Source organism: Sinohyriopsis cumingii, chromosome 12 (genome assembly GCF_028554795.1).
Source record: "Sinohyriopsis cumingii isolate HCF-2022 chromosome 12, ASM2855479v2, whole genome shotgun sequence".
NCBI lineage: Eukaryota > Metazoa > Mollusca > Bivalvia > Unionida > Unionidae > Sinohyriopsis > Sinohyriopsis cumingii.
In genome coordinates, this window is record NC_142972.1 from 66,871,335 (window position 1) to 66,943,423 (window position 72,089).

The 72,089-nt window shown below is 34.6% G+C and overlaps 2 protein-coding genes across 5 annotated transcripts; both read right to left on the reverse strand.

Moving 5' to 3' along the window:
• Positions 1–23,619: 23,619 nt before the first annotated feature.
• On the reverse strand, positions 23,620–44,064 carry LOC149786627 (cyclic GMP-AMP synthase-like). Its single transcript, XM_089978235.1, has 5 exons — positions 43,022–44,064; positions 27,550–28,666; positions 26,599–26,848; positions 25,590–25,802; positions 23,620–24,135 (listed from the first exon to the last, which is right to left on the reverse strand). The coding sequence occupies exons 2-5, from the start codon at positions 28,624–28,626 to the stop codon at positions 23,711–23,713; spliced, it is 1,965 nt and encodes a 654-aa protein (XP_089834361.1). The 5' UTR covers positions 28,627–28,666; positions 43,022–44,064; the 3' UTR covers positions 23,620–23,710.
• Positions 44,065–47,225: 3,161 nt separating this feature from the next.
• Positions 47,226–56,990, reverse strand: LOC149786628 (caspase-3-like). Of its 4 annotated transcripts, none has more exons than XM_089978237.1 (8): positions 56,614–56,990; positions 53,616–53,751; positions 53,011–53,105; positions 51,144–51,344; positions 50,336–50,555; positions 49,490–49,675; positions 48,813–48,922; positions 47,226–47,627 (listed from the first exon to the last, which is right to left on the reverse strand). In XM_089978237.1, the coding sequence occupies exons 1-8, from the start codon at positions 56,764–56,766 to the stop codon at positions 47,496–47,498; spliced, it is 1,233 nt and encodes a 410-aa protein (XP_089834363.1). In that variant the 5' UTR covers positions 56,767–56,990; the 3' UTR covers positions 47,226–47,495. The 4 variants fall into 4 exon arrangements, with proteins under 4 accessions (XP_089834363.1, XP_089834362.1, XP_089834365.1 ...); XM_089978236.1 differs by having other exon boundaries at positions 50,336–50,558; positions 56,614–56,988; XM_089978238.1 differs by having other exon boundaries at positions 47,493–47,627; positions 48,868–48,922; positions 50,336–50,558; positions 56,614–56,987.
• Positions 56,991–72,089: the final 15,099 nt, after the last annotated feature.

Below are 72,089 nucleotides of genomic sequence, written 5' to 3' on the forward strand. Positions count from 1 at the left end.
CACAGATGTCTTCTCAAATTACGCATATGAAGGAAAAATACAAAAAGAGAGACTACATACACAATGCCTTCTCAGAAAGCTTCAAAGAAATAATCCTTGTAAAAGTATAGTTTCATGAGGGTCAACATGAAATTTAATGACTTACTAGAAAAGGCAAACAATGTGTATTTGTGAAATTCTTCAGGCAAAAGGTCATCTTTCATGGTAAATTTCAAGCAACACATATAGACTAGAATGTGAAAGCATTTGACTTAAAATTAACCAGAAAAGTTTTTAAGTTTAACCAAGTTTAATTTACATAAACACTGACACCAGTCTGACTTAATTGGCATGGCTTCATTTGAATCCACCGTAGGAATAGAAGCAGATCAAAATTATGGATGACTCTATTCATTAACTTGAGAGCTGATGCATTTGGAACAACTAAACAAAACATATGAGAAAGAGTCAGAACATATAAATAAAGAGTTAGTTTATTGACAACTCCTGACTTTATCCAGGAAATATTTTAAGTCAGGCAAACAATTTTAGCTGATCAAGTAGTATACAACTGTACAGACTGGAAGGGAAAGAATACTAAGGGCAGGCACTGTGAACAGCTGAAATACGTAGGAATAACAGCTTTATGATGGTAGAGTAACACGAGTTCAATTTATATGCTTTGTAGCATTAGCGCAGTTGTCAAATAATACTATCATACAGGTTAGATAATTTTTTATTCTTAATCTACGGAGATTCGAACTCAGGTCGAACTCAGGTCTGCAGGTAAACGACACCCATCTCCTTGCCTGCACACACGAGCCCATATTCCTTCACGACTAAGCACACATCACCAAACAATAATGTTACTCAGTCGGTGTTATATGTACTCTTGTGTAGCAGACACACTCGCATGACGACCTAGTAATTAATTCTCATGTATCTACACAGTCATTCCGGAATCCTATGAAAGAAATCAAGGTATATATAATTAATTATTGAGAATTATAAATATACAACAGACAGAACGAAAAGTGCTATCCCTGGATTCCTATAGAAGAATGCTTAGGCACAATTAATAAATTAAAACAAATAATACTATCATAAGGTCAAAGTTTTAATTCTTACTCTTTGAACGAAAAATAAAAGGCGAGGTTTTTACGTGGGGCTGAGAGATTTGGCAAAACTGTTCACATTGTCAAAAAGCATAATGCTCATCAGCTTTGAAAATAATGACTCAGGCATATTAAATGTTTAGCTGGATAAAATATTACGTTTAGTATCCTATCATATATATTTTGAAATTATAATACTATTATTAAATAATAATCCAACATTTGTAAACTCAGCGAAATGGGAAATGTGAAAGCGCCAACATGACTCTATGTCAGTACCGGCTAACGTTAATTTGCCATGTTGTTTGTACATATGTTGCTGTCATCCGTGGTGTGCATGGCACACAACCTTCAAAGCAAGATGAGAACAAATTTGACGATTACTAGTTTGTAGGACGATGAATATTTATCGTTTAAGTCTGTGGGTTTTATTTATCATTTAGAATATCATATGCAAAGAAACTAAAGAGTCTCATTTGGAAACCCAGTAGGGTGAAATTTATATCAATGTTACGAACAGTCTGTATTTATGGTAGTGGAAAGCACTGCTACAATTCCAAATAATATGAGCGAGTGTGGAGGCACCCTCACGACTAAGCACACATCAATAAACAATGATGTTACTCAATAGGTGTTATATGCACTCTTGTGTAGCAGACACACTCGCATGACGATCTAGTAATTAATTCTCATGTAAATATATTGGTACAACAGACACCAATCATATTGCTGACCAGTGACAAACCCATTGTTATTTAGATACATTAATAAATATTAAAGGTTGCTTGGTAAGAAAGAGTGATTGTGGGTGAGCAAGTAAGAGGAGAAGGCGGTAACAATTCATCATAAATATTAAAGAAACGATTTCAGTCATTATTGGAGGATTGCAAAGTTGGGGGTAGGGGTGTTTAAGAAATTTTTTAAACTTAGATAGCCAGTCTGAATTTGACGAATATATAAATGCACAAATTCTCACCAGTATTCAATCAATGTGATAAGCTTTTAAAAATGTCCTGACGTTTTCACTAAGGATTTGGTCTCTAAATACATGCACCTGAGCTGTAATGAATAACCCTTATTAATCTTTAAACCATTTTAGGTTTGCAAAGAAAATAAATAATAGAAGAGGAAACGTAGCTACAAGATATATTTTCAAGTAATGCACTTACAAGCAGGACGAGTGCAAAGTAGGTAACGTTAGTTTTATTTCAATATTTTCAACAAATCAACCTATTGCAAGTAAATACGAGTATTTTTCTCAGTGAATCATGCATGTTAGCAAACGACGAGGACGATGCAATATAGTAGAACAATTGTTATAACAAAGCTCACAAATATTTCAGAAATTTAACCCTTCCACAACTGTGTATGTTGACTAGGCAATTATTGTAGAAGTGTTTGTTAAACAGGATTCTGATGTTGCACTATCAAATCTATATAAAAAATATTAACAACAATATTTTGATTAGACTTCCAAGTTGTCAACTAAGAACGGATCTATAAAGTATTGTCACACCGGATATCATTGAATTGGCCTGTATCCAAATAGGCCCGAATTGGCATAGATCTGCTTTTATAATGGTCGATGTATATATGCTATAACATATCAACATTTGATAGATTACTTTAGAGTGATATTAGTCATCACTTACCATGGTGAACAAATGATTTATTTCTTTTTCGTGAGCATATCGTTGGAATACATACACAATTTCGTGAATAAACCAAGACCAAAATGTTCGTGTCGAAAAGAGACAAAGCCTGAAAACAAGAAAAGCCTGTATTTGTTCTCAAATTGTTTGAGTATAAGATTAAATAACAGTTAGCAGTATGCTTAGGACCTAAGTAAGTAAACAACAACCAACCAACCAACCAGTCGAACAAACTAACTAGCTAACAAGCTAACGAAACAAAAATAACACAACAACGGTCAGTTCATAAATACATTATCAGTGTCATATATAGCTACCAGATTTGATTACAAGACAAAAAATAGTGCCAAATCAAAAAACTGTAAAATGAGATTGATATTGATAGAAATATGGATATATAGATGGCTGAAAAGAAAAATAATATTGCAATAGTGTAATAAGATCTCTCTAAAAACATTTTGAATTTAATTAATCTTTTAGTCTTTCAACATTAGTCAACATGTCACACTGTTTGACACACACACACACACACACACACACACACATATGTGTGTGTGTGTATGTGTGTGTGTATCGAAGTTTTCATCGGTTCTTCCTCAACCACATTTAATGGCAGAAATGTACATCATAGCATGCGCAATATGACGGTGATAAACCCTACAAAACCATTATAAAACTGAAAAACAGAATTTAGTTTTTCTTATAAAGGTTTATACCTTTCGTGCATTAAGATGCAACAAAAATATCCGCAAATGTGGGTACTCATCGATTTTTTCTTGCGTCAGAAGAATGTACAAGTGCAACAGTTCTTAACTCTTTAGCTCGTGCTTCATCGATGGAACTGTTTTCTTTATCCAGAATGCTGAATCCAGTGTCATACGTTCATAGAGAAGAAACGAAAATAAAGAAAATAAGTTTTGATTAGGAATGATAATATATTAACTTTAAATACTGGAGAGGGAGGGGGTGGATTTGCTTTCTTAGCTTTCATTCATAGTCTGTTTAGCTTCTCGGGAATCCGATGACTATTAAAATCTATCGTCAACTTCGTTTCTGTATGTATGTATGTATGTATGTACGTATTTATGCATGTATTTTCCCATCGTTTCAAACAAAGCAAACATTTCGTTGCGGAAGTAAAAGAGAACAGTTCCAAGAATAAAACACACATAACAAACAAAATCCTTAAATACTCTAAATAGCTACCTGATGAGAAGTAAACTAGCTTTACTGCAAAGAAAGAAAGAAAGGAAAACGAAACTAAACGATGAAAAAGTAAAATACAACATCGACAGCGATGCGATGCGTTGATAATGTAGAACAATATGTCAATGTTTGAATGATAACATGTTTGCAGATGAAAGTAGTGGATTTTGACAACCGAATGAAATAGGTTAGTAAAAATGGCCATAAGTGTGTGTTTCTTGATTAATCATTGACAGATAAATAGTTGAGTATTGCTTTGTTATCAACTACCTATATTTTCACATCGACACACATTGTGTCTAAACAGGTGATTAATATATATTACCTACCTCCTTGGCATGCTTGGATGAAACAGAGCTTAGGTTTGCCTGCGAAAAAGGGACATTTTTCTGCTGTGAAGAATGGTTTGATGATTTCCTCAAAGGATACAGAATCGCCGTCAAATCCGTATATTTCATGCTCTGAGCCATGGCTAAGAATAGTGAGAATGAAGCATTCGGCTCCTTCGTGATCCTTCCTTTTGGACTCCGTTCTTTGGAGACATAACATCTTCTTGTAACGAAAAGAAATCTCTACTAATGGAAGACATAGTAGAAAAATGCATTTGGCAATCAACCAAGACAAGCAAAATAATTCAATTATATCATTAGTTCATATAGCTACAACAATGGCATTATTAACTCGAATGGGTTCTGGTGTAAAATCCTGACATATCCAACGCTGCATTTTGCATTTAAATACAAAATTGTACGTGCCATACAAAAATTATAGAAAGAGAAAATGAAGAGAAAAACCCACATAGAGAATTCAATGTCCATATAACGGCTTATTTTCCAAATACAAATTATATCCCTTAATGTATATTAAGAGCAGCTTGGAGTTATAAAAAATATAGCAAGGAAGGCTTAATATTACTAGTCTTTAAAACAGGATAATCATCGACCTATAGCAATGCCCCTGTCGACTGACAAAAATAGATGCACAATTTTGAAAGTTAATTTATAAATAAGCAATCATAAAATACGCGTGATCTGGTAAACAAAGGTTGAATGATTATTCTAAAATCAATCATGTATGAATAGACTATATTTCTATCATACCTCTACCGTTAAGTGATTGTGAATCTCAACGGAGAAATGGAGTTGTTCAATTAATTAGGAAAGTCTGTCTCTGTCTTTTTCAAAGCCAGCTCTCTCTGATAACTGAACATCATTGGCATGTTTAGATAATCTATGTGCAGTGAAGTTTTGATTGTTGATAATAAGAGCTTTCCCTCTTGTTCGTTTTTTCATCGAATAGGTCTGAAAAAGCAAGTAGAATTTAATAATGTTTGGCAAAAGCTGGGTAATTATAGGATATCTTCTTCATTTTAATTTCAAAGTGAATATTGCTCATTGACCTGATCTTTTCCTGCTTTGTTAATAAGTATTATTGAAGGGAGATAACTCCCTCGTTCTGACAAAGAACAATTCAACGTTTATCTACCTTTCTTAAGGTCAATGACATGAAGGAAGGAAGATAAATCTTTTGCTATATAATTCTTCGTAGAAGTTATCAATTTTGTAAATAAATAACTATATGTATCAGTGAAGTAACATAATATTATAATACTTCAAATTAGTAGAGGATAATTATGGTTTCTAACTTAACAGCGAAATCAAGGTAAAACACGTTTCATGTACATAAAGAACACGCGGTACAGTATAACAAAGCTATTTTAGATATCTGTTACGCAGAAATAAACATGATTTTGTCAAGACAGGATATATATTTCAAATCTAACTTGGTCAAGAAATATACACAGCGAGTTGTATAAACAGAAATGAATCAGCACTGTACTGTGTGTATATTTTAAGATTGGAGACATGTCGCAGACGTAGCGTGTCTGATTCTCATCATAGGGGTCAGGGCTCGAATCTCGTGACCTGTATACTGTCGACTGTACCGATTAAAGATGTTTCTCTACACCAGCCCGACAGCGTTTCATGTGCACCTCCTCATCACTTTCGAAAAACGTGGTGCGTGGGTTTTGCTCTCTCCCCGGGGTTTGATCTTGGGGGGAGGAGTGCATGAAATTGAAAGGCGTAGACAACCTTCCGAATATTCTGAAGTTTTGTTTCATTTAGAAAATTCGCTGGAGGTATGTTTATGAAAGAATTTGAGGCGCCCCCAAAAGTAAAGCGTAGCACGATGTGATCTTTAAATCTTACTGAAGGGTACCTCAACAAGGACATTCAGAAAGAATGTCGACCAAAAAGAAAAGCCTGGTGGGGTGCCATGAGAAAGGACTAAAAATATAAGGTACAAAGGCCAATGAAGGAACCCCATGAATGATAACCGCTCACCATGGTACGGTTTATTTTGTGTTAAAAATACATTTAACTATAAATGTAAATGTATATAATAAATCTGAATTTTGAAAAGATTAATGCTATTATTTCTGCAAAAAAACCCCAAAAATAAAGACGATATAAACATTCAAATTGAGCCTAAAAAGATCATTTCTGATTTTGAATCATTACAAAATCGTAAATTTCGGGGTGGATACACACTATCATCTGAGTACCGATTAATGAAAAATATACTCGAAATCATGTTACATTCTTCATCAACAGTGAAAGATACAGTAGTAGAAAAATTTGCACCTCTTTCTATCGCGATTGATAATATTAGATCAAAATTATCTGACGATTACGAGACAAAAAAGATTATAAATATACTCGTGATACAACTGAAAAAAAATTATACCAGATATTGAAAATGGAAACACTCTCTTTTATGAAAGTGATTCTAGTAACAACGTCACTAGTGAAAGTGACTAATGAGAAACAGTAAAAAAAAACCAAGATAAGAACAGAATATTTTTGTTTTTAATTTTCTAAATGTACTCACCAGAAAATATTTTTTATTTTTTAAAATTCAGTACCGGACACCTATTCTTTTAAGTTGATCGAGTTTAATGCAGGAATGTGCATAATTCATAATCTGATCTCTACTACACGTGATCTTAGAAATATGTTCTCGCCGCAGTTGATCTAAATGGTCCTGGGTCAATAAAAAGTATTCGTTACCGAATTCGTCAATAACTACGTCAATACAAAATTGTTTTGTGCTTACTGGAGACTGTGTCATTATTGTTTTGATGGCATTTTCAAATGCCTGTATGTCGTGTATGAAAACCTCCACATGTTGGTACATTATATAAATACCGCTTGATCAATTGAAAAATATTTTTATTTTTTATGATTTTTATTTTTTATGATTTTTATTTTTTATGATATATTCTGAAATTTTATTGATTTGTCATGAAAATTAGTAAACAATCAACGTTTTTTATACATATTTTAGTCGTTTTTATCACGAAAAATCGCCATGTTTCCAAAATCGTGAGGGTCAAAGCCCCCAGCGTTTCTCTAATTGATTTTGGGCTATTTTGTGATTTTTTGTCTTAATCTTGCTGAAAAATCGCTAAAATTAACCATTTTGTGTTATATTTGAACCAACAATCCTAATTTCAATTAGAGAAAAGGGTGATGGCGTTATTGCTCTCAAAATTTAATAAATCTGACAGAATTTATTTGACAATTTTACATGAAAAAAAATTCTCATCAGAATAAAATAAATCTGATTTCACGCTGACGATGCAAATTGTTCAGATTAAAGATCTATGATCTTACATACAGATTTAAATTCAGGAATTCTCCACGTATGTCAATCAAGTTGCAGGACTGGTCAGTAAGTTTGAAATTTATTCTCGATAATAGCGGATTATGACATCGAAGATAGTCAGGATTTATCGGTTCTTGTACGATTAAATATCCAGGAGGAACATGCGGAGTGAATGTGTAAAAAATATATCCTTGTTGAGATTGATTTGATTTTTCAAGATATACTTGAAAGCTGCCATCGATTATCTCACGAACAAGGTTGACTACAACTGGTAAAATTATATTAACGATTCCTGGTGAAATATGACGCCCGCCTCCATACGGATCATTGCTATATTTGAGAAGCGATGATAGTGGGGTTATTTTTATCCATGCTTCAAGTATTTTAGGAAAGTTTCCGTTGATAATCTTTTTATGTTCCTTTTTATAAAATTTTGGTACTACATATGTAAAATCACCTGGTCCTTCATATTCCTTTTCTGTTATTTTATAATAATTAATAAATAGTATTCTAGGGCGGGGGAAAGCAATAGCGTGGTTAAGTACTTGCTTAATGAAAGTGTCATTAATATAATTATAATCCGATTCCAATTGATTTGGATGTTGTATTGACTCAACGATTTGTTGTTTTATGTCATCATTATAATGTTGTGATAAAGACAAAAACAGATTTGTCGACTGATTGTTTGACTTCAGAATTAATGGGATCGGAATACATTTTATAACATCCAAGTATCTTATTTCGCCACTAAAAACATAAAGTTGATGCACTTCACCGGCTCCATCCCACGGATACATATTTCGATATTTTAGAGTTGTTATACATTTTTTCTCATTTGTAAGGAATTTGTTCAGATTTAGTTCTGGTGGTTTTTGACATCCTAGTGGAACATCGGGCCATCCTATAACTGATATGATTGACGATTGATAAATATCTACAACGTAATCTGGAGAATGTATCTCTATCGCAGCCGATAATGTTGGTTCATGAACTGAAATGGCTATCTTCGATTTCCGGCCCGTAACAGATTTAATTCTACGTTGAAATTCATCATTAATTTATTCGATCTGATAACTTTCTGTCGGAATAGAAACAGCATTCCAATCGGGAGTTCTATCATCTTTATTTCTCTTTGCAAATACAAGTGAATTATTCGCCTGTAATCCACCAATTGATTTAGATCTGCTATTTGGCCAACTATAATATAATCGTAATTGTGCTAGTGCGATTTCTCTCACTGAGATTGCAGTTGGAAAATTGACACTAAATTCTGGATTACTTGAATTTACTGAAATCATCGTTGCTTTATTGGGTCTGTATTTGTTATGATCTGTTGCATTAGCTCTTGCGATGTCATTAATATTTAAATCCTGATTTTCTAAATCAATTAATGTCATAGCTTCATTGTAGATTTTAATCATCTTTCTGTATACTCAAATTCTGATATTTTTCCGTCACTAAGGCTCGTTGATAATAACGAGGATAATTTGGAGTATGCTGATATCGCTGTGTGTAATTTTATTATATAATCATGCAATTTTTCATTTGTACAAGTACATATTTTTTATTTTATTTTTTGCAATGATATTGAGAACACAGGCAATTGTTGTTGTAGTTGAAATACAGATTGTTACAACTACTGTTGCCATCACTATCATTGTTGATAGTAGCATACCGGTTCCAGCAACAACAGCAGACACTCAATAAACAATTATATCAGCAATAACCACACGTCTACGATATATCTTTATTTTTAAGTGTATTGTTTGCCATTCACGTGCTTGATTGTATCTAAATATTTGATCGTCGATTGAAGTGCTCATTATATTTTAATTAGTAACCAACTGAGGTGTTTCAGTCACAAATTCCAGAAACCACCAGTAAGTCGTTGCGGCTAATTTCTTATCAGCTGCTTCCATAATAAATATTTCTTCATCTCCCTTGTTTAATATGATAGACACAATTCCAGAATATTTATCGGTTGAATGCCGCCAGGGATACGTAGTAAATATCTCAAATTTTGCAGCACTGAACACAGACAGCTTGTACATACCCGTAACTTCTGTAGTGTTTTTGAGAGTTTTATTCGGCTGTGACCATGTTAAAAATTCTGACGATACAATGTATAATGTTTTGGTAATTTGCTCGTAGGGGATTTTAATCAGGTTAATTTTGTTAAAGATATTAGGAATTCCACTTACGAAATCATCTAATGATCTTTTTTAATCGTTTCAATATTTGTCTTGACATCAGAGTATTTCACTCTAGCGGTCAACGGAGTGCCAAAGAAATCATCTGCGCTTTCATTACGTTTACCAAACTTTCTGCGAAGATTTGTAAACGCACTTACGTGAACGTCATACTCGGCTCGCAACGTGGATAATTTACCATCTACGGTATTGTAGTTTACGTCCGCATATTTTTTTATTGCGGCTTCTTCATCAGATGTTGGATCTCTTAAAACAACTATCTTATTTCCGTTCCGTAATTTGACAAATCTGTATCATTTTTTTCTTTCTTAACACTGGTAGAAGAAGATCTTAAGTAAATATCAACCATTATAATTTAAGATCTGTTTAAAATGAAGCGGTTACTTGTATAATCATGCACTACTGTATGATGTGCATTGGAAGACTTTGATATAGCGTTAAGTACACTAATTACTTCACGACCACATATTGGCGGACCAGTCAGTGTTCGTGTTGGTAATGCTGAATACCACAATGGAATGTTTCTGGCGGAGGAAGCCCGTTTCAATTAAAATAAATAGAACCACGTGGATCAATTGCGTATGCCACCCAATGGGTACCAGGCTTTGAATTATCATCAAGATTTATAATACCTGTTTCAAAATTGTTTGGTTGTTTTTGATAATTGATCACGCATAAAAACACCTCTAAAACGTTGTATTTTTAATTTTTTAGCAGCATCAAGTAAATCAAAATTTGACATTGGAAAGATCATCGAAGTGTTCCTGGAAGTCTCAGACCTTTCCTCTGATAAGGGGTTCTCTGTAATTTAATCCCCTTCCCTTTTTATATCCCTTTCCAGTTATTTTATCAATAGCCATTTTACCAAGACCTCCGACAGTACCACTTAAAGTAGCAAGTGTAACTGCTTTTGCAATAACCGGAGCTACGGCCATTATCGCTGGTATAACAGATGCAGGAAGTGGAAATATACCATCAACTTTAACCGTATCTTTAATAGCGCTCGGAGAAAGATGACGTTGAACTCCAGTTATTGATTCCAAGGCTTTATTAAAATGTTTAAGTTGAGTCTTGGTTAATGATAATTTGTCTGGACCACCATTAAAAATCTGTTGTTTTTTATTGATATTTTTGTTTCTCATTTACACGCATGTTTTGGCTGTAATTTATTCACCTGACCTGAATTCAGAGTAATTCCAACGTGACTATACGACATTTTTAATATGATAAGTGATTTAATTACAATGTTTTCTACTGGAGCGTCAATAACTCGCATTCTTCCACCAGCGCATTCAAGTAACATTGATCTATCTTAAAGAAGGACTGCAATTGCTCTGTAGTTACCATGAACGACAGATGCACCAGCCACGGCGACAGGAGGTTTTGTTACTTGACCTCGAAAGTGAATATCAACGACATATTTTCTGGATAAATCAAGATGTTCCAGCGAAAAATAATAAATCGGATACAGATTTGTAAAATCTAGTTGTGATACTTGTAGACTAGTATCTATATTTTGATCACGTCCCATGAATGACATCAAACGATGATATGCACGCGCTACGTGATTTTGATCAAAATTTAATAATATATCTTCAGTTGGTTCTTGATGTCCATTTATCCGCAAATACACTTCATTAACTCCAAGTTTATCAAATATAATATGACTATGTGTTTGTTAGTTTATTCGCGTAAATTGCTGAAAAGCAACAAATATATGTCATGGTGCAGAAACACCCTATTGTGAAGCAATATGACATGTGAATAAACCATCAATATTATTCTGAATGCAGTCTGTGGTCATTGTCAACCATGATAACATTGATGTACCACCTGAATTCATAAAAGAAAGTAATTTGTGTTCTTCAGCAATTGATGGAGTCATTACCGGCATCAACAATGAAAGTTTTGTCAGTATTGAACATCTTTATTATAATTGTCATGATCTAAATCATGGCCGTCTAACACGAAGACCACTTCCTGAAATAAACTTGTATTTGTGGGTATAATTTCATTAGCAGCCAATTCCGCTAGTTTTTGATTTGTGGCCTGATTTATTATTTTACTGAAATTTGCAGGCATAACTTCAGTACTGGCCAGTTTTGCTCGTTGCTGTGGTTTTCGTCTAATTAACCGTGTTAGTCTATCCTTGATTGTCGAGAACGCTTTACCAGCAAGATTAGTAATAGTGCCGATGCCTTTATCACGAACAGCCTCAATAGCCTTCATCCCTTTTTGTTTTGCAATCGGTATTGCTTTTGGAGCCATCCTTCGGGAAAATCCATAACAGTATCACCAAGTCCATCTCCGTAAATTGCTTTGTAATTGGGAGTCGTGAATTTACTACCCTGACTATTACAGGTCCACGTTGAGCAGAAAGTATAATCATTTTTTATATGCTGATTGACTAATTGTTTAGTCGCTGTGATAATCATCAGCAATTTCATCAATAAGGGAACGATAAATGTTGCGATCCATAATACCGCCTGTGAATAGTCTTCGAAAAATATCAGATATTTCATTAATAATTTCAGGCGAATTGTTTCAAGCGCGTTTTCCTCCTATGAGAACTTCTAATCTATATACGTCAGAAAGAACACTGTCAGGACAAGCAATAATACCACTTCCTTCTGACTTAGTCAAGGCAGAAAATAACACTTCCTGTAGCGCCAGGGGAGCTTTCTGGGCTATAAAATTCTTCTTCTTATTTCTTTTCTACATTCCGTTTAAACTTGATATATTCTTGATCTTTTAATTTAACATCTGAACTTTTAGCAGCAAATTATACTACAAGAATCCAATATTCAGGTGATACTTTTGCAATGTATTTGGGTTTTTAATATTTTTTATATATTTTTGTATTTATTTGCAGCAACGTCAATTAATTTATCCTGATTTGCAGCAAAATACCGAAGATCTTTATCAGTAAAAATTTCTCTAGGTTTTTGTTGTTGTTTTTCTTGTGGCCGAGGAATTCATGACTCAGGAGACTGGTTGTTTTTGTTCTCGTTATATTTATTGCTGTGGTGGAGGAAGTTGTTGTGGAGATGGTTGTCGTCGAGAAAATTGAGCTCCTAAAATATATTTATCTATTTCATCTCTAAATGCTTGATATATAATATCTTTACTCGAGTTTCGATCTTTTTTAAATTTTATGCGATATATCCACTTATACCATGTTTCTTTACTTACAGATTTATTATGCTCAGGTTTTAAATATCTACCTCTAAAATTGTAATTTGAGGCCGCAAACGCAGCAAGTTTTGATAACTCTTCTATTCTTATTTTTATATTGCCTTAATATCCACATCATTATATTTTTCAAGTAACTTAACCTGCTGTTCTTCTGATTCCGCTTCTTTTAGTTTTGGTTTTGATGTAGGAACCTTTCTTATTTCGCTAACACCTTCAAGTATTTCTTCATTTGCGGGGGTGGGGGGTGGTGGTGGTAGCTGAGCAGCAGCTATGTCAGTTGGAAGTGTTAGTAAAAGCTATTTTGTTTTCTTAGTTCTTTCTGCTATCTTTCTAATATCTGTAGTAGTCCGCTCCAGCGTTGGAAGAAGACATCGGTAGCTTCTGCAACTCTTTCAGTAACTTTAGTAACATGTTTAAATAATTTGTCTGTACCTTCCGCGTATTCAACTTGTGCCTCTTGACGTTCTTGAAGTTTTTGTATAAGAGAATCATGATCGCTTCTAAACTTTCTCTGGCTAATCTAGCTGTATAAGATTCAGGACCAGGTGCCATTATTTATTTATAATAATGATCTAATTATAGTAGCAGAGGAGGTGCGACCTCAAATAAAAGTCCGGACGGGTAAACAAAACACAAGTTTAATAAAAATAAGTGACTTAATTAGAGAAAAAACGGGACAATTTCTCTGATTGGTCAACATTTGTTTCATCTTCGTAGGAAGCCTTAGTTTTCAAACATGGACCTTCTATCAAATGGTCTATTCACCTCCTCTGCTGCTCGCTAGGTGTTTGAAGGCCAGAAAAATGAAATTGGTGATAACAAACATGTGCTTGATCTGAAATCGAAACGAATATAGGGATATATATTGTTGTACGATTTTTGCATTATCGTAAGGCCTTGTGTATCTGAATGGAACCTATTTTAGTGGGGAATTAAGATATGCATTTTCAATTGACAGATACACAACAGCTGCTAACGAATACACCTATATGAAAGAGTCGCTTTAAGTTTGAAAGAACACGCTATATATTGCTTATCAGTTATTGCTATATCTTCGAACCATCACGTTAACAGGTGAACAACCAATTCATGTTGGCTGCAAAAAGAAGCAGGAAAAAATGTATAACCTATTAAAATCAAGAAAATGGCTTGCACATTAAACAAGAGTTATTCCACGGAATTAAAGAAGAGTCTGAAAATATTACTTGAAGTGTAAAATAGTCACTTACATAGTATTCCGAACATGCAACGTTTTTATAAACAAATTGAAAATAAATGAAGGATCTTATCAACCGGGATGTTGAAAAGTGCAAGGGGTAGCAAAATATGTTACCCTTAAATATATGGCTCGTAATGCAACACTTTATCAAATTACAAATGGCGTGCACCTATAGAGCAACCTTGTCATGTAGTTACATCAATCTGAGACTGAAACAGTCTATAACGCTAGATACTAATGACAGCTTCAAGAGTAACTATGAAATATGTATTCAGCTCCTCAAAAGCAAACATAATCAACCGTACATTTTGTAGACACTCAGCTGATCCAGACGAATCCTAAAAGAGGAGTATAAAATATAATCAACCGTACAGAAGAACTACTGAAATCATAAAGATTTTAACGAACACTGATCAAATATATTTGTCTATACAAATGAAGTATAAAACCAAGGTTTAGTGTCAGCATTTAAAGAACCAAGATGTTTTGGTTTAAATAATTTCAACGATAACACTTACGTAATTAGAATGATCGAACTGAAGCCACACCTCAATTCTTTCTACCAAGCTTCCAACAAGTACATTTGTATGTCTCTAGTGACGTATCCGTGCGTTAATGGCTGGCAAGTTTCTTCTAATTAGGAATGTAGAGGCAAAACACGTGTGTCTGTTATTACAATACATTCCCGCATATGGTAAAGGCATCAATCGTAACAAACAGAAATTAGATAACACAAGGAATTATATATCCTACCCAGCACATCAGAGTATCACATATACAACCAGTAACAATATGCAATATAATAACACTGTTAATTTTGACCCCATGAACCTTTGAGCTAGTTTTTCTAATTTATTTTGCAATACAGATAAGTCATTTCACCTGGAATCGAATTATGTGTAGCTCAGTGGCAGATATTAAACAGGTAGGGCAGGTGAAAAAGCATATCTAGAACTACTTCTAAAATGCATATATATTCATGCAGGGAATGTTTACAAAAAGCCAGGACGCTTCAGTAAAGTTTGTATCTCATTCATCTTTGCCAGTTGTTCTGTTAATGGGGCACATAAATCTGAATTTGAATATACATGTATGGTTGTCCTCTCATTCAGAAGCATAAACTCTTTCTCCGTCATCAGCAGGTGTTCCAGAAATAGTGTAAAAACACAGCTGTTAGTCAGTTTCATTTACTTCACAATTGAACGTTCATGAATAAATAAGTAATATAATATACAATGCATGCATGTTTATGATAACAGATTTATTCATAAATGAAGTATTAAATGAAGTATAATGATGAGAAATTTTGAGAGGTATCGCCAAAATAGGCAGACTATGTAAAAAAGAACACCGATTAAGATAAACAAGTTAGAATTCTATACAATACCTAAGAAATACGAGTACATTTGTATGTGTATTTAGTCTTACGTTTTGTATTTCATTATATGTAATAGCAATGTAACATTGTATGTTGGATTTAACCGTGTCCAAAATCAAATTTATTTTCTACTTGAACTGAATTATTGACTTTTTATTTTATTCTATAAACAACTAATATATAACTGAAATATTACACATGTTTATGGGTTTAATATCAATATCACTATTAATATATGCAAATTTCTCTATTTGTATCGAGGTCGATGTCATTTGAATTCCTTACAATTTACCTGGACTACCTGACATTGTACAGGTTTTATATTATAATTTTATTAACAGACTTTCTAATAATAACTACCATTTGATTTGCTAAACATTAAGTTCTTTATAGATCTTTATTTTCAATTACGTAGTTCTTTTTAGAAAATGTTAATTGTCCCATGAGGTCACGTAAAGCACAATATAATCTTGTCAAGCAACAGATTTTTCATTGGTGCTTAGGACCTAGTAGAATTAACGCTATTATTGTCGTGACCATTAGCTTATTTGGGCTGGAATTTATTTATTCAAATTATTACTTTAAGTGATATTTCTCTGGATAAACACAATGCTCTGATATAATTGTTAGATTTTATTGTGATTTGATTCGCAATGCCATAAGTTCTTATGTTTTCATTTTCACCTCACATTCTAGGGAAATATCTTTCTTGGTTGAATTTTACAAAGCGTGTTGTTTTTAACTCTTTTCTGTTACTTAATGTATGAATGAGCAAAGACGTTTGATGCAATTACTAATTTGAAGGTTTATAATATGCCATAATGGTAGTGACACAGTGTGGAAGTAATTGGTATCAGGGTGGTCACTGTTTCATCTCCTGCTCGGGTTCGTATTTTATTTCTTCATTTTACATACTTGAAAACTTGTTCACTTCCGTTAAGTCTGAGTAACCACATATATAGAAGATATGTCAAGTCCATGAAAACAGGGATGAAACCTAATAACTACTAAGAGGAAAGAGTGAATGGATGAGGAGGGGACCGGCGTTAGAGTGCCTCTATATCTCTTGTTGCGCATTATTTACCGACTACATATTGAATTGTATCATTGACATCTCCAAGCGCACCCACCGCAACTTATATCCCTCCTGGGCCCACTACTACCAAATATGTATTTCCGCAAAGTCGACTAGATATTATCTTTGTTATAGGCTCCATTCTTTAAGTAACGACAAATACAAAATATTCTATCTTTATTTCACTCTGTCTTTCAATAGCACTTTGTGGTTTCTTATTTCGAAACAGAATGATTTATATCTATAGTGACTCATCAGACGATTCAAATAGGCAATCAAATAGTTCTTGACTTGCTTCACCACGTGTCTGTTCTTGCACCACTAAATGGATGTGCTTTGTATCGCCCTCCTTCCTATGGAGAGGTCAAGGTCTACGATATGGTGTGAATATATACCATTCATTACATTGTTTAGAGTGTTATACTTACTGACTTAAGTTCTAAATACGATATACCTACTCTGTTGTTTCCGGCGCTGAAAGCGTTAATGCCGTAGGCTTTAGCGAAAAATCAGGAATGATGTAGCAAGCTTTACATAACGATATTGTCAGAATAATTGGCTTCTCTTTTTAATACATTTTAATAGTCTTCCTGATATATAAATCCAACCGTTTCATTAATGATAAGTATCCAATATTTGTGAAAGGAAAGAGCACGACTGATGTACCTTTTGCATTCGCCTATTACATATCTCCTATTGAACCAAAGCTATCCACACACATGGTCAAGACTGTACAAAAATGACGTTATTTTCTTTCTTATCTCTGTTAGTGATAAATGTGTGTTTTTTTCTCTCAGTCTAATAGTTTTGAACAATACTTGATAGGACATTTTCTCCACTTCCTTTAATGTTCTACTCAGTCTTATTGGTGTTGTTCTGCTGTTTTAAGGGTACAAATAGTGTATACTCCTCCCAATCCATTACCTTAGACATGGGAATATACTTTTTATTTATTTTTCTTTCCGTAGTTTCCTTATAAGTGCCCTATTATACTTATGATTAATTTATATGCAGAATTTCAAAGGTCATTAATTCTTCCTTTCTGTTTTTATATTTAAAACTTTAAATATTCATTAATTTTATAGTTCACTCCATATCTTAGCATTTATATCTGATTACAGTTCATGTGCAGAATCTAAACATTCTTGGTGTAAACCTTTAGGTGTAAATCGTATAATTTCCCAGCCCATTCTTCATTGTTTGCTTCTCATAACGTATATGAAATACTTTTCTCTTCTGACCTCTTTCTTTGTTATAGGATCAGTAAATACGTTTATTGTAGAAAATAAAAATATTATTTATTTTGACCTGGTTTTTATGTTTTATTTTCAAAGAAAAGTCCATTATACATGTTTTAAATTAAATTTATTGATGAGATAATCAATTAATTTCACTTAACTACCTTCAGATTATTAATATGGTTTGACAAAAGTCAGATTTCACAATATGAATGTTTCATCTGGTATAATGCAAAGTGCTTCCCATTTTCAGTCTTTAGAGATGAGTACACGAAATTAGGGTTTCCAAACTGCACATTTTCCATTTTTGTGCAACATAAAGACAAAGAGTCGACCACTTTTTGTAATTTATGTTATAGGTGTTTGGAAGCTAGAATAGGCACAATTTAAACACATATTTTATTTTCAAATTTTCTGTTTTCTGCATTGAAGAGCCAGACGAAAGTAAGAGCTGGATATATATTGGCAAGTTATGGAAAGTGTTAAAATGTTCTCCTGCGACATGAACACAAGGACTGCATCCCTGCCCTGTCGTCAAGACGTAATTAATCTCGTTGGAGACTATCACGATGTACCTCACTATAGGCTGATTATTCCACAAGCGCAAATATCTGCTTTCAAACAAGACACCAATGTCACTGGCACCGATATTTCTAGGACCCATACCCTATATGATAATCAATGTGCCCTGTTTGCCTATCCAATACAGGATTAATGCAATAACTTGTAAAACGCACCATGTGCATTTAGCACAGAGAGTTGCATGCAGGATGCACCATCTAAATTTATTACCGTAACATGCACGCATAACGCACTAAGTTTATTACTGTAGTTTTAGCATGAAATACACCATTTAAATTTAGTATAGTAAATTGCGTGCAGAATGCAACATCTCTGTGAACAATTTCTCTGCAAGTAATCGAAGCTAATATTAAAAAACAAAATGGAATATATATATATATATATATATATATATATATATATATATATATATATATATATATATATATACAATTAATTATGCTAGTGAATGGTACCAATGAGTTTCGTTAGTCAATTACGATTATGATTTATACATCGCGTTTCTACATATTCTGAAGTTAACCCATAAGTGTCAAAATGCGGGTATTTCGTTCTATCTGGTTAATAATATTAGTACCCTCCAAACCTCTCAAAACTGTCATGCTGCGGCATCGTGGTTATTGCCATATACTGCTTGTTTTTGCACTTACCCAAAATCACAGAATAATAAAATGTTTGCGCATATTATAAGGATAAATTCAAAGCTGCAGTATTTAAAAAAAATTATAAACATCAATTAGGTTGAAAATGTCCCAAACGATGCTCTTTAAGCAAACGGTTCGACGCTTAACTTTTCACCCGTCAAGGATACTGAACAGCTGACCGCTATTATGGTAAAGATACCGAACGTCTCCAAAGTGTAATTGTTACATTTGCTGTACGTTTTTCACCTGCTATATAGACAGTATCTAAGCCATGTCTTGTTGTATATAACTGATAATTTAGGTAAAACAAAAGCACATGAGTTTAGATTTCTTGTTACTGTTACCTAGATGTACATGAGGAAACAAGATTGATCAATACGTACTCTGTTGACATGCGCATGAGATTTTTTCAGGTATATCTCATTTAAAGGGGTCTACTGCATAATGTTGACAAACTTTTCTTGCTTTTATTTTCTCTTTTGTAAAATGTCGTACAATGTGGAAAACAAACTAAAAACTGTACCATGGCTTAAAAGCTTGAAATGATTTTTTCTTAAAATAAAATGTTCCTAACAAAAGATGTGTTAACAAACTTGTACAATTCCAAATAAATCAACGTATTGTGTCGTGTGTAGTACAAGCAGATCTTATCAACGTCGAACTATTCCTAGTATAGCTGCAATTCACGTGAACATCATAATACTTGTAGAATGGAATCGGTATAAATATCCTTCCTAACAGTCCCCAAACGGCAGGATGGAGAAATAATTACTTTTATTGGGAAGAGATGTCATTTTTTCACTTGCAGATATGTACATGTTCTTGTACATGTTTTCATTTCAGTGATATAGCATAAAATTCTGCCTCCCACCAACCCATGACCACCCAACCAAGCTCCGCCAAACACTTTTCTTGAGCTCCATCCCAATACAAAATGTTGTTTAATGGGAATGTGGGAATGTTAAGCCACCACAAGGTCTGCCATCATCCCCACCCAACACAATCTTCGTAATTAAGTGATTTGCTTTTGCGGTTGCTACTTCACTGAAGAGATTTTGTAAACCAAAACAGGTAGTAAACTGAACAAAGCCATTTACGTCTGTAAAAGCTGGAGAGGTAGACAAAAGTACATCATAAAACGTTTGCACATACTATAACAACACATGAACATCAGATAACAACATAAGTACACCAGATAACAACAAAATTACACCAGATAACACAAGTACACCAGATAAAGACGATTGTACTTTGTATAGGGATAAAATCATATCATGCAAGGATGTTCGTACAGAATTGAAGTACAAACACACCGCATCTAAATAATTTTGCACAGACTGATCAGCCAAATAGGTGTTCATTGAGCACGGATGCCACACGATGGCATGTAAAATGATACGAATGAATATCATAACGAAGGAGGCATATACGGACAGAAAAGAGTAACTCTACATGAGCCAACTTTGGTGGGGCATAGAAAAACGTACATCATCATATTAACTTTCGCTAAAAGGGTTAAATTTGCTCTCATCTGTCACTCGAAAAGTGCTTCAATTCTGAGTTCGTATGCGTGTAACAGGTTAGGACTGGAAAGGTTTTAAAAACGGGATTTTGTCAGTTGCTGATGGCACCGGCTACTTAATCGTTTTAAATTAAAGAACTATGGGCAAAATAAGCATGGACGGAGGTGCCATCCGACACCCACCAACATGGACAATACAGAACTTGCAAGAACCAGAACATTCCCCGAGAAAGTTTTCTTTACGGTTAGAAGGTATCATTTATGCACTGGAAATGCTTAAAATGCAGAGGCTTCCTTGACATTCGTCTCCTGGACATCCACTAGACTCCATTACTATGTATTGATTTCCCAAAAAATAATACTAAAGGTTATTTATATATCCTCCTCTGAAAGAAAGAGTTGTTGTAAGCTTAATATTCACAAACCTGTCATCAAGTGTACACTGTGCGCATCCAAATACAATTGAACTTGTGTAACATTGGTGGGACCACCTGTCGTTATCTTTTGTTTGTGTTCGTCTGTGTGTGTGATTTTTTAATTTTGAGATTAGCATTAAGAATTATTCACTCATATTCCTACAATATCTGCAGTGTGGCAGTTTACAGTGATTTCTAACAATGGGGCATCATGCCGCAGACCTGTGGTATCATGTCCCACTCAATCATCTTAAACTTACACCAGCCCGACCAGTCCTAACACTAACCTCATAATGCAGAACTCCAGTATTTGTTATGACTCGGCGGGGCCTTTCGTTCTCTAAAATTGCATCAGGTTCAATATCAAGACGTTTCTTCAAATAATTAAGAAACACCAATATAACTAAATACTGTCTTTAATATTCAAGAAGAAATACTAATTTGCGAAAACAATTTTAGTTCCACGTTCAAATAAAATATTAGCTTTTTGATGACACCTTGATATTAAAGATAAAAAGATATGATACATTTGTACGTCTCTCAACTTCCAGGCACTACGACTAATTACAAGCTTAAAATATACAGCTTCCACGATACGATAATTTATGTGACATTCAAGGCATAGTTTCTAACGTAAAACTATGATAAAATCGATACAGGGCATCATATTAACTCTAAGTAAACGACTTCATGAAATAAACAGTGTTTCATATTCATTCAAGTCCCGTCATTACACTTCCAATGAAATTCCTAATACTCCCATAAACACCAAATGCTAATTTTATACTCCAATCCTAACACCGAAAGATAATTTATGTAATACTGTCATAAACACCAAATGTTAATTCTTCTAGAGCGTGCTATAAGCCGGAACCTAAATCCTCGCTACTCTAAAAACAATTAAACTGTAGGATCAATCACTGATGACACAAATGCTAAATATATTTATTGAAACTCACACCACTGTATATAAACTAGTAGTATGTATGTGATATACAAGCGGAAAAATAAAAACATGCCTTTATTACTCTATGTCCATCAGTGTCTTTGATGGTGCTACAAATAGACAAAGTCGCGAAAGATTATGAAACTCTCAGATGTCATACATTTTAAAACAACATATCCTGCTATGCATACTTTTAAGATTCGTTGTAGTCAGCGAAGTTGCAATATAATGTGTTGAACAGCCGGTACAATCATTCAAGGTTAAGTTTAATTCTACCGAGAGGAGATTTTTATTTACTTTGAGGTTGAAATAATGACAAAGGAGACTAAATTTACGCAAATGGGCAATTTGTCATTCAATGAAAGATTTGATGCATTACGAAGAAAATTAGTTCGGAAATCATAGCTATGTATTATAATACTTGCTAATATATTTATATGAATCATATAATGTCATATTCTCACAGAACTAAATGTTAATGGTGTATGCCAACATGAATCAAAGCAGACGAATCATGCTAAGGCTATGTTCGATTAATTTTTGTCGCAATCGCAAAAGAAATCATATTTATATGTCTTTATGAAATAAATCTGTAATTCATGTTAGTACAGTCATCATACAGAAAGACGTCATATTTGATATAGATTCAACGATCGTGATGCAATTTCTGCAACATTCATGGATTTTTTGATCTAATTGCTCTGTAAATGGTTGCTTTTGATATTTTGTACTTTTCCAATTATCTTGAGAATAAAAGCTCATTTTTCATTGAATATGCTCATTCAAGGTCGCGTACAGTTGAAATAGTCCCATTATCTCTTGAAAAGATGATTGGTCTTCTGGAAATGTCATTTGTCGTACAGTATTTATTTGCTATATCTAGGAGGTCTACACCTATAGCGGGTAAGTTATATTTAGAGGCAACATTGTTCCCTTGTAATTTTACGAGAGCTTTCAACGTTTCAGCTTCATATTCTTCATGAATTCTTATCAAGTTAATTTGCCTCGTTTTTAATGTAGGAGTGGGTGCGTTTGCTTCAACAAATGCATTATACAATATATTGGTTGCTTTCTAAGGTTACATGTTATTTACATAAGATGATACACCCGTAAATATGAAAGGTTCTATCAACGTAGGAATAAAATTGTTATTAATGTAAATTTGAAGTTATAATTAAGGATTCATGATTAAATAAAAATCATCATGACCTCCATAATTCATTGCATTTTATTGGCTCTTTCTTCAGCATGGATTATCAGATCAAAAGTTCTAATCATAAAGGAAAGGTATATTATTTTTCATTGTAACAAAGGACACATTGTTTGTGAATGTTTGATGCAATAATACCAGTCAATGTTTTGCAAAGTACAAATTAATAAAAATATGTTTGTCGTATCAAAACTTATGTATTATATTATATATATATATATATATATATATATATATATATATATATATATATATATATATATATATCTGTCTCTGTCTCTCTATATATATGTATATCTATCTATCTATCTATCTATCTATCTATCTATCTATATATATATATATATATATATATATATATATATATATATATATATATATATATATATATATATATGGAATAACGATGTTATTCGACACTCTATCGACATAATACTTGAATTGAGTTTTCGCATTAGTAGGTAGCACTAGCTCTGACAAGAGCCCCAGTGAAAATCCGTATCTCGTCGTCTTCCAAGTTTTGTAAGATATTATGACCACGGACATAATAATTGCTCATGTATCTGCTGTTCAAAATCTGTTTGAGTTCAACCATACATACATGAAGACACTTTCTTTTTTCCTTTTCCAGCCAGTCGTTATCATATGGTCTTTGGTCGTATTGATGTAGCATAAAAGTACGTAGGTGGAAAGAGGAGAGATGATGCATGACTGCTGCGTTACCATCCTTACAGTCCTGCAGAATACGTTTTAGGATCTTTAGAATATGTTTTCGGCAAGTAGGCATTGAGCCGTTACTGTCTGCGCTCAACCATAACATCTTCTCCGTCCTTGAAAATGACAGTCGCCAGAGTAAGTCCCGTTGTTGCAAGGTCTTGACTATAAACATGAGAAAGCAAATGATTTGATTTAAATCATTTACTTTGGCAGGTAGATGACGTATTTACCAAATATTTAATCTGATTCTGGCTTTCGATATCATTGTTCCCTAAAATACCACAATAATTTTAGCGAGGAAATGCGTTATCCATAAACTCATCATTGACCCCTTACCATCTTTCTAAAACACTTCAAGACAGAAACCTTACAGTGTGTGGTAACTTGGAATGCGCTAAGTTAAACTAAGAGAATATTTAAGTTGTTCGATGAGAGAATAATATGGTTTCCACAGAATAAGACTTTACGAAATGTGGCCGAGACATTTGGAAACATTAGTGCGAGATTGCATTTTTCTAAGAGCAATATTACACACTGCTACATTCAAAAGTATACATAACACTGCGCTCCTTCGCAAATCTTTATGCAAACTGAGATAATGTTATGACGTGAATGTATGACTCTCCCCATGATGAATAATGAGCATTATGTAGCAAATATAAGCAATAAAAGGACGAAAATGAAATTGGAACTTCGAGGGACCATGTGTACTGCCAGTCAGACGTGTTTACATGTACATATACCAATTTGATGTTCAGCGTGTTAGTCACGCATGGATCACTTTTTAAATAAATAGACTGAAAGGTCAGCAAAAAACGATTCACAGCAAACACCTAATTAACTCGAGGGTTTACAAACCCAAGTGTGGAATACGTGCTCTAATTGCACCAGTGTCCTATAACTATTAAGTTTGACATATTTCCACCTTTTCAACCTCAAAACGGTTCAATGAGTGCACGTTCAACGTCGCAAAGTTTGAGAGAGTGTATGATATGCCGAAGAGCAAGGACTGTTTGTTGATTGCTGTGCAATCTCTTCAATATATGTTTGATTAACACCCTTCTCACCAAGTCTTTTATCTACTCAAAGAAATTATTTAAAATTATCAGTATAGATTGTTCATATAATTGAATAAATTTGATGTCGGGCAAAAGAGCACCGTCCCTTACATTCACTTCCTGTAGATTCCTCATTTGATGTACATGAAGTTACATTATATCGTGCGTTTATTACATATTAGGCACAACCTAACCTAAGCAATCACTTGTGCAGTGTGCACCTTGACAATCGGGGATAAGGATCTAGTTTTCAGAACCTCAATCTGATTTACTGTAAACAATAATGTTTCCCGTTTGCATAGCTGTATTTCTTAAACATCAAAAAAGCCAAGCGGGAAAAAATAGGATGATTTTGGTGGTATAATCATCATTTCCGATTGTTGTAATCATAAAAGTATACATTTTTCATAGAAACATTTAGTATTGGCCGTGGAAGTGAATGCAGCTTAAAGGTCGGCAGTGAATAACGAACATCATCATCTTCATCACCGAATACAAGAAGAGGAGGGATAAAGTACGGAAACATTTCGAAGGGATATAAGGGCACAGAAACCTTACCATTTGGATTCTCTCTCGCAACAGCGAAAAAATCCTTCTTTAATTCTTTTAGACTGTGTCTCTGTCGCCATCTCGGCTGCCAATCCTTGATTGCTGCTATCTGTAGCCAGCCGTCAAAATGGATGGCAGGAACCAAATCAATATCATACTGTTTGCCTCCACCGCTTGAACACGTAATAGTGTATGCTGGGCTTCCATCTGCTCTGTGTTGTCCTATAGATAAAACCATGCTTTAATTACCCAATTTTGATGAAGGTAACATAAAATAATCTCTTCCCTATTTTGCATACATGTTTGCAAGCATATTTAGTCCACATGAACTATTGTTTCTGTCGTGTATATCGACACATATCGGTCTAGGCATCAGTGTAGAAGACCTGAAATTGTCACATCATAATATTTAAACACCGTCATTTGGACTGGATGTCAAGAAGCACGTTTCATTTAACTCCACATGTGTGACAAGTAAAGATTTTAATATGTTTGAAATCAGAGCTAAGTTCCAATGTGTATTGAATCATAATAATTGGTTTTGATTATAACATTGTAAAATAAAGACACAATTAGCTAGCCAGCTTAGCAGCGTCAAAGTTTAAACTTTCAATTTTCAGACGCGAGGCAGAGATGGAGAGAACATGTTTATTTCATAGTACTGAATATGCAAGGAAGGGAAAGATTCATATTGTGGTATCATGTATGAAGGCCAAAATTTGCATTTACAATTATTTATCGTAGGAGGAGAATATGTTTTTAGTTAGGTAGTTCATATCAATGTAATAAAATAGAATTGTTCGTGACAATTATATTGATACTTTTTATTTCATAATAAACATTTATTAAGTCTAAACTATTGTCATTCCTTATTAAGTCTTGCATAATTGTGTTATATCTGGTATTTGGTAATTTGTGTATGTTTGTTTACAGAGATTCAACATATATCTACATATATTTAGTTTGCTGACACAAAATAATATAAAAAGATTACATTAAGTACTATTATTGTCCTTACGTATTATTCGTCGCCCCTTACGCAAATCCGGATCACATATCACTTGGTCAAAAAGGCTGAATGCCATTTTTTTAACTAAGATTGGGTCCAGGTATTTGTCTGTCATTAGCGAAGATATCTCCTGAGGAACATTTCTTTCAAGAATAGGAATAACAAGACAATAACCCAGCGTATTCGGCTCCTCTAGGCATTCCACACGGCACTTTATGTCAAGAGATACGATGAAGTCAAATTCATTAGCAGATTGGATCTGAAACAATATTATATCTCTTGTTGCGTTGTCTGTACTACTTTCACTGTATCGTCTAATGCATTTTTTCTTTCAAAATGAAAATCTAATTTCCATTAAGTGTAACACGCGCCACAATCTACAATCTCATCTCAATTGCTTCCTGTTACAAGTTATATGAATGCCAGCTTAACCTTTTTATTACATGTAATATTATTCATCAATGTTTTCATATTAACTATCTCTCATTTTTAATCTTCTACGATACTGAGCGCTTTACAGCACAACCGAACTTACCACAGTGGACATTATACTAATTTACACACTCTTAAGCTACGGGAGTAGAAGAGTTTCAGAACTTTCTCCCTTATATACGTGAACAAAATATAGCATTAACCATCTGGTGTAATTCAGTGAAAGTTGGTAAGACGGTAAAGGATGGCACAAGAACAAAACAGCCTGTATTAATGTGACATATGCAATACAAAAACGAAAAATAGTCTCCTTACAGGTTGCAGTTGTAATGTTATAGGTGTGCCAATTAATATGCTTCTCTCTGAAAACCATTAACATATGACAGTAGTGCAAGAGTAGAATATGTTCGAGTTTGGCGAGTGAAGCTCTTTAGGTCTCCGCGTTTGTAACTGCATATGCGTTTATTGAGGGTTTTAAGTCCATAAAAATTAGTGCATATGCATTTCATGTAATGGAATAAATCTCACCTTTGTTTCGTCAGAATACGATCCTGTTCGGAGTATGGTCCATTTGAAACTATTGTATTCATTCAGTTTTCGAAGGAAGGAGTATTCCATCTCCTTTACCACTTCTCCTGCCATTGAAATCTCCACTTCGTCGATTTCGTTTCCAGCTTGAAGGGTATCCAGTGCAGCTTTAGGATCCTCGTTAAATGCTATATCTGCCAAAGAAGCTGAATCAATTGATATAGGTATAAGCAATGGTGTTCGTGATTTTAAATAGCCAGTGTCTCTATTATCGTTTTGGTGCTTGTGATTTCCTTTTGCATTGTCCTCATCTATGGTGGAAGATGAAAATTCTACGGAATCTCTCCTTTCTAAAACGTTTTCTCTTCTTCTGCACCCTTTTGATCGATTCTGTTTCTGCTGCGTCTGATCACTAGAACCAGAATGTAAGTCGTGTTCACCAATGGAAGTCGATCCAGATGAATAACTTTGCTTTACCTTACAAGCATGTATGTGCTTTTTCAAATGTATGAATCCTTTCCCACAAGACGGGCAATTTGTTTTACCTTGTTCCATAGATGGTGCTTTGTCCATAAGCATTCTTTGAGGCGTTGGTTCCATATGCTGCAATTCCAATTTTCTGAACTGAGTGAGTACATCCTTAATCCCTATCTTGGTGTCTCTTTCCTCCTCTGCCTCGCATTGTTTAGACGGTCTGCTTTCATATACTTTGATGGCCATGTCTTGTTCTACAGACAGAGTCGATTCGCTATCCGCTGTCTTCGATTTAACGCCTTTGCAGCGTGACTTATGCTTTTGCAAATGAATCAACCTTTTTCCACATCCATGGCGTATCTCACGCGGTTGTTCCTTCGCCTTTACTCCATCTGGACCCTGCCTTTCTTCTTTAGCTGACATTGTCTGTCCCGACGGGTGATGATCCTCGTGATCTTTCTCTGCACGGAGCTTTACAAATGCCTTCATATCTCCGATTTCAGGCCTTTTCTTACAGAACGATACATGCTTAGAGAGTTGTTTGAATCCCTGTTTACAATAACGGCAAGGCTGTAATCCCTTTTCCTTTGTATTACTTTCCATTACTTCTCCTCACCCGAGACCACACACGCTACTTTATATTCTGCAAATAGCCAAAGCCTAAAACTATCATATACTTGATAAAGATTCACAAATAATGATTTCTCCTTAACGAAAACCAATGTCAGAGGTCACTATCAGGTGTTCTTTAATATCTTCTCATAGTCTTGGAATATCATGACATTTCAGGTTTATATTAAAACTTAGGATAGAAAATGCATACTAGATACACACATTTCTTATCATAAGACAAATATTAAAGTATGGCGACAATGATGTCTAACTTGTATTAACGGTAATTAGAACAGGTAGGGCAATCATATCTGTATTAAATCGATACATTTACTCAATTTTTCTGAAATGTTTTAAGAATGCAAGATTTCTATTTTATCAAATTGTTTATTTCTAACGACACATTAGAAGAAACCAGTACAAGGAAGAAACGATGTGTACTTTGTTGGCTTAGATATCATTTGAAAGCTATTGAAAAGTGGATACATATATAATATTTCTTTTAACGTAAATTCATGTGATATTTCTCTTAATATGACGTAAATACAGATTGTCATTATAAAATCCAGACAACAACGAAAATATTGTGCAACGTGGTTTGCTCATTCTTTTCTTATAATACATCTAGCATTCTTGGGACTTCACTCAGATATAAAAATAGCATAAAAAGTAAAACAGCAATTAGTTGGTTTAAAATAATACATTGTGTATATTGTTATATGTGGAGAAGAAAGTTGAGAAAATCGTCAAGGTTGACAAAATCCGAAATGTGTTCTCAAACTTTAAAAAATACTCTTAGTGGAGTGGGCGTGTTTCTATTAGTCCATCAGGTTTCACTACGTCTCAAGACAATACTGGCTATAAAGTAAGTTCTAAAATCAATCATAGTAAGGATTCTCAAACACCCGCTTTTATGAAGATAAGCCCTTCCAGAAAAGGTAACATTTAGCACTACAATAAAAAAGTGAAGAAGTGAGACTTCTTTATATGGTACATAAATTAGAAAAAGCAACAGCAGTATAGAACCTTAAATATGGGATCAAAGTATGACATGACATTATAAACAACATCCCACCAACCCACCAAAAAAGTCCTGTCATTTACCTGGTGGTACATGATCAGAGAGTGTATTAATTTAATTCACGCAATAAACTTCAGTCTCACAGAACGGGAGCATATACAAAAACGGAAAACGTGTTCCATTGCTTCTTCTTCCTTGAAGAATTCGAGCAATCATGAAACATTTTAGTTGTAAAGACTTGATATATATTCATGAAAACCTATCATGTTGCCGCTCAAATAAAATGAATAGAATAATATTGAAGAGTACTAGGACGTCTGAGCTATATTGACCCTTTTTGTGTGGATATTTTGGTCCTTTTAAATTAAAAAAGGAAAAATTAAAAACATATAAACACTATCTTGAATCACACGTATAAAACATGTGCACCGTATGCCACTGGTCTTCAAATTGTTCTAGATAAAAAAAAAAAAACATTGGCCATCCCCTTTTTCTTCTCCCTGTTTTGAAAGTAAAGCTCTAGGTTACGTAGGCCAATGCGTTTCATACTTTTACGACTAATGAATATCTGACGATTTCCGGGGAATTTGAGATTGCTCTTCGCCCTTGGTCATGTTTTATTGCTACTTGAACTTTAACCCCTAATATTGATCCTTGGTCGAATGATCTATAATATCTTATATAGAAGGCTATACTTTGCAATGATATGGCGATGAACATGTATGATAATGCTGAATGTTATACTAAATATAATTTACTAATGTCATCATTCACTTTAATTAGGCGTAAATGCTGTTCTAAATTCCGATGTAGTAGACTTTGACGAACCGACAATAATAACTAGCCAACATAGAGAAAAGCAAGGTGATAATGCTAATAGGAATTATATAGATAGAACCAATAATTAATATTTTTTTTCATATCTTTGTAATAGCTATTTGCTTCTCTTTATCAATACTTTTTTTTTGTTTTCCCGACCTTGTAATCAAGTGAATCGCGGTATGCTGTCATTGATATTACTTATTTATTTACAGCTGTCCCCTTTGTTATCTTTCTACTTAATCCGTATTCGGTCTAAGACCATATCATCCTCTTGTCAACCAGTTTCCCAGATCATGTCAATGTTTTAAAATCTGAGAATCAATGAAGTTGTCAAACTCAGTTACTCTGATGTAACCGTGAAACCCATCCCGGATACATTATAACGCTGAATTTTAAAACCCTGTGACAAAGTGACTAGGGAACTCACCATGAACAACAACAGAATTGCAGTCGTGAGCGAGCCCTCCAGTGACGGTGAAGTGGCTACGAAAAATAGTTCGACGACAAACAAACACCATTTGTTATGCTCAGATCTGAATATGACAAACATGTAAATGCTTTCACCTGGTAGAGTAATAGTTTTCGTGACGTATATAGAGTCTAGAAGGAGTTTTAGCAAAACCCATGGTGTCCAGAGTTGCACTTGCAGGGGCTGCTACGCTGCTGAACAATATCTGGTTGCCATTGAAGCCAAGAGCGGCGAATCAGATACGGCAAGGGTAACAACGAACTAGATCAAGCGACGTTTTAGTTTCATTTGTGAAAACAGATCTAACGGATACCATCTTATTTGCCTGATCCAATATCTCAGTATATTGCAATCACAACTGACTTATGTACGCAGTGCCGCAATGCCATTTGCGCTGACGTTGACAAACAAGCTTCACTGACAATTCACTGCGTGATATATTTTGAAATGATGGTGGATGGTAATTTTCATATCTCTGACAAATTATATCCCTCTGATATTTAGTATTTATTTCAACGTACTATGATGCCTATTGAGAAGTGAAATCTAATCCATTTTGCCATAACTATGAAAGACCTATCAGAAAGAAGTCGACTTTGCATATAATTCAAAAGAGAAACATGTTTTCACGTAAGAGATATATTTACAACCATTTTCGTACTGGTTTATGATTCGTAGAGTTGACCAGAGAATTATCCCGTGAGAATCGTGAAAACAATAATGAATATGTGTGTGTCATTGACAGTCACGCTCGACACACGAGTACCCACGTGATACACTCAACTCTGCTTAACCGCAGCAACGCACTGAACTTAACGAACAGAATGATTTGCTGCACAGATACAAATACTCCAATGGTATTAATAATGTTGCATGCATCATTGCCACTGAGACAATGGTGGGCCGTGGTGTAAATATAATTGCCAAGTGGAGACTTAAGTTGTGCTATTGGATTAAAACATAAAGATGAGAAATATTCTAATCATATATATGCCTTTAAAACATACAGGTGACTACTGTGAGGTCTTAACACTGAATACTAGCAACAGGGTACAATCATAGAGATAGCAGCAGTCAAATTTTGACTCATGCATATAGGTTCAATTATACACATGTATAGTGTTACATCTCTCTTATAAAGAAATGGCCTAATTAAACCTTGAATAAACTGTGTAAATTAAACAATAGCCATTAAAACTAATATATTATTTCAAGCGGGTCTTTAAGAGTAATGATTACAATAATCAAAGAACAAATCCCTGGGACGGACATATAATGTTTTGTAAAAGCTTCAAAGATCCTATTTCTTGTTTGATTGCTATTTAATCAACAATGCTGGTCTACATCTTTAATTACTGGCTGTGTTTAACAACACAACCATACATTTGCTCTACCCCAATGAATATTCTCTAAGCATAAACAACACATCAATAAATTGATCTACACCAATGACTGTTCTATTAGTTGAGTGTCACTGATATGTGAGTACAGTGCTTAAAAACTATTTGTTATCACGGATATGTCCAGTGTTTATGAACTGATATCAAATTGACACTATTCTCTTTGGATTTGCTAGTTTTCCAGAGCGTGAATGATATCTGCTTTGGTGATAGTATTGTTGGATTGTTACATCTGATTCGCGTGTACTTTGGCTGATACATTGATGTTCCACTGATGTGAAAATGATATGCTGGTGTTTGCAGGGAATGAGGCAGCTGTACACAGTGTGCTGTCAGCCTCAAGGAAGGGCGCTTTTACGTTATATTGCAGGAGAGGTGTTTCACTTTTTTTCAAATGGTACCATCTTTTGGTGCGAACTGAATATGATCTTTTGTTGATTTTCTTGTCACAACGGCAGGTTTCCAGTCGCGACCTTTCAATTGACCTCTGGTTTATTCCCCTCCCTTAAGTTTTTTAAGGGCTTTGATTGTTTATCATAATAGCATTTGCTTACTTCTTACAAAGTGTAATGTTTTTGTTTTTTACCTCTGTGGTAATCGCTGTTTTGGCAATTAAATTTTGCAACGTTGTTGGGAGAATTGCGCTGGTGAGAACTCAATAGCAACAGTACCAGTGGCTCGGTACTCTAATATGAGTATAGGCGGTTCTCAACTTATGCTATTTGTTTTTATATACAGCATTTTCTGTTTTCTTTGTTAGGACTTCGATTCAGGGTGTCACATGCCCCTTACGGAATTATTACTTACCCCGGAGAAGGACAGAAATTTTAAACGTTAAGTCATACCCCTTAGTCAACAAAGCCGACGGTCTAGGTGTACAAAATATAAAAATAATAAGGTGAAATGTATATCAATTTAATAAACTATATATCGGTATTATACAATTACAGGACAATTTTTGAATGCAATTGCTTCCAATCAATGGAATGCCTACTCAAATCGCCAATTTCATCACGTGTTATTAAAGACGAGAGCGTTTCCTTCACATATCCCTTATATGTTACTCATCTGTAACTTCCGCCTTGTATTCCTTTGTCGGTGCTTCCGGTACTCCTGTTTCCTTTTTCCCGGCCGCCTTGTCGGTATTTCCGGTACCCTTGTTTTCGTTTCACGGCCCGGCTCCTTCACACATTTGCTTCATTCCACTTGCTCTTCTCGTTTTCTTCTCCGTAATCTTCGGGTGGCTTCGTATCCCACTCGAAAAACGTTATCAGAAGTCTTTTTCCTTTTTCCCTTCCAGCCTTTTAAGGACCGCACAACTTTGGCAGTCGGAGCTCAGTCTAGTGTCTCCCAACTTCCATACGTCTTCTCTCGCCAATTTCCATGCATGCACTTATCTATTCACAATGAATGTAACAGAATAATGTGTGCCTGGGTGAGACACGAGCCTCAAAATTTGACTATCTTAGGTCTGATTGGAAACTAGTGGTCTCTCTGAAAACTGTCCGGAGTAGAATCACTGATGTGTTATAATGTCAGGTTTCCGGTCTGTAAGCCTAAGTCCACCGGTGGCGTCACTACTAATTACAAAACAGAATTTCTCACCTCCGTGGCAAGGTTATCTTCGTAGTAACCGCGAATTGGACCGTAACACAATTATTAAGGTAGTTTCTTTGTTTCAGAATCGGTCTAAAGTCGTAATATTATATAACATGTATTAACGTTACCCAAAGTTCTATGAATTACGAATTATATGAGAAGACATTTTTAAATATGAGGCAGGAATTGTTAACAAATTTTCTCACACAACGTGACACAAGGAATGTGGACTCGATGTAATATTTTTCAAATCCATGTCTTTCACGAACAATGCGAACACCGCGGAAAAAATAGCAAGTTTGATTATCGCTGTCTACGACTTCCAGAATTGCGAATATGATATTCATGTGCTCGATAACAGTGCAATGTTCTGAGCATGTTAGTGCCTTAACTTCGAAGCTGCGACTGAAATAATCTACTACAATAATCCACTATTTATTATTCCATGTGAATAGGTCCGTGGAGACTTATTGCCATGGGTTTTCGGAGCAGTCATTGGCGATGAGGGATTCCGTTTAGTTAGGATTTCTGCGCTCTAAGCAGATATAGCATTATAAGCTAAATCGGAAATGTCAACTGAGATTCTTGGCCAAAACAAGCCATATCTTGCTCTTTTCAGACACTTCTCAATACCTAAATGACCTGAATGTACAGATACAAGCTTTTGATGCCTGAGATGTTGTAGACTAACCTTTTTTGACCTTGCAAGATTTTTAAACCGTATAAATATGAATGTATCTGTAATTCCAACAGTGAATTATCTTCTAATTGACAGCTTTTAATACCAACCTTCAATTATAATATTTCTCATTATTCACACCTGGAGTTCTCGTTCAGTGACGGATTTGATTTATTCCATCTTATGATCAGATACAGATAATGCTTATAACACCATATGGACATGTTTATATATATACCTTCAGATAAGTTGGAATGTGTATCAGATAAGAACATTCCGGATATCGTATCTGCTACAGGTATGTTCTGTCCTGGTAACGTTTTTCCTCAAAGTTAGAACTTTGCAGTTGCAAATGCATGCATTGTAGTCGCGATGGGGCTACATAGACAACTTTATCATTATAGACTCAAATTGAAGGTGAACAGTTTGAATGTGTACCTTTTTTGCGTAGACATATTAATGGAACCTTAAGCAATCTAACAGTATAATGATCATATCTATCACTATCTGACCATACTTATCTTCAGTAGGGGTCACGGAGTTTGATGCGTAAGCAACGGGTGTATCTTCATGCATTAGAATGGCACCAAGCCTATATTTCAAAGCGTCAACTTGCAAAGTCAATGGTTTATTAGGGTCAAAACAGAATGGAACAGCTTCCTGGCATATAGTAATTATGGCATTGACCGTTTGAAATGCAGTTATTTACTGAGAGCCCCAAGACAATTCTACGTCTTTCGCTAACGGTTGTCTAAATGGACAGATACCCGATGCCAAATTTGGCGCAAATGTAGACAAGTAGTATCCTATGCCAGTAATTGTTTCTAACACCGAGTGGTTACAAAATGCTTCCATTTCTCTGACCACGGCTACTCTCGAAAGGTTCTGGCTTAAGATCCTCTGCTGACACAGTGTGCTGGATGTACTAAGTCAGTGACACCTATTTATAGGGTTCCTCATTTAACCTGATTCCTTTTCGAAGGAACGTATGAGAACAATTCTGAAATTTGTGACATATTCGTTGTGTGTGCGTCCGAAAACTACTATATCGCCGTAAATCATAACGATGTCACAATTGTTTATTATATCCATTTTACAAAGTCAATATATAAATCGTTGTTCTGATGTTCATTGTTAATCATATTTACCATTTTCGATCTGCATAATCCAGATAGTCAGTAGTTCGCTTTTCAAACTTTTCAACTACTGGGCTCGCTGTCGTGAATAATTTATCTGGTTGTACTCGCATGACAATATTGCTCTGAAGTGATCGATTACACGTGCAAATGGCAGGAGTACTTTTACGTCCATGATGGATTTGATGATGTATTGCTGAAGTGTGTGACAAATCTGTATTCGGACAGCAGTGTATAATGACCACTGTCATGTCCTTGTTTACATATCTTCGAACTCTTCAAGCATGAGATCCGGGTGCAATTTGTTATGATGTTTATCAGCAATGTTAATGTCGCTTTCATGTAGGTCCAAGCAAACCGAATATAACCGTCTCTTTACTTAATAAGGAAAAACAGTTTTTACCTCGTGTTAATTCGAACCAGAAAGATGGTACCACATTGGCGCGCAGTGTGCTCAACAACTGGGCCACGTCCACATAAAAATCTCATAAAATTAATCGCTCTGTTTCACAAACACATATTATACTCCACACGGTGTGCCAACGAAAAGAGAAATCTACATTATCGACTGGCTCTCCCACTTTTTGATGACAGATCTATATATGTTGGCGGTATGAAGTTGAACTTTTATCGAGGACAACTCTGCGTAACAGGTGCCGTTTCCTCTGTGAGACTGAAATAGGCACGCGGAGGTATATATTGTTATTCTGAGGATTGTGTTCCTCAACGAATACCAAACTAAACGGTCATTTGCTAACTGGTTTAATACAGTCCTATGATCGGTAATATAATATGCTTCGGGGGACATAATTACTGGTCGTATCTACAGTGGATCTGGAGAGGTCGTTTACGTTCTATATTGTCTAAGGTTTATGGATATAATGTAATCGATAAATCTGGGTAAATGAGACCTACCTGGGGGAGTAAGACTCTTAAAATTTAAAGAATTAAGAAATAGTTGATTGTTTATAATGCAGCATTATGTAAATCTGATTATGAGCTACCTGGAAGTCTACTACGTTATCATTTTCGTTATACCGTGGGGTTTTATTATAGATTAAACAACAAAAGAACGATATTCTTATTCTAGAACTGAAGACTACACAATATCTCAGACTTTTTGTTGTAATTATTATCTTGTCTCACAGCACAATAAACAACAGCTACAACTTATGGAATCTAACTAGATTGAACGCAGGTATAAAATTTAATACCTGAGAATATATAAATATTTCATTTTGGTGATACACAAGGATATGTTTTTGTTTCAGTAGAAGGCAAAATTAACTAACTATGCTTTACATTCGATCGAAAGTTAACAGATTTTGGATTTATTAAATACTGGAAAGGCACGAGAAACAAGTTATTTTTCTCGATTACAAGATAGACATAATAAAAGACAATTGTAGAAATACAGACGGACTGTGAATATGCAGTAATGATGCATTCAATGGGCGTAGAACAAAGCTAAATGATAAATTAATTATTTTACCCAGTATTTAAGTAATTTGAATAATGCTTTTCTCCTACAGAGGATAATATCATTTGGAAAAGCCTAGGAACCTGATGAACAATTAACGTACGAATTTCCTTTTATTCCACCTGTATTTGTTGCCAGTGTTCATATTGTTCACACATTTATTTCAGATTGAGCCAACGAAATGGGAAGCATGGATTGTGCCTTACTAGGTTTTAGCCTGACTAGTACTGATTAGCAGAAATATATTTAAAATAATTTTAAAAAATGAATTAAATAAATAGGACGATAATATTTAGAAATAGAAACAAACAGGAAACATATCAGAGTGCTTTAAGAATCTTAATCGAATACATCGCTGTATTACACACGATCCAAGTAGTATAACAACAACAATCCTCCACCCAACCCCAAAAAAGAAACCAAAATAAAACCACATCTGCACATTATACTTCATAGGTTCGAATAAAATGTGCTAGTTCTCCGAGACCATTTTTGTTCTTATAATTTGATGTAAAAGTTAAGGGAGAATCAACTATATCCGTTGTAAATCATCTTAGAGTAATCTTGACAGAGGATTTATTCATTTCTTTCTGTAGTGTTATGATTAAACTGAATGACTGCAACATTTTCATGACTACTATATTTCGTTTAATAAAAGTGTTGTAATATCCTTGCATACTATATTTCAATTGTATCGGTTCTAAAAGTATATAATTTACTTGTAAAGACCATACAACGTATGCATTTGCATGCCTTTCATCTCGTTTTTAAACAATCAATATCCTTTCTTGATAGTTAATGGTATTCAACAAAGGCCACCTTTTGTAATCCAGTGTGGCATAATACTGTATATTTTATTCCATATAATTATACAAGTTGTCTTTTACAACCCTAATATATAGAAAATGTATATTGGTCATTAAAAGTTACATTTATCTACCGCACTGGTTATTTTGTCTTAATATCTTGAACGTCTTTGATCAGCAACTTACTGCTAGCCACTTAAACCTATCATAAATTGGTTTGGCTCAGGATATCTTCGTAGGTTTTAAGCTAATATTATCCTGTCTGTTAATACTTCATAAATATCACATAGTATTAAAGTAACTTTCTTTAAGAAGTAGCCATGAATATCTCCAAGAAAATTAATTTTGAAATGTTTTCCAACATCTTTTACATATTTGTAATCCTTTGCGCAAAACCCTGATTCGGCGGGTTTGAAAATAATTTTTCTAGATTTGTGGTAGTTCAATTCTAAACTCTTTAAAATGAAATCATATCTCAAAAAACTGGTTTCCAAAATTCATTATTTGCTTCTTGAGTACGTTTCACTGTATACGCTAAGCCCATTGAATATTATAAAATATGTACCTATTGTCTGCTTTCTTTTGATATTTGTATCTGAATTTTCATCGCTTAGATTTTTAGCATGGTGTCCTAGTGGGTGCCTCAAAAGCATGTAAGTATCTAGAAATCTTGATGTTCTTTTATCAAAAGCCCTAGCAGGGAATTTCTTTCCGAAACCGATCCAGAATAAAATCTATAGTAGACGCCGATATTTTGATCATCATTTTGCTATTATTGACAACTCCGTATCTGCATCATTTTACATGTATTTAGTAATCAGAAAACTATCGTATCCAGATAAATGTTAAAGTAAATATTAGGATATAATAATAAATTAAATTACACTTAAGGGTTTAGTCCTGTTAGTATGCGTCTTGCAGCTTTTATTATCCATGGTGTATTGAACATGACATTAGTAATACTAGCTATTGGTTGAATACTATTTTGTATTAAGAGAATGTTATGTCATTTACACAATACCATCTTATAAAATTATAATTTCTGTATAAAATGTGTATAGTGTTTCGGGGATTTTCCAACTATACATTTGTGTGACATTAATTCTTTATGATATGATCGTCGTTTTTAATTACTTTTCCACATTGTTTTGAAATGTTTAGTTGATTGTATTTTGCGAATATCTGTAAAATATATTAATTTATAATGTAGTTTCATTTAAGTGATGTGAGCTTACGATTTTCATGTTTTTCTTAACTTCAGTAGCTGTCTTGTGTTATTGCTAAAGTAAATGTACAATACGTGTAAAATATCATCCATAAATCAGGGTTGATGCCATGGTCAAGTCAACAGCTATTTCGGTCTAAGTACATTATTTGAATATAGGTCATGAAAACATAGCGTGATATTTGGAAAACCTTTGCCATGTAGAGATATCATGCACACACTAGTTGTTGATCGGCTCAGTAATTTGAGAAAGTCACCGCATGACCATTAATTATTTCACAATTTAAAGACTTAAATGTTTCATAATCTTTTAGTGATTACGATTTTGTTTATTTGTTGCACACATAGAGGATATGTCAGATAATTCAATCACCACATTATGATTCCTCAATTCTTTTTGGCCATTTTTGAAAAAGATGAGATAGGAAATCGCGATATAATTTTAGTTGTTCGTTGGAATTGCAGAGTGGAGGATTATGTGAAATTGTTCAAGGACTCGTGTATTTAAAAAATAGAGTCGGGTGAAGGTGGAATGAATCTTTTTAATATATTTTAGTGATATTCTACTCTATCGGGATTACCTTGAAGTAAGAACCTTTGGATTTAGAACTGTGATTCCTCAGTGGTGATAGCATGATAGCAAATGGAGACATTATAACCTTCATTGGGAACACCTTTGTATACTTTCCGGATTGATGTGAAATTGAGAGTTCGAAATAGGATAATATTCTCGGAATTCATACACTGTAAATTATTTTTAATTCTTACATTTTGTTTGGTTTGATAATTTAAGGAAATAAATTTATATTTAGAATAGTGAACGGTTCTTGCGTATTACATTGCCTTGTACCATAGCATAAGTCCCGAGACGTAAAATATTCTGATTCTCTCGTCTCTTTCCGTAGAACGCCATTGTAATTTCATCATTTTACATAATCTCTTTATTAGTGATAATGAGCTTTTTCATGCTCCATTTCATCGATAGACGTAATAGTTAACATGGACAACATATTATTGCCTACATATAGTATACATTTTTACGCAAAACTGTTATGGCGAGTTTTAGGACTAATAATCAGGTATTGATGGGACGGGACTTGAAAAGTGTCTTGAAATTAGTAATCTAATGATAAAACTCTCCTCTGTCAGAGGAAGAATATTCTTGTTTTTAGAAATCATGTTTATTGTTTGCTTTTAACTGAACTTAAAACATTATATCATGCTGAGGTTATGAGAGCTAAGTTGCACCCAGGCAGACGACAGTGTATGGCTTGAGCAGGTATAGAACCGGCAACCCTTGGTCTACAAGTCCAATCTCTACTACGTAAGTTAGCGCGGCTGCTAGTACAACAACTATAGATTGAGATCCTGATTTTCTCATCTAATTTATATTTAGGCCTTCCATGAAAATATGTTGTAAGACAGGAAAATTAGTTAATCCATGCTCTAGATCTATGTACTTCTTTGCTTTCTTAAATTAATGGCCTGAAAGAGCTGGAATCATTATTTGTACTACAGGCACGTTTTAGTCCAAGTGAGTGATGAAAAGTATTCAATATTTGCTTTCTCCAATAATTCCTTGACATTTTCTTCTTTAAAATGCTTTTTCGGCACCTAATTGTATTGTTCCTGATATTCTCTGTTTAAATATCGCTAAAATGCATAATGTATCTCAACTCATTCAAGAACTGTCGCCCAGGAAAGAAGCCAGATAGTAGGTGTCTAGGAAGCAGTAACAATTATGAGACAAGTGACCTAAGGTTTTAGGAACAGAGACTTATTTGGCCCATGTATTCATGTAAGGTCCCGTGTCCAGGGTAACGTTCGGTGGTTACGGTCAAAGCTGAAAGATCAAGTAGCGAGGAAACGTGACATATGATGAAGGTAAAATATCAAGTGGCCCAGATCCCGACACAATTTAACTAGCCCAAGTGTCGACGTCTATGTGTCTAGTTGCCCTTGATTATCCATGAAAACATCGAGCAAAGGAAATGGGGAACTAAGAATGCTACTACAAAATCTCAAAACCAGATGCTTACGTTGCCCAGTGATCATGGAGGACTTTTATGAAAAGTACTTTAAAAGAGTGTTAAGATACGTTTTTTCAAAGATTGAACAGAAGAAATTTAAAAATTGGTCAAAAAGTTTACCAAGCCTCCTAGAATTGGCAAACCTTAAATAAATTAAGAAGAATGATGTTTAAAAACAATTGGATTAGGATTTCCATGCCAACGAACTCCTCATACACCGTAATGATATATGTATAGTGTTTAGGCACATCATCGCATACTTTATAATGCCAGCAAATGTCAAGCTGGTCAAACATATATATTAAAAATTCATAAAATCTTCAGGTAAAGAAATCATTCGCGGTAATAAATATCAAAAAAGCAAGTAAAAGCTAACATTTAGAACTTATGGCATTTATTAGGTAGCAACCAGCCTCACCCACCACCACCATCAAACCATATCCGACCTCATCCCAATAAATGTATATTTAACAATTTGCGTTATATTGCTTTATATTTATGTAATTATATGCATGACATTTATAAATATAATTGTAGATAAGGGAAAGGAACGGAGATACTCATACTTGTATTAGAAAACTCGTTATTAGCAATGTGGGCTCTGTTTAGATAGATTTAGTTGTGTCATGAGTGTTTTCGTTCGGAAACTAGAACATTCTTAGTTGGTCATTCTCTTTTTAAATTTTCAACTTGCGTTTTCGAAATAATGAACGATTACTATATCAGTGTGTGCAGTTTGAAAGTGTATTACGGTAAATAACATCAATAGGTACGCGAAACGAATCCCTGTCAAGTATTGAATATCCGATATATGTCGATCATGTAGGTTGTCATTGTTGCTGCCTTCAAACAGATATCCGATCTGATGGGCCCTAAAAGTACTTGATACATTTTTAATCTAAATCGGTAGCAAAACAGCACTTACAAACTGGGTAAATATTTAAATACCCCGATGAATATTCGTTGCTTTTATAGAGAACGTGCGAAATGAGCACGAAGTTGTTGCATACATGACGTTTTATTAGTGCACTTGATTTCTTCGCTGTTGATCTATGTAGCGATCTATGAATTAACACATTGAATAATGCAGGTAAACACATGAATAAAATAGCATAGCAGTATTAAAGTTGAAGGATGGAATACATATGCTGATTATGTAGGACTATCCTATTTATAAAGTGTTAACTTCGCATGCATAGACTTGTATCGTGGTTTGTTCTGTTGAACCGGTTATGGAAAGGCTTATAAATAGAATCTTGCTACGGGTTAGCCTACAATGTATGTTTTACTACTTTAGATCAGCAATAACAATTTAATTTTGTTGTATAGATAATTCATCTATCTCATCCCATTGTATTCGTATCATAAAAAAATAATTATCACATTGTCTGTGATGTGTAAAGGCTTGCGCCTTAGACCCCCTCCCCCTCCCCGATACCGACTGTACGTAAGCAGATCTTGGTCTTCTTAGCAGTAATCAGTAGAACAAGAAAAAATTAATCTGATCTGCAGGAACATTATGCGACGGCAGATCAGGGTCTATGTTCTTTACACTTTTACTCGACCTGACCGTTGTATGTACCCTTAATGTTAAGTATCAGACGTATAAACGATTGTATCAACTTGCAGGCGGACAAGAAATATATATATAACATGTTTATTATGATGCAAATGTTTTTCGAATGGAAAGGTGAAGAAAACAAAAAGCGCAATACTTACAAATTATATGCAGACGACAATGCTGTATTCGCCACTGATCTCGTCTCAGTCACAATCTTCTTTCCTACTGATGTCTAATTGTCTCAATTATCTCGTTTAGTACTAATCACAGATCATCATTTCTGAAAATGACGATGTGTCGTACCTTAGTTCAGAGAAGGAACTTTATCCTGTACTTTCATTCTACTTTCACTTTGCAAAGGTAGAACCAGTACTACAGAAGTAATACATGCGGGCCTATTTTTCAATGCTGGACTGCCTAGCGAAATTATTATTTTTACCAATTGAAACCAGACATCGTAACCGTGTATTTAACTTACAGTTTCGAAAGTGAGTATATTAACGACACGAGGATCGGAATTTTACCTTATTTGTAAATCTACGTAAACGAACAGAGATACAGTATCTTCTTGTTGTTTGTACTTTTGGGTTGAACAGCATATTTCAGTGCAAGATAGGTTTGGAATGGCCACCGGTACAACTGATAGAGATGACCCCGGTAAAGACATCGACCCACGGGATGATACTGGGAGTCTTTCTCTCATATCGACATTGGCCGATCCCAAGTTTGGAACCCACACGGACAGAGGCGAGATGGAATTGATCGGTCTATGCGATCGCTCTTGGACCACTCAGCCATCCGAGGCTCCCTAGCTGATTATGTCGAAGCTACGGTTAATAAGCAAAAAGGATTGTAACTGTTGGGTCAGATGTACATTTCTGAAAAATGTCTATAGTAGAATATTTAGAAATTCGGTTGATTAAGCTCTAAGAGAGAGACTCGTTTGTTCCCTTCTTAAATCTATGAAAACAAATCGACAGTGAATAGTTTAGAACTTGTGGTTTTTAGATTCATACAGAGTGTATATCTTTTCACACTTACTTCAGCGTGACGACTTAATTACGTGTGGTGACGCTTTAAAATTGCTGACCCGCTCTTTTATAGAACATGGAATTAGCTAACTAGTTGAACACTTGAAATAGTAGTGGTGTCAGTTAGCAAATACATACACACTATTCTGTTTGTCTAAATTCACAGTACAATTCCAAGATTTTTTAATCTTTACGGGGCTGATTTACCAAGGTTCTACAATTATAATCTATGGAAAACTACGTTTTATTTAAAACAACACACGGTGAATAAGTGTATTCAGTAGCCATCTTCATATCAGTCATACCATTGACAAAATGTGACCTCATTTTGAGATCATGAATACGTTTGAAAATATTGGACCAATGCTGTGAATTTCTGAAATAAAATTTTCATTCCAGATCGATGCCCTCGTGCTGATAATGTTTAATACCGTTTACAGTGGCTGACAAGGTTTTAATACCGTGTACAGTGGCTGACAATGTTTAATACCGTTTACAGTGGCTGACAATGGTTGATGACATTTAGAGTGGCTGACAAAGAACAGCATAATTATATACATTTTTATTGCGATATTGAGAGTACAATTTACTATTTAAATATCAACTAATGTGGGAGAAAATTGAACAGGCCGAGAAGAAGGAAAAAAAGTTTAAGGGGACGTAAACCGTGAAGAATCTTAATGTTAACAATCTACCGTGACGATATTCAAACACTACGAAAAGAAATTCATATAACAAAGTTCTATATAACCGCAACAATGGATACAAGCACAGATGTCTTCTCAAATTACGCATATGAAGGAACAATACAAAAGAGAGACGACATACACCATACATTCTCAGAAAGTTTCAAATAAATAAATAAGCCCTAGTAAAAGTATAGTTACATGGGCATCAGCAGGAAATTTAATGATTTGCTGGAAAAGGCAACCAATGAGTACTTGTCAAATTCTTTAGGGAAAACATCATCTGTCATGGTAAATTTCAAGCAACACCTATAGACTAGAATATGAAAGCATTTGACTTAAAATTAACCAGAAAGCTATTAACGTTTAACCAAATTAAATTTAGCTAAACACTGAACCAGTCTAACATTAATTGACATGGCTTTATTTGAATCCACCGTCAGAATAGAAACAGGTCAAACTCATGGATGACTATATTCATTAACATGAGAGTTGATACATATGGAACAATTAAACAAATCATTCAAAAAAGAGTCTAAATACATCAAAGAGTTTGTACATTTACACCTCTCTGACTTTCTCCAGGAAATATTTTAAATCAGGCAAGAAACTGTATATATATATATATATATATATATATATATATATATATATATATATATATATATATATATATATATATATGTATGTATGTATGTATGTATGTATGTATATGGATCCTAACATAATCACAGAACAATAGAAGGCTTTAGCAAAATACCCAGAAGAATTAGCTATGTCATTGTGAGGGTAAATCTAGAAATATTGACCAAAGAAACGATTCTGGCACAACATTGAAAATAAATGTACCTTGCAGACGAAAAATAAAAGGCGGAATTTTAAAGTGGGGTTGAGAGATTTGTCAAAACAATTCACATTGCAAAAAGCATAATGCGTATCAACTTTGAAAATATTGACTAGATCATATGTTTAGGTGGACAAAATATCACAATATTATGTTTTGAAAGGCTAATACTACTATTAAATAATGATCCAACATTTGTAAACTAAGCGAAATGGGAAATGGGAAAGCGTCCACGTGACTCTCTGTTAGTACTGGCTTACGCTAAGTTGACACTTTGTACATATGTTGCTGTCATCCGTGGTGTACATGTCACACAACTTTCTGAGCAAGATGATAACATATTTGACGATTACTGGTTTGTAGGACGATGTATATTTATTGTTTAAGTCTGCTGGTTTTATTATTTAGAATATCATTTGCAAAAACTCTAAAAAGACTCATTTGGAGTTCCCAGTAGGGTGACCTTTATAACAATGTTACGAAAAGTATAAATGTATATAGTAGTGGAAAGCACTGCTACAATTCCAAATACAATGAGCGAGTGTGAAGATGGGCTAATGGCCGACAATGAAAGGTAGAAGAATTTACATTTCTGATTAACTTTACTAATGCAGATGGAAGGAAGGAAGTTTATAAATAAAGATACAAATTTAAAAGCTAAGATAAGCATCTGTAACCTTGTCGCATACTTGGAGACCAAACCTCGATATATATATATATATATATATATATATATATATATATATATATATATATATATATAAGAGGACCTCAAATGGCACATGATTTAATACTGAATTTATTAAACGAGTTGAATAATCCGAGCTTATCATACATTTTGTATTGAATCATCATCCAGAGATTTTGTTTATCACAACATTGTCATTTTGCAGGAAAGCGTTTGGATAGAGAGATAAATATGTGGTCTTCGGCATTCATGAAACTCAAGCTCCGAGGCAACACCTGTGAAGTCTTGCGCGTGCAAAATAGGCCAAGATTTGAATCATTAAGGAACGATTCAATGGCCAGGAACATTTTTTTAAAAAAAGTTCTTTTTGCAAATTATAATTCAAAGAGAAACTGTCCTCCCAAATGAATAGAACGTTTGAAATGGACAACATTGTTCAACAGCGGATGTCGAATGGAAATTGATATCTGACGAAATATAATTTGCTCGCTTTAAATAGTTGACGCGTCATATGCATAGATTACGATGCGACTATGTACATGGTTTCCACCTAAAGTAGGCTGATCCCACTACAGCAGCATTCCATGTATTCAATATGTTCGTGACGGGATGATTAATTGGTATGGAAGTTGTACTAAATCTAGACTATATAGGTGTTGCTGTGAATATCATTGATTACAGTTTTAATGTTTTATGACCGCATATTTGCATTTTTTGATTTGGAAGTATATGTTGATTGGATAATTGTATGTCAGTTGGGGACAAGCATTTGTCAACATTCTTTTCAAAAGAGAGGTGATATTTTCCCCCTACAAAGGCTGACATTTAATCCTCACTTATCATAGGGGTGGGATGCCAATTAAAGTAGGGAAGCTATATGATTCTTTTAAATCCATACGCAGCTATTTTCTCTTATCACACTACTAGTTCCAATAAAAAGAACGTACTCTTTACCTAATGAGACGATGAATAAAAGCACACAAATATAAGACGAAAATTAAGAACAAAGGGCGTGTAGTTAAATATTTTTCAGTGTCTTGCTTGCCCTGAGACATGAGCACGAATGAAACAAGCTCTAATCAGCTTCGCATGATACCATGACATAAGAATGTGCATTTGTACCACGTGTTTTTATTTGATATGAACGAATAAACCGTCTTATCGACAGTATTTATCAATGCTTGAGATGTACATTGTGGTCGTATTCTTGACTTTAATATAATCCATAGTTAGAAGTGAGTAGTAAATTAAACAGTGATGAAACATCTGTAAATGGAAGCTTCTTTTAACTTGAAAAAATAATCACAGAGGTTGGAATGAAAACAAAACCATCTAGTGCGCTTCATTATAGTGTTAGATATTCTTCTGATGTCATATAATAAATCATACTCCCTCAAATACTCCAGGGAAAAATAAGAAATCCTTAGTCAGCGTGGATGAAGTAATCGCTGCTTGCATGTATTCGTCTTGTGTCGATTCATTCAATCCTTTAGCCTTTGCAACTAAATTTTTCACCTAAAACAGAAGAAGATAAAAACAACAAGAAAAGGCAATTTTATTGAAAGAATAGAAAATAAATTACAGTATACAATGCAATTTTAAAAGAAACAATACCAAGGTTCTTTTTTCAATCAATGAAATTACCATGAACAGTCAAAATCCATAAAAATTAGCATTGTAATTTGTCTCAGGATATTTGTTTTCATCTAAATACAATAAATACACGACTTCTAGTAGATATATTGGTACAATAAACACCAATCATATTGCTGACCAGTAACAAACCGATAGTTATTTAGATACATTAATAACTATACAAGGTTGCTTGGTAAGAAAGAGTGATTACGAGTGAGAAAGTAAGGTGAGAAGACGGTAACAATTCATCATAAATATTAAAGAAACGATTTCAGTCATTATTGGAGGATTGCAAAGTTGGGGGTAGGGGTTTTAAGAAATAAAATAAAAAATAGAACTTTGATAACCAGTGTGAATGCGACGACTATACAAATGCACAAATTTCTCATCAATATTCAATCAATGTGATAACATAAGCACTTAAAAATGTCATGACGTTTTCACTAAGGATTTGGTCTCTAAATGCATGCACCTGAGCTGCAATGAACAGCCTTTAAAAATCATTAAAACATTTTAGGTTTGTAAAGAAAATAATAGAAGAGGAAAGGTAGCTACAATACATATTTTCAAGTCATGCACTTATAAGCAGGACGAGTGCAAAGTAGGTGACGTTAGTTTTATTTCAATATTTTCAACAAATCAACCTGTTGCAAGTAAGTACGATTATTTTTCTCAGTGAATCATGTACGTTAGCAAACGACGAGGACGATGCAATATAGTAGAACAATTGTTATAACAAAGCTCACAGATATTTCAGAAATTTAACTCTTCCACAACTGTGTTTATCGACTGGGCAATTATTGAAAAAGCGTTTGTTAAACAAGATTCTGATGTTGCACTATCAATTCTATAGAAAAAATATTAATAACAATATTTTGATTAGACTTCCAAGTTGTCAACTAAGAACGGATCTATAAAGTATTGTTACACCGGATATCATTGACTTGGCCCGTCTCCAAATAGGCCCGAATTGGCATAGATCTGATTTTATAATGGTCGATGTCTATATGGTATAAATATCAACATTTGATAGATTACTTTAGAGTGATATTAGTCATCACTTACCATGGTGAACAAATGATTTATTTCTTTTTCGTGAGCATATCGTTGGAATACATACACAATTGCTTGAATAAACCAAGACCCCAAAGTTTCGTGTCGAAAAGAGACAAAGCCTGAAAACAAGAAAAGCCCGTATTTTTTCTCACATTATTTGAGTATAAGATTAAATAAAAGTTTAGAGTATGCTTAGGACCTAAGTAAGTAAACAGCAACCAACCAGTCAGTCAAACAAACTAACTAACTAACAAGCTAACGAAAAAAAAAGACATAACATCTGTCAGTTCATAAATACATAATCAGTGTCATATATAGTTACCAGATTTGGTTACAAAACACAAACAATAGGGCTAAATCAATAAACTGTAAAATGAGATTGAGTCTTTTAATATTAGTCAACATATCACACTGTTTCACACACACACACACACACACACACACACACACACACACACACATATATATATATATATATATATATATATATATATATATATATATATATATATATATATATATATATATATATATATGCATGTATTGGAGTTTTCTTCGCTTCTTCCTCAACTACATTTAATGGCAGAAATGTACATCATATCTTGCGCTATATGACGGTGATAAACCCTACAAAACCATTATAAACTTGGAATATAGAATTCAGTTTGTATTATTAAGTTTTTTACCTTTCGTGCACGATGATGCAACAAACATATCCGCAAATGTGGGTACTCGTCGAGTTTTTCTAGCAGGATGACAAACGGTCGCGTCAGAAGAATGTACAAGTGCAATAGTTCTTAACTCTTTAGCTCGTGCTTCATCGATAGAGCTGTCTTCTTCATCCAGAATGCTGACTCCAGTATCATACGTTCCTAGAGAAGAAACGCAAATAAAGAAAATAGGTTTTGATTAGGAATGATAATATATTAACTTTAAATACTGGAGAGGGAGGGGTGGATTTGCTTTCTTGGCTTTCATTCATAGTCAGTTTAGCTTCTCGGGAATCCGGTGACTATTAAAATCTATCGTCAACTTTGTTTCTGTAGGTATGCATGTATGTATGTATGTATGTATGTATGTACGTATTTATGCATGTATTTTCCCATCGTTTCATACAAAGCAAACATTTCGTTGCGGAAAAAAAAGGGAACAGTTCCAAGAATAAAACACACATAACAAACAAAATTCTTAAATACTCTAAATAGCTACCTGATGAGAAGTCAATTAGCTTTAATGTAAAGAAAGAAAGAAAGAAAAACGAAACTAAGCGATGAAAGAGTAAAATACAACATCGACAGCGATGCGTTGATAATGTAGAACAATATGTCAAAAGTTTAAATTATAACACGTTTACTGATGAAAGTAGTGGATTTTGAGAACCGAGTGAAAAAGGTTAATGAAAATGGCCATAAGTGTCTTTTTCTTGATTAAACATTGACAGATAAAGAGGTGAGTATTGATTGGTTATCAACTACCTATATTTTCACATCGACACATTGTGTCTAAACAGGTAATTACTATATATTACGTACCTCCTTGGCATGCTTGGATGAAAAAGAGCTTAGGTTTGCCTGCGAGAAAGGGACATTGTTCCGCTGTGAAGAGTGGTTTGATGTTTTCCTCAAAGGATACATAATCGCCGTCAACCCCGTATATTCCATGCTCTGAGCCATGGCTAAGAATAGTGAGAATGAAGCATTCGGCTCCTTCGTGAACCTTATTTTCAGATTCCGTTCTTAGGAGACATAACAGCTTCTTGTAATGAAAATAAATCTATACTAATGGTGGGCATATTAGGAAAATGCATTTGGCAATCAACCAAGACATGCCAAGTCATACAATTATATAATTAGTTCATATAGCTACAACAATGACATTATTAACTTCACTGGGTGTAAAATACCGACATATCCAACGCTACATTTTGCATTTAAATACAAAATTGTACGTGCCATACAAATATTATTGTAAGAGAAAATGAAGATAAAAACCCGCATAGAGTATTTAATGTCCATGCAAAGGCTTCTTTTCCAAATACAAATTATATCCCTTAATGTATTTTAAGAGCAGCTTGGAGTTATAAAAAAAAATTATAGCAAAGAAGGCTTAATATTACTAGTCTTTAAAACAGGATAATCATCAACCAATAGCAATGCCCCTGTCGATTGAAAAAAAAAAATAGATGTCGACTAAAAAAGGGATGCACATTTTTAAATGTTAATTTATAAATAAGCAATCATAAAATAAGCATTACATGCCTATATTCGTCATCTGGTAACCAAAGGTTGAACGATTATTCTAAAATGAATCATGTATGAATAAACTATATCTCTATCATACCTCTACTGTTAAGTCATTGTGAATCTCAACGGAGAAATGGAGTTGGTCAAATAATTGGGAAAGTCTGTCTCTGTCTTTTTCAGAGCCAGTTCTGTCTGATAAATGAACATCTTTGGCATGTTTAGATAATCTCTGTTCAGTGAAGTTTTGATTGTTGATAATAAGAGCTTTCCCTCTTGTTTGTTTTTTCATCGAATAGGTCTGAAAAAGCAAGCAGAATTTAATAATGTTTGGCGAAAGCTGAGTAATTATAGGATATCTTCTTCATTTTAATTTCTAATTGATTACTGCTCATTGACCTATCATTTGCCGATGGTTCATGCGATAAATGGTTTAAGGGGGAGGGGGCAAATATCAATATGGAAATCAAATATAGTTCTCAATACGACCAACAAATTTTGAATCAAATCACAAAAACATATTCTGGTTCAACCGAAAATGACATAAGAAAAATTATTTTAAAACAATACAATTTATAAAGGAATGAATAATATCATAGGGAAAAGTACCCAAACAGGTAAGCAATCATATGTACCACCACTGGGTTACTTCGTCACATTAGCATAGAGAGAATACCATCATTTGCTAAAGTTCGCATTTCAACTAATTTGTATTATGAATAGAATTTATAAGAAAAGGAAGGAAATCAAAACAAAGCATTAAATAGATTACAGGGTATGCATTTCTTCCAGCCAAGTAATCTACACATGAGTCTTTACTAGCTATTGCAACTTTGTGTCACCGGTATTATAAACACTGTATTAAAATCCCATGGAACATGTATACGTATCCGTTATGAAGACCCGGGTTCGTGTAGGTTACTTGATGTATGTTCAGTTCTTTATTTTGCACAGCCGTATTATACCCTTACGAGTGAAATGTAGAGATAGAGAGATATTAAAGAGAAAAGCAGAGATGATTTGAATGAATGCTTAATTCATTTAGAAACATGGATTGTTTGTCTTTTAGTTATTTTCATATTTCTTACGTCGGTAATGATTAATCACTGGAAATTCATAACTGATTTAGAAAGCGACTACTCTAACAGAACCTACTGTTGCAACAATATATATATTTATGCGTGTTAATGCGCCATTAGAGGATTACATTTGACATACCACTGTTTTGACATATCGTTAGCTTTACACCAACACTTTGAAAGCCATGTCATTTTAATATCTATTTATCTATCGATATATATATATATATATATATATATATATATATATATATATATATATATATATATATATAGGTACCATAAATGCTGTAAGCTCTATATGCTATATTTATGTTTATGGCAGTTGCAGCCTCAAACTATTTGTTTATAATACGGTATGTCTCATCCATTTCTTAGCACCTTTACACTATATACCTTGTACAAATAGTTATGCTATGATGTTATTACAAAGCATACGTTTGCTTCACCACATATAATTTATGTTCAATACAAAGTCACTACAGTGGCCGGCATCAAACACAACATCTGTCTTTGTTTTAATTATGTACCCATATATTTTGACTTTGTAATACTTGCAGACTGAACTTTCTGAATTCTGTCTTTTCACTCTGTCTTATTTTCGACTCTATCGATGTCGTAAAGAGTAGGCTGGTATATACATATTACATTTTAAAATCTTATCAAATACGATCATAATACAGAATCCTGTGATTTCATTCACTTTCTTTCTGACAATAACTTGCACCCCTCGTCTGCATGCGTGAGATCACATCACATCACATCACACACACACACACACACACACACACACACAGATATATATATATATATATATATATATATATATATATATATATATATATATATATATATATATATATATATATATGTGTGTGTGTGTATTACCATTTCGTAATTCCGATACTGTTTACGAACAGGTGAATCAAGAGCGCACATCTTCACTTCCACAACTTCTCGCATATCTTCATCCCGTGGCCAATCTTTATGGTAAGAAAATAAATCATAATAAGAGAGTATTCTACATGTATACAAGTAATATTATACAATTATTCTTAAAATTGAGTCAGATTGTACTGATTGATAATTGGAACTTCGATGAGGAAATCTGGATTCATTACAAGGGAATTTCTCCTCCAGTTAATAAAAATTTATTTTTGAGCTATAAAGTAAAAAAGTCTTTTGCCAAGAAAGATCTATAAGGTATTCAAAAGCGGTTAAATTCAGACTTCATCATTTTACTGTTTGGTAATGTCAGTAAAACGATTCCTTGTGCAGATATAATACACATTTATGCTTTATGTTTCGTCGATTTCGTTTCAAAACTAATAATTCGACATAATAATTAGAGATTCAAACTTGAGAAACTTGTTACCATAACTTACTTTCTGTTTTACTTTATGTATATTTCCAACTGCATGATTACATAACAATTTGAGATCAACAACATGTGTTTCTTTACTTATTTAAATAAAAACTACTGCATATTTTACTTGTTGGAAAGCTGTCATCCGTAGAAGAATCTTTGTTCGAATCTTCTAGCTGTTTCAATTGATTGTGAGGCGTTCTGGAGCTACGGAGAAAGTTTTGTCCAACGTAGATATAGATGCGAAGAAAGTTGGCAAATATCTGGAAAGTGAGACGTAATCTAATTTTTTTTCCGACTCTTAGACTACTACGGGACAAAAATAGAAAGTTCTTTGTAATACAGCATAAACATACGGCTTGAATGGTATCGTCGGCAAAATGTAGTTTCGTATTGACATTATACGTCTATTTCACCTGTGACGCGAGGAAATGCAGGCAATCACATAATTCTGTGAAGAAAAAAAATATTTTGTGGTTAAACTATGCAGATACTGTGTTACAGTATTTGCCAGTGGTTGTCAACACAGCTGGAAACTGTTTTCTCCGAATCGTCTAAATTTCGATTGCAAATTATTATCATGATGGCTTTGGTTTTCAATATTTATTCGTAGCTTAGCTAAGGACATTTGTGTTTGTACCTGGAAATAAAACACTGATGCATGTAAATGGAGACTTTTTACCTTGAGGACAAAGACCAATGATTCATATTGATTGATACCCATTTCTTGGTGTGCTGCTATTCGCTATTTACAAAATTTTGCAGTCTGAGATAAATACTTTCTCTGTGATTCTGGAATTTCAAGGTATCTTTCAACTGTTTCTTTTAAAAATATGCATTTATATTCAGAACAGATTAATTGAAGAATTAAGCCTACAGGTCATATACTTTTTTTAATATATTTGTTCTTCATGGCATAAATATGTCAAATAGATTCTGCTCCCATGCCAACATATACAAACACACGTTTCTCTGTCTCCACTTCCCACGCCAGATTTATGCAAGCAATCCCCTTCTTCCACCGTCGTGTTTGCAAAACTTTACTCGACTGAACCTTTAAAGTTATTATGTTTCAACTAGTTTATTTCAACTGGTCGCGGATGTTGGAAAATATTTTATATTGACTTAGAAAAGTGCAAATTATATCCAGGATATTTCATTGTATTAAAAGTAATTATAGGTTTTTGGGTAACTAATCAGCAAATTTAGAGAATGGAAGTATCGTTAAAACCCACAAATAGTAAATCAATCAAACAAGGATTGGAAAGGTAAAATACTAGCTGAGAAATTAAACTTGTTCTCAGCATCACAAGGAAATTACAGTACAGTGTCAACGGAATCTATATTTTCACCAGCATCACCATTTACCAGTGTGATAAATATTGCTTCATATATTTAACTAAGTCAACTAAATATTTACATCTGAATAGGCTATTGACTGAATGGTTATCAGGATTAGACAAAAGACATTAATTAAAAATGATATAAGAAAACCAGAACTTTTGCAGTTAGCATAATAACATTTTTAACAATGTTTGGTGTGCATGTTTTTTAGGGAAGTATAATACTGTGATTATTAATGTTAATGGCAGTACATGCCAGAAGATTATCTGGCAATAATAATACTCTGACCCAAATACATGTTAATGTTCTGTTTCAAGAGTATTTCGTCGTCTTTTTCCCGTGTACTGGAGTTTACAATACATAACATTTTCTATCTTTCCTTTTCATTATCCCAGTGCTTTAACACGTTGGGACGGGTTAATATGATGAAGTCTATATGTTCATCCATTCCTAAACATGCATATTTTCAGTACCGACGGACGTATGTGTAATATATGTCATCCTCTCCTTAACAAATTCAAAACAGCTGAAATATGGGTCACTGATTGTCCTACAGCTGCTGAATGTGTCAGCTCCTTCTGAATGTTGATCTCGCCATTATGGATGAGGTTAGGTGGTTTGCATTTTTCATATACATTTCAAATAACATTTGTAATATCAGTTTCACATGTCATTCACATGTCCTAGATCTGACAAGTGTCCTACATGTTCTACAGAACATCATACGTCAGGCTGACAACCTTGGATCATGACTCGAGGTCTTCACGTTCCAATCCAGATTTAGCCCCTGAGTCAGACCATGTACACAATTGCCATCCCCACCAAACACACACACACACACACACACACACACACACACACACACACACATATATATATATATATATATATATATATATATATATATATATATATATATATATATATATATATATATATATAACTTACATAGTGAAACGACCACCCCGACAACTTAGCCCGTGGAAGGTAACTGTAAGGCTGTTATGATCCCCACCGTGGAACTATATATACGCTGTGTTCTCGTATAGCGGGTGAATTCAGCCTTGTGACACACACTTACTGAGGCAGTGGGACGAAGAGGAGTAGATAGGGGAAATGTGTTTTACAACAGCTCTGGTTTAAGGTTTGCATTCTTTGTCCTGTTATTTTGAAGTGTTTACAAAGAGAAACTAAATATCGTTATTTTAACAGAGCATATGTTTGTAATTTAAACTACAGATTAAAGCGGGTGGTATGAGATGAAAGGAATTTTCTGTGGTTGTCTACAGTCATCTGAGTGTATAACTGTTATCATGAACAGTTAAGTAACTGACTCTGTGTCAATTAAATATATGTTATTATTACTTATAAGTGTCCCCTTCATTGTAGCTATATCGCGTAACTTGGATAAGATATCGTTGTGTTTATTATCTACATTTTATTGATTTGTACTATGCACAGGTATAGCATGAGTTCATGTCATACGCTAAAAATAACTCAAACATGTTAATATACTACGGGATATATTAGCTGACGAAATGAAACTACTCTTTCAAATACATGTGCATGATTCACAAGTACAATGGTTCAAATTCAAACGATGGAATTGACAAAGATACCAAAATATGCTTTGATAAACTTCTTCCACAAAGATGGTGGTATATAAGTTTTATCCACGATAAATTCAGATTACATTGATGTAGGTCATTAACATGCACCAGAGACAGAAATATGACTATACGATAAATAACTAATGAAAGTACAAGACATATACTTCATACCGAAGACCCATATCTTGGATTTGCGATTTGATTTCTCTTTGTAGAGGTTCTTTTGAAAATTCCCCTGAAACACCCATGATCTTGCGCATCTTCTTCAGAATCGGAACGGTCCTCCTTATTACCAGTTGGTCGAACGTCTTTCTCTTCAGACATTATGTATGTTACGAAAGAAAGCTTATTCACACTGACAATGCATTATCCGCTAGTGCACATACGAATACAATGCATATGGTGGATGAAAACACCCCTAGTTGACGTTCATCTTACGGCTTTATATTCTTCAACTGAAAAGCCTTGTTTACTCTCCAACAGAAATACCCATTTAGTACAGGTCATTGTACTACTCGGAACATCTTCAACCTTTTCGGCCAAGTCAATAAATGTTCCTCGATTGCAATTCGCTAACATTATGAACTATATTCTGAACTACTTTTGTTCACATGACACAAATATTTCAGCGGAGGGAAACCAGGTCACAATCGGTATATTGTTTGTTTTTACTCATGTAATTTCTGAGGTACACTCAGCCGCAGGCGAGTCACGAAACTGTGTGCATTCCTACAGCAGCGTCAGAGGCTATTTCACAAACTGACGGATAAGACCGAGCTATGTTCCGATACGTCATTGTACCTAGAACTTACAATTGCGATCATGAAGTTTACATTGCTTTGTGCATCATAGGGATCATACACCGTACACTGTGTGCAAATGTTTGCTCACACCAAAACCGCGTATAATAGGGACCGACAATTAGGGGAAAAAGTAACGGACAATTTTATTTATCGATGAGATAATGAGGAATTTTCTTACCAACAAGATATTTTTCTTTCGCTTTGTTCAAATTATTTTTCGCAGTTAATATAATTGATATAATAAGGTCTTACTTTTCTGCAAATCAGCGCAATAATATATATGTCAGTCTCGGAAATATTAATTTTAAAGACACCACTAGCAAACCCAACCCCCACTGCCACAAATCGTTAATGGTCATCCCTTGTGTGATCTGTAATCATGAAAAGAAAATTTCAGTAACAACTACCAAAACACCAGCTGATAATAAAGAACAATGTCACTTAAATCTCATATCCGCTGAACACAGTAATTAATAAATGCGCGCTACTTTACATTGTGATATTGCCGTGTACGCTGCCTTCTTTCAGCGTTTACATAATAATTTCCCTCTGTCGTTAATTGTCTTGATTACGTAAGCTGCAGTAAAAACGGCAAATTCCAGTGGTGCTTGAGGCATTAATAATTGTTTAAAGTTCTGTTTCTCTTAACTATGTTAACACTGGATCAATCCCATTCGACATGCAGACAGATCAACAAGAATGGCGTTGCATTGACGTTTTGGCCTAAAACGGGTCAGTATATGGTATTGTCGTCAGCATTGCATGAGTATGTGATAACGTATGCTGAAAAGAAGACAATGCCACATGGTCAGGTCGTGTTTATTTAGTAATCTGCATAAAAAACGGGATTTAAGACTTTGTGACCTAATATCAGTACCGGTAGTCTGATATTCTTTAGTCTCATAAACGGTTTACTGTGTGCATAATGTTTGCCTGAGTACTCTGAACGTCTGCTCTCGTGCTCACTGAAAATTTAAACACAGCAAACCATGTATGACCCTTATATTTTCATACTGTCACTTCAAGCATCATTGATGCATCAGTCTTCATGTACCGTCATATGCAACTCGTTTGAAATGGCTCTGTTGTCGGCATAACCAAAAGTGAAACTGTACTAACCCAACGTGTTAAATTCTCTTGTTTTATTAATATAGTTTACATAACAAAATAGGACACTAAAGAAAAAAGCCGAAACATGTTCAATCATGTAGGAACTCGTGTTAAAAGTTGTAATCTCTTCTGTCTATTTAGGCAAGCATTAAATCACCCAGATTTCGGGCTGTGAGGAAATTTATGATGCCAAAGTTTCCATGGTATGCACGATCCGTATTCTTTACTGTTTTGTTTTCGTGTTGTTTTTTTTCTTCTCCATAATTTGAATAAATGACAAGCAAATGCAGAAAGCTATCTTCTATTTACTTTACACTATGTATGGCTGCTATACAAACTACTTACTATGAACCATTATGTGTACAACATGCTACCATGTAAAAAAGTTTTATCTTTTCTCAATAAAGTAGTATTTTGTATAATTTTAAGAGCATTTCGCGAACAGTATGTAAGGATTGTTGTAGCTTTTTAGGTCACCGACGATATCCCAGATAACTATGTGCAATTACATTTGTAAATACTACGAGTGTAGCTAGTATTGGTTTCGTCACAAAATATAATCCTAGTTGATATGTTCTTGTCAACACGTGTTTAGTGTAATGCTTGGTTTGGACGCAGCTGTAATGTGAAAATTGTTTTAGTAAAGATTATGATATCGCATGCAATGATTAAGTCAGTCTTGTACCCTTAGTATCTAACTATACTACTTTTATAAAATTTCATTAGTCACCCGGATACTTCTTCATTCGTTTAAGAAGAAGGGTAAATTGGCTTGATGAGTTTCGGTATGCCCTCATCGAAACGGATCTAACAAATAATGCGTCTGTAAGTGTATTTCGATACAGCCTGGAACACTACGTCAGGCCGAAGGTAGAGGAACGGCTGCTCAACCAGTAAATATAATAAGCTCCCAATAATCATAAATGTAATTCATTTTTGCTGATAATAACATAAAACTACAACTATAATAAACAACATCCATTGTGAATAAATGTCATCCGAACATGTCATCTTTTCACTAACCGAAAATACAATACAAGTTAAGTGCTGTTATATGTTATTATGGAAAATCCTATGTTAAATGGGTCAATAGGTTTAATATTGGAATGGATTTATGGGGCAAAGTGTTCATACGGACAGAAGGGTTTCTAGGGACAAACAGAAAGATTAATGGTAATAATATCAACAAACGATCAAACACATAATGAAATAGAGACAAACACATATGTTAAAATTGGAATATAGTCACGCTTTTCAAGGCTTGAGGTTGGCCCTATAAAAGGACGCCAGGATGGTTAACTAAATCGAAATAACGCAACTGGCCGCTCCCATGTATTCTTTTTATCCTCAGACTTCGTCTCTCAGGGAGCCCGTACAGCAATACACAGTTCAGGCACCCTTGTCTCTCCATATAAATACTTCTATTCCAAATAGGTATGTCCGTAATCTTTGTGATGGCCTATGATGATAGTCCGGGATGAACGTTATCCCCATATACTAGTGCGGATGCCTCCACGCTAATTAACTTGGCATACGTCTTCGACTTTACACTTGTCAACAAGATATACATATTGATCGTTGTTGAGAACAGATGGAACTCAGACTCATGGTCTGACGCATTACCTCACATACTTTATAAAATGCAGTACACGTTAAGTCAGTGAGCTTGTAAAACACACACGCTCAACTGTCCTTATCAGGATCAACCATATATAAAGAAAAGAAATGTTCGGCTCAATCGTAGCCAAATCAAGTAAACGTTACACTCATTTTCCTTTGATTGAATGTGAATGTTGAGCGTATGTGAGTATCTCTTTTCGCTCGCTGAGTATAAACAATCAAGATACGGAGACACGTAATTTTTTTTGGTATATATTCTCTGAAATCACAATGAAGCTTTCACAACACATTACAAAACTGTATTATCAATTTTCAATTTCTGTCTCTCTTTTTGAATTTCTTCAATGGCATAAGCTATTCCTAGTCTTCGCTTTCTTTACATGGTGTTGATTTCTTGCATTTCTTGACGGGAACAAGTTCTTCATTTTCTGAACACCTCTCATTCCCATACTCGTTTTGTTTCTTTAATGTGTTCTTTTTTCTTTCTTCGCGCACTCTGATGACCTGTGCACATTTTCCTGACAATGATAGCATGTATCTTGACCTTTTACCCCATTTTCTCCTGTCTTTGCTTTGTTCTCACATAGTGGACATTCTTAGGTCAAATGCACTTTCTCCTGACAGATATAGCAAGTATCGTAATTGTTTGTCTCGAGAATAGGAAAAGTCCTTCGCCTTCTATGAAATATACTTTCTTAAGACTCTTTACTACTATCTGATGTTTCCATCTTACCTATTTAAAAGCTCAAAGAATACCCTGAATATGTATGAGGACTGCTGCATGTAACTCATAGTCAAATGAAATTTAGCAATCAAGATGAAACGAACACAGTATTCCAGTGAGATAGCAGAAGGTAAGATGCATATACATGCCATATCGCCTCACTCACATGATGACGTTTGGACTGAAATCGGACATTATTAAGTTTGAATTAATACTATCCACGTCTGCCCCACGGACAAAAGAATCCTATCTAATGAAAATTGTTTGATAGCTCCCGAAAATTATTTTCACATTCAAGAGAGGCAAAAATACACTTCCAGAAAATTGATAACCATGGCTTACACTTACTCGGTGAAATAGGAAGAGTTGAAGTCTGAAGTATCACCCACCCACCCCAGAAAGTAGAAGATCACATAACCGATTTGTAGGATCCCATTTCAGATATACTGATAAGACAATTACAGGTGAAAGAAAACGATCGTTTGAGACTCTCCATTCATCACGACAGTGCGAAGTCATCTGTCTTGATAGAGTTATGCAAACCGACAAAGTTTTGTTTCTCTTCATCGATGGAATAACCAAACTTTGCATGACTCACGTGTCTCCAAATAAAGGAGTGAGATACGCTAAGTGTTTTGGAGGACAACATTAACATTGCTAATTGTAACATCGTCCAAATTAGTAACTCGCAAGACCACGTATGTTTAGCCTGGACAATCGTCGTGGGTCAAACGTATAGCAACAAGATTGAAAGAACAGAATGGAAAAGTGCCTTCGAGAGCGTTCGAAAATCGAACCGACTAAAACATCCAAGAGAAGCAGAACTCCTATTACAGCAGCAGGCATATCGAAAGAGACCGCGTGTGGCGTTCATAAAATGCAAAAACTTCAAGACGTCTTGGCTCCGCGCTATGCGGTAAATACATGCCTTACAGTGACTCGTGGGCCTCTGGTGGTTCGAGGGCCCTATTTCAAAGAGGGAAAAGAAACTCATATGTATGATCATCAAGAGCATTTCGATGCAATTACAGGTATTACGTGATTTCTCTGATATCTTTATTAGCGCCAGCAATATGACGAAAGATTTACAAGTCGGGAGTAACACATCCATTGCGGAGATAGAAGCCGGGGTTGTTTAACGACTGAATAAAAAACTTCAGAAGGAAAACAACGAATTCATCGGTTAGCTTGCAAACTACCCTTCGTCAGTCTTGTGAACAGCACTGCGTGACACAAGAACTTAGCGGAAACGTATTTGCCAAGTATTCAGATTGTGCTACGTCTGTGAACATTTCATTAGTACCAATAACGCCAGAGCACATGCTTGTCCATGAAACAAAAATGCTGCTTTGTCACCAAATCGAAGACTTTGAACATCAATTTTGCGTTGAAAAATATTGTCTTTTTTAATTTCGAATGTATGCAAGCGACCGAAATATACATCCCTAATTTCTGCGTCGCTAATCGGGCTTGCGACAAGTGGATCCAAGAAATTTTGTTTTTTCCCTGTCCTAATTGTAGAACGATTCCATCAAAATGTGAAAATGGTTTCGAGGACCCTGCACTCTACCAAAGTTTCCCAAATGGATCTTATTTCAAACTTGACGCAAAGAGAACACCCAACGTTACGGAGACTGCCATCGCTATGCTACCTTAACGACTAACAATTTCTCAGGATACAACGGATAGTTTCTTCTAAAATGCTATTCAGACAATGGCCAAGTGATATTTTCCACACTTGCTCAATACTGCAGCCAATCAACATTTGGTGCTACAGTATTTTCTAGACACTTGTCATTACAATTCCCACAATATGCACAACAGAAATCAAAACGCGTCTACGCTTGATACCAAACTCATGCCTTCAACCCCTTTGAATTTCGGGAAGCAACGTTTAATTCTTGCCGATAATACTTTGGTCATTGTACGTTGTTACTGTGGAAAATGTTGTCTATTGTTTCTGGAGCACTTAGGTATTGCTTCTTGAAGGAAGCAACTACCATTGTAATGTAGCGCAATAAATTGATGCCCGAGAACACACTAACCATCATACCGTCTCAAACTTACAGCTTAATCAGAATAAGATTTGCATTGCTTGCATTATACTTGTGCGAAAGGGACGCCAAATCGATCCAACGTGCCAGAAATGCGGGTTGGGGTGGAATTGCGCTTCTTTCGGTGTATGGTTGGGATTTAGAAGATCCTAACATCGTCTATTACATGGATGCTTATTTCACTGTTAACCCAACTGTCACCCTCAATGACAAATAAAAATTCCTTCTCACACTTCACCTTTGTGCGAGAAAACCTATCATAACAAAGATATCGAGTAGTATAAATGACGGAGCGCTAGTACTATCGACGTTTCATGACTGATCCCGAGTTTACGAAAAGTTTCGACGTGGTAAACATAGAATCTCGGGATCCAAGCGACAGCGTAATTTGAGGACGAACGAATGCCACGCGATTGCTGTACGAAGTGGACGAATCTAAAGGAGAGCATATCAAATACGTCAGTTTGCGTTTCTTGTATCATCTTGGTATTAAGTTTCTATAATACACATAAACGTGAAAAACATTCGTCACTACGTAAGTCTGACCGAATGCAAAATCTTACAACCAACCGACGTTTGCCATCCAGTCTTATTACACCGTTGCCAAGGGAAATTGATTTTTCCTATATGCCATACTTGTGCCGAAACATGTTTGCAGGCCATTACACCGATGATGAATTCGCGTTGACAGGAACGTGGGTCAGTTTCGAATTGTTTCTTGATCTGTATCTTGGATACCGCTTGTTACAAGGCCACAAAATTCACTCCGTGCCAAACACATAACTTTAGCAAACGGAGGACAAATTCCAAAAAGGAATTTTCCCAGGCTACTTCGAAGAATGTCACAAATTAAAACAAAACGTCAGCGGCTATCCCTCTTGGTGTTAGAAGGCCAAGATACATTCAATGAACAGTCCCGTTCCATCGAACGCATCACTTTAAACTACGTAGATAAAAATCAAATCGACACGATCGTTCACCACAGTCATAATCAATTATGTGTGGGAAAAATTAGCGCAAACTCCGTGTTTATCCCAGAGGGAGTATTTGGTAAATCCAAGCCCCATTTTTGTACCTGTTCAGCTACGAAGAAGAGCCATAGTTTCACCTCCCGACGAGTTAGCTAACGTCATCATTGCAGCTTATGTGACACTTAATGCACCGCACATAATTGTACAAAGCCTTAACACATTCAGGAGATTATGTCCATTACGATGCCACTGACAGACGCTATTAAATTCATTGCCCTGATAGCCCTCACTCAGGAATCTAATGGGACCTTTTATGTGCATCGACAGACGAGAACGCAGGACACAAAAACGTTAGTTTTGCTCGCGGCGGTCTCAGAAGTTACAGATACAACGCCGAAACCGACGGGGAAAAAAATCATATAAAGTGCCAAGTCAAAGGATTGACACTAAAGTATCGATCTAATCATGTCGTCAGTATTCGCGTGCTGAAGGAAGCTCTATAGCATGCAGATCATCAAGACATTTTTGTTTCGGTAAACATGTTAGATGTGCACAAAATTGTACATTTACTAAAACCACAAGATTATCAGTCGCCCTATGGAAAATATTTATCAAATTGTGTACCATAAACGAATAAATCGTCCAGACCACAAAGCTTGACCGTACGGACAATATGAGCTCCAGTATAGAAAGGAAGACTTCGAAGACCGACATTTCATTACAACTACAAACACAACCGACACATATGAATCATTCACCACATCAACAAGCGAGGGTGAAACTCATGTCTACTAGAGTGCAATTTTGTGCCCTTCGATTACATCGATGCCATACCCTTTGACATCATCGACGGAAAGCGATGCCGTGCGTGTACCACCATTTGTATGCGATAGTAATACCTTTTATTACCATCTACTGTATCTTGCCTTTATACTAGCGAAAGAGATAGAAATACGACCATTCTCCATTACTGGTCAATGTTATACCAGGCGTGTATCGTCATATGGGTCTCCTCTGCGCTTGTACTTGTAACTAATCTAGATACCACAACTACCTCATCGAAATGAGCCATTGCAAACATAATACACCTTTTATGTGGCTTTGCAAAGCTATTGTAACTATGAAAGTCTACTCCACAGGGAAATGACCTAATTATATGAATGGACATACTCCAAAAGAATCAGCCAGAGCTGGATTTCTTAACTTGGGAGAAGGAGAAAAAGTCGTGTTTCAGTTCAGGTTTTTCAATTGAGAAATGGGAGTATAAAACCTCGACTTACCTGCACATGCAAAATGGTCTCCGTACTGTCACTACCTTCATTTGGTGGGGCCAAAGCAGTAATATCTTCTTCGTGGACATTATGAAAGAGAGCATTCGCTGTTTGCCATTAGAACTAAGAGCATGCCTTTACAGAGGCTCGTCAGGATACAAGTAAAAAACAAAGAACATCGAAATACTTTACGGTACCTGAGTTGTATGAGTGACTTAATTCTGTTGCAAATTTTCAAATGGAATTGATTGAGCACCCACGAATCAGACGATATTTGATGAAAATAATTCATTTTACGAGGTTAAAGTGGTACACAGAATTCCAAAATAGAAACCAAACTTGGAAGCAGTGTCTCTTCCAGAAGATACTCTTTCACTGGGTATGATTTGTAAGCTAGTAACTGATTTGGTTTACTACAATTTACAGCCCAGTACTGAGTGGAAAAAGTATACATATTTCCTCCAAAAGAAAAACGTTCGCGTGAATAACTAGGACAACCTTCATAATTTACCTGACGTGGATACAACAGCTTGCCCCCATGCCACGAATTTTATCGATAACGTTAAAGCAGATTCCTTGGAAGGATCTCAATGGCAGTATTCAGACCTTGGAGGATTACCGAAACCTTTTGGAATATTTCTTTCCATGGAATTTGGGACGACATGTCTTGTGCCTGTTAGTGACTACCTTTATCGGATTTCTTTTACCAGCAGATTCGTCGTGGCCTAATTTTGAACCGCACTTGTACAAACATTTTGACCATTTCAGTTTTGAATGTACACGAGATACTATTTCTGGTGAGATTCCTAATCGATGCTTCTCTCATCCTGCGTGTGAAGAAAATATTTGTGGTGCTTTATCGACTGTCCCTAATTACGTAGCATGTGACGTACACGAACAATGGAAACATGTATGTGACTGGAAATGGTTTGGCTTCGATGCTTGAACGCAATATGTGGATGACTATGCGAAAAATATTTTTAATTAATTAAAAAAATGATGCTGACTTATAACGTGATGTGTACGTGTCATTCAAACTCATTTTAGGCAGAAGACTCCGACATAGATGACAACCTATTTCATGACAGTACCGTCATAATATCGAAACGAATGTGAGGCCATGGAGGAAAATTTATAGACAGTGCATGGTGTAAAGACTAAGACATTTAAGCGTGTTCCATGAAATCCTGGTGCACACGTCTATACAAATGTTGTCCTCTCATTTGGTTACATGCACCTCTGCCATATTGATTTAGATCTTATTGATGTACGTATTCAAGGTCATGTATATCTTTGCTGTCTGCGTATTCTAAATTCTTGCAAACATTAAATGTGTCCCCAAACTATGAAATCTCTTGCGCTTTCCATGTTCTTCTGAGAGGTCTGGACACCTCAGTTATGGCTACATCTTCTACTTTTGCTCTAAAGTTAGGTCGTCAAAGTTAGTTTCATAAAGACTGGCAATAAACTTACACCCTAATTCAAGAAAGTCAAGGAGAATCAATTGTGTTATTCGCGAGGACGATGGTATCGTGTCTGACTCGAGTCAAACACACCTGACCGTCTTCGATTACATGTTGGGAGTTGACGAGGACGAAACTAAATGTTATTTTACACTCAGAGGGCATCTACGTAATGCCAGTATGATATGCTTTACACAAAATTTGTTTCATCAAAGTAAAGCACATCGTACTATCAATCTCAATGACTTTTATATGGTCGTGTTTAAAAGTCCAGGTAATAAATCTCAGATGTAAATGTTAGCCAAACAGTTAGGGACTCCTTGGCTGTATTATACATATGATGATGCCACTCAAACACCTCATGAATATTTACTCGTCAATACAAAACTCACCACAACCCGATTATCTGAGATTTAGTACAAACCTGTTTCACCACTGTTGCCAAGAAGGGCCTGTTATTCACACCTGTACACCAGCATAAAATAAAGAAACATCATACACTTTTTTCCTATACACCTGACATGATTTCCTTTCAATATAATCTTCCAGTCAAATTTATTCGTGCACTGTGCAGCATCAGTCGTGACAAAAACCCAAGTTTGTATCAATTTGTTAGAAGCCAGTCTTAGAAAAGTCGTACGACAGCACATTATATATAGTTCAATCTTCATCAAACTAAATGCTTTCTTTAACAAAAACAAAAACATATAGTGGCATTTTCACAAATGGCAGTACCGAGAATCTATATTCATACCAAAAATCAAATAAGTTTGTAACGTGTGACTAGAGGCACTCTATGAAGTGCCATCCTTTGTCACCCCTTAAACTGTGCTATTGTTAGAAGAACTGCATTTTATACAAGATTTAATAATTCTTTGTTTAGCTGTATTCAACCTGAATATTTGATTTAAAGCAGTAACAACACAAATATAAACATTATTAGACTGATGCACACGAAATATCACCTCACGTATTTTGGATCTAAATCGGAAAAACCCAATTACTAACTGCTTTAAGATATTACACCTCAAAGAACACTGGTTGCTTTTCAAAATGAGCTATATAAATTATTGAGTACATGAAGTTATAAATGCATCTCGTTTTCTTCATCGTAGATCCGGTTTATATTTATCGAGATCTGAAATAATAACTAATTCAGGTAAAAGCACATACATCTAAGAACCGTAAACATATATATTAGTATAAGGAGTAATGCAGCAAAGCAGTATTATGTGGCAAGGTTTGGATGGTAAAGTCTTAGGAAACAACCATTTAGCCTTTGTGCACTGGTCTGTATTGCAGTTTTTTCATTGGGAGTGACTAACCAACAATGTAGACGTTTCTACTAGGAATATCGGGAAAGTGTATGTAGAGGCACACGTTGCATTGTTTAAAACATTATGGCATGAAACGGATACATTTGAAATTTTAGATCAGAAATAGATGTATGAATTGTTGTGTACTTAACCTTCCTGATGGTACTCGGGGGAAAACAACGCATCAGTGGTTATCATACTTGTACCAAGATAACCAAGGGATGTGAAGTGTGCTATTATAATATTAAACCTATATAATTCCAATTTTTATGAATTTAATGCGTTTTCTACGCTTTGATTGGATGTAAATGGTCACGTGATACTGATCTGGAATATTATACACATCGATAAATTCTGCGAACTAATTTTGGTTCCATATTACCAGATCATTTGATGTGAAGTTTTATCTATATCAACGCCTTACACCCTAATAATAATAACAACAAGCTCCCGCCCACCCACTCTTGTAATTTCCGATCAAAAATGACAAGCAGCAGCTTAAAATCGATCATTATAAGTTAAAACAATGTAATTGTACAGACCTTCCTGCACTCCAACACTCACCCCTTTTGCCAAAGAAGGCATATTGTAGGTTTTAGAAGCCAATCTTCGGAAATTATTGCATTTCACCTCAACAGCATGTTACAGCAGCGGTTATTAAAGGTCAGGGTCATATGTCAACCAAGGGATGACACTAGAAATGGACACGATTTTACTTTTGAAAGATCTAAATGCGTAGAAAGTAACAACGACGCTGCTATAACAACACGTGCCATACGCAAGCATAATTTTCAACAAAAGGAAATTACTAGTTGAACCGCAACAACCATTTTTTATATATATATATTAAAATAATGATCATAACAGTGTATCACTGGCATGACCTGCTATGACATTCTACGCAGTATCACTGTATAAAGAGTCGATGAATCTTGGCTAGCTGCTAACTATGATAGGGCTATGTATCCTATCGCAATTGAGAGGTTAATGAAAGAAAGCTTCAATGTACATTAAAGTGAATGTTTAGTTGGATAAATCTCCTGATCTGATGTTGGGAAGGAAGTAAATTGGAATTTTAAGGATTAAATGTTCATGGATGGGTCCTATAAGTAGATACATTTGATATTTCAAACATAAACGGCTAGAAAGAGTAAACTATCGGAGTCCTGAATATAGAAATCGAGTTAAAGAAAATAAAGCATCCATGGTACTCTTTTCAAATAAACTTGTTGAATAATTGAAGTTTATCTCGCTTATAAGTCAAATCCAATAGCAGCGTAAACATAATATATTCCGTCCCATCATGTCTTCATACATCCACCCATGCCTGAGATTATAAATTTCATAGGCGTGATATAGTGAAATACAAAGGGAAATATTAGCATTTGCACAGGCAGATATATGTCCACGCACATGTCCAAAATCACGTACACGATGGTGTGTTGAATAAACCGACACCTTCTGTTGGAATCGTATTTCACAGACATTATATGCACACAAGTGAAGTTTTCTATGAGGCCAATATTATTGATTGAGACAATACAACGTATGTGGAGAGCTCTGGACTTTATGTCCAACATGAGCAGAACATATGTCATTTCTCAGATTTATAATTAAGAATAATTGAAGCTATATGGGGGATGATCTAAAACTTTTAATAAGCTGAAATAAGCACCTACAGTTTATGTCATGCACCACTAAAACCGATTATGTATAACAGCTGGTTCGCTTTCTTTTGTGTATATCAGAATCTTTCTAATTGTGTTTTCATGATTCAAAACAGTAACAGGTATAATAATGTTCTCTAAATTATTTACCAGAGCACAATATTCTTAGTTATGCAATGATAACATTTTCTAAATATTTAAATTAGCATTTGTGTTTTTGGCAGAAATAATATTTCCTGCCTTATATATTAAACGTTATGTATTTTCTATATTATTTCGTGATGTAATATAATACCGAATTTTACGAAATATAAATAATTGGCAATCGGCACAATCACTCTATGAAATGTTGCCTTTACAAATATTTAAGTTATACTTAAATACAAGTAAAGATGGAAAATGTATCAGTATCACCTTTACAATATCTTTACATAACAAAAAGATGAAATTTTATCTTTAGTCACAGTGAACTCTAAAAGGGCAGTTGAGTTGTCTTTACAAAAATAAAAGGCATTGAAAGTTTGGCTTTCAGATATTAAATCCAAACTAAACTGCAAGCTTTTTGCCATATTCTTACAGACTTTAAATAGTTAGTCAACTTTGCTTCATTTAACTTATGGACAGATATGGTATAGTTAGGTCTACCAAAGAGATTTCTTTAATGGGACTTTTCCAGTAAGGCTAAACTAAATCCAGAAAATAGTGAAAAATGATAACAATAACAAATGATCAATAGTTTTAAAAATGTATTGCAATCATTACATCAAAACGTACAGTCAACATCAGAATCACAAACAGTATCTTAATCGAGTAGCTATTAAAGAAAAGCCATCATCGTTTGGGGAATACATTTTATAAATAATGATATTTCCAAAGATATCTAAAAACTAGTTAATGACACATTAATCAATTCCATCTCTTGAAATCAATGAATGTTTTTTTGTAAGTTCTGAATGAGTCATTTGCTTGGTGAAAACTTTATTGAGAGAATAATTCTATGATTCTTGGATTATATATTCCAACATAAGCACTGCCTTATCATAACCATTATGGAATACAAATTCAATGAACTTGATTGTAATTGATCAAATTCAAACTATAGGGCGACAGAAATTTTACAATATAGAGTAACATGATGCAGAAACCAAAGTACATGAATATCTAATATTCTCCTGTATAGCCCCATTGTTTAAATATGAATAATGATCCTTTACTTCTTCCTCACTCATGCAAATTATACATATGCACAGTTTCATTAAATTTTGTGTGCTATCATGTGCATAGTTTCACACAAGTTTTTCGTTACCAGCTTCATGTAAGTGCATGGCTTCGCAGAAGCTTTGTTTGTACCAGTGCCATTAGTGATGTCAATCGGTCTGAATCTCATAGCTGATAATTAGTTTCACAAAAACAATAATCGATTAAATTAGGCTGCTGAGAGCAAATTTCCATTTTTTTCTTTCTTATAGAGCTACATTTCTGCTGTCTAGTTCAAAATGTTAATAAATGAAAATGAATGATCTCTTTTATCGATATACATACGATTAACCAAATACAAGTTTTACACTTTTATTGTTTTATGTTATTTGTGTTCCACAACTTTGTTAACTGAAAACATCTGCCTATGGCTGATCGGCTTTATAAAACTGAAATACAGTTGCAAGCCCTTAATTACAACCATTCATTCATATGTGGTTTGTTCATTGCTGAAAGTATACAAGAACATTCTCTGCTTGTTTAGTTAGTTTTTACTAAAAATTTTTTTACTGTTACACAAGCTACATCCTCCTACTAAACACATGATTTCATGAATATAAAACAGTAGGTTTTCACCATCTAGATATTGGAATTTCAAGAAAATTTATATTATGCAAAACAACAATCACTCTCTGAATGCAGTTCTCAAGTCTGTATATAATATAGTAAAAAAGATACAATATATATATATATATATATATATATATATATATATATATATATATATATATATATATATATACTCAGGATATTTTTAAGATTGAGAGAATTTAGTCAATGCGGTCTTATCTCCCGTTTATTTTAATTGTATTCATTATATACCACCTTCATGTAAGTCATACACGTGCATGGTTTCACACAAGTTCTGTGAGTGTGCCAGCTTCATGTAATGTATACATGTGCATGGTTTCACACACGTTTAGTGTGTGTACCAGGTCCATGAAAGTAATGCATACGCATGGTTTCAGACAAATATTGTGTGGCGCAATTTCAAGAGAATTCGCTTGTAACAATTAACATTGAAATTAATTGTTCAATGGTTTTAGATATTTAAAAACCTGATCTAGAAATGTATTTCCTTCAAAAGTGGTTATCAAAAGCACAATTTGCCTTTAAGAAGCCAACAATACGCATATTATCTTCATCAACGAATTTACAGCTGAATAATATTTAATTTACTTAATCAGGACCTGAATATTAAAGTCATACATGTTTACTCATTTATATCACAATGTTTTACTTCATGACAGTTATCAGTTTATGTGATCCAAATTAAAAGAAAAATGTAAACACTTAGAAACGGATCACTAGTCCATTAAACATATAAATGGTAATAATGTCCTATTAATTTGCATACCTGAAAATCTCTTTATCTCACACAAGACATCTTT

What these genes read in the sequence shown, in the direction of transcription:
- LOC149786628 (XM_089978236.1), bottom strand. Translation starts at nt 56,766, where the DNA reads ATGTCTGAAGAGAAAGACGTTCGACCAACTGGTAATAAGGAGGACCGT. An exon ending in AGTATCGGAATTACGAAATG is followed by an intron (nt 51,345 to 53,010) that starts GTAATACACACA and finishes TTGCTTTTTCAG; the next exon opens with ACCTATTCGATGAAAAAACA. An exon ending in TAAATCATTTGTTCACCATG is followed by an intron (nt 47,628 to 48,812) that starts GTAAGTGATGAC and finishes CTTCTGTTTTAG; the next exon opens with GTGAAAAATTTAGTTGCAAA.
- LOC149786627 (XM_089978235.1), bottom strand. Translation starts at nt 28,626, where the DNA reads ATGGAAAGTAATACAAAGGAAAAGGGATTACAGCCTTGCCGTTATTGT. An exon ending in CGTATTCTGACGAAACAAAG is followed by an intron (nt 26,849 to 27,549) that starts GTGAGATTTATT and finishes ATATTGTTTCAG; the next exon opens with ATCCAATCTGCTAATGAATT. An exon ending in TGCGAGAGAGAATCCAAATG is followed by an intron (nt 24,136 to 25,589) that starts GTAAGGTTTCTG and finishes TCATGTTTATAG; the next exon opens with TCAAGACCTTGCAACAACGG.